We start from the raw sequence: 71,822 nt of genomic DNA, 5'->3' as shown, positions 1-71,822 counted from the left end.
CGTGCTGCATAACACGAGAATGAACCTCATTGGTTCTTGCTGAAGCTCAAACGTGCTGTGTTACACGAGAATGAACCTCACTGGTTCTCGGTGAAGCTCAAACGTGCTGCGTAACACGAGAATGAACCTCATTGGTTCTTGCTGAGGCTCAAACGTGCTGTGTAACATGAAAATGAACCTCATTGATATTTGCAGAAGCTCAAACGTGCTGCGTAACACGAGAATTAACCTCATTGGTTCTTGCAGAAGCTGAAAACGTACTGTGTAACACAAGAATGAACCTCATTGGTTCTTGCTGAAGCTCAAACGTGCTGCATAACACGTGAATGAACCTCATTGGTTCTTGCAGAAGCTCAAACGTGCTGCGTAACACAAGAATGAACCTCATTGGTTCTCGCTGAAGCTCAAATGTGCTGTGTTACACGAGAATGAACCTCACTGGTTCTCGGTGAAGCTCAAACGTGCTGCGTAACACGAGAATGAACCTCATTGGTTCTTGCTGAGGCTCAAACGTGCTGTGTAACATGAAAATGAACCTCATTGATATTTGCAGAAGCTCAAACGTGCTGCGTAACACGAGAATTAACCTCATTGGTTCTTGCAGAAGCTGAAAACGTACTGTGTAACACAAGAATGAACCTCATTGGTTCTTGCTGAAGCTCAAACGTGCTGCATAACACGTGAATGAACCTCATTGGTTCTTGCAGAAGCTCAAACGTGCTGCGTAACACAAGAATGAACCTCATTGGTTCTCGCTGAAGCTCAAACGTGCTGCGTAACATGAGAATGAACCTCATTGGTTCTCGCTGAAGCTCAAACGTGCTGCGTAACACGAGAATGAACCTCATTGGTTCTTGCTGAAGCTCAAACGTGCTGCGTAACATGAGAATGAACCTCATTGGTTCTTGCAGAAGCTCAAACGTGCTGTGTAACATGAAAATGAACCTCATTGATATTTGCAGAAGCTCAAACGTGCTGCGTAACACGAGAATGAACCTCATTGGTTCTTGCAGAAGCTGAAAACGTACTGTGTAACACAAGAATGAACCTCATTGGTTCTTGCTGAAGCTCAAACGTGCTGCGTAACATGAGAATGAACCTCATTGGTTCTTGCAGAAGCTCAAACGTGCTGCGTAACATGAGAATGAACCTCATTGGTTCTTGCAGAAGCTGAAAACGTACTGTGTAACACAAGAATGAACCTCATTGGTTCTTGCTGAAGCTCAAACGTGCTGCATAACACGTGAATGAACCTCATTGGTTCTTGCAGAAGCTCAAACGTGCTGCGTAACACAAGAATGAACCTCATTGGTTCTCGCTGAAGCTCAAACGTGCTGCGTAACATGAGAATGAACCTCATTGGTTCTTGCAGAAGCTCAAACGTGCTGCGTAACACAAGAATGAACCTCATTGGTTCTCGCTGAAGCTCAAACGTGCTGCGTAACATGAGAATGAACCTCATTGGTTCTTGCTGAAGCTCAAACGTGCTGCATAACACGTGAATGAACCTCATTGGTTCTTGCAGAAGCTCAAACGTGCTGCGTAACACGAAAATGAACCTCATTGGTTCTTGCAGAAGCTCAAACGTGCTGCGTAACATGAGAATGAACCTCATTGGTTCTCGCTGAAGCTCAAACGTGCTGCATAACACGAGAATGAACCTCATTGGTTCTTGCTGAAGCTCAAACGTGCTGTGTAACACGAGAATGAACCTCATTGGTTCTTGCAGAAGCTCAAACGTGCTGTGTAACACGAGAATGAACCTCATTGGTTCTTGCCGAAGCTCAAACGTGCTGCGTAACATAAAAAAAAGATCTTCATTTGAGTTCCGAAGAAGATTGAAAGTTTTACGGGTTAGGAATAACATGAGGGTGAGTAATTAATGACAGAATTAAAAATTTTGGGGTGAACTATCCCTGTATAAAAAGGATAATGGCTTGCAAAGCAAGAAAGATTGCCATGCATCAGCAGCTTGCAGCCTTTTCAACCAATCAGGTGTCACTCGGACAACAGCTCAGCCAATCAGGTGTCACTCGGACAACAGCTCAGCCAATCAGGTGTCACTTTGAAGAAGCAGCGAGTGGAGATCCTATGAGTGGATCGAGTAAAATCGATTAGCTAACTTTTTAAGGCAGTGATTCTCTGGTCATGTAATAAAGCAGGAATTTCTGTTCCCTCACAATTAATGCTGGCAGAATAGCAGGTACAGTGCAGTTAAAGGTAAGCTGTTTAGGAGTGACTGACAGCTTTTATTGTACTAGCAGTGGCACAGCAGATTTCCTAATGTGATTTCCATGGGTTACTGTGCACAGTAACAATTGAAGCAATTGTTATATGGGATGAAATGGTAAAAGAAAGGCAAATGAAATGAATAAAATATAAATGCATTATAAGTTATTTTCTACCTGAGAATAGTGTGCTTAATTTTCACTCCAAATGGTATGCCAGTAAAGTATATAGGCTAGTTAATAATAAAAAAATAATTTGTGGAGAATTTGATGATTAGCAAAGTTGCTCTTTTCCATCCAAGAAAAGTAAATAGTAAGAACGGTTATCAAACATGAAAAATGCAATAAAAGGAAGGATGCGTAAAACTATACATTTAAAAAATCTAACTAAGAAGCTTTATACAGCTTTATACAGTATAGAGACCCTTATTCAGATACATGTCATGATGTTGCCATAGCTAATGATGTGAATGATTCTTAAACCCCAGAGGCGCACAACTATTCCAGTAGAATTCACATAATATAGAGGATAAAAATAATTACTCTACTGTATGTGCTGTATGTGACGCAAGTAGCTGTAATATTTTAATCTCTTGTTCCAATCTACATTTAACAAAAGAAAAAAAATCACACAAAAAAAAAATTCGAACTCAAACCTTGAGTTTATTGAAGTCAAATAAGCAATAACAGGAAAGAAGTCAGGAAAGAAACTTGAGTTGCAAGCACATATAAAACACATTGAAGCAAGAAGCTTTGTGTGAGGAACGCATTGAAATGTATTCACTGAAAATACTGGATTCGGAAGAGCATTTATTTTACTCAGTTGATAGAAATAAGTCATGAGACCAAAAGAGACTGAATAACGCTTCACGTGAATTCAGACTTTACAATTAACTGCGGATATGTGAAAAATGTGCATTCTCACAGTCAGGGTCAGAATAGTAATTGGAAAGAATATATATTTAATATAATCCATTTTCGGGGGAAACGAAAAATCTCAGTTGCGTTGTAACTCACAAAGTCTGCTGATATTAAATGATCATATCACAAAGAGTCTTCCACAGGCGTCTTTAGAGACAGCTAAACACACAAACAGAGGCGCTATATGTACCAGGGCTCCACATACCCTCAAGGTCTTCTTTGCAGTATGGTATAAACAAAAGGCATCAGTCCCACAGCGAAAGACAAAGCAGTCACTCACAAGTGATCTGAATACGCTTTTGGGTGATGGTTTGGTTAAACTGCAACAGAAACAGTTTTGTTGCGTGTGTGCACATGTATGAAACAAAGCAGTAAATTGATTTGTTGTGGCACGTTCTCATGCAGACCAGACTGACCTGTTGATTGGTTCAGTTTTTAATGAACATTGACTATAACTAAAAATGACTAAGTTGTAACCCCCCCACTCAATTCGCGCACAAGGCCCGCATTACTTAACTCTCTCATTGCCTAATTCGTTCCTTAGCTTTGTCTCATGCACAGCGCTCAAAGCGTTTAGGGATAATCTGATGTTCAAATACCAGCGTAGTGGGGGAGGGGCTTCACGGACAGTGTTTCTTTGGAGATTGGGAGTACAGTATGTGTGTTAAAGGGGCCAATACAAAAGATTACATATTGATGTAGTGTAAGCCTTCAACGTTCATTTTAAGTAAACGTTGATAGCTTTGTTTAAGCTACTTAGTGTTTCCCGAGCTGCTGTTTAGCTGCTGAATCTTCAGCGCCGATGCCAAAACAAATGATATTTCACCTGATGTGAGCCTGCAGTTTGAGCTCAATATGATGGCATAAAGAGACTGAGTGCTATAAAGACAATGGGCCTCATTCATGAGGATTTTTTTTTGTGTGTAAATCGTTTATAAGGCCATTCAACATTTTCAGATTCATGAAAGTGTTCGTAGTTTCAAAATGTAGGGCCCCATGAAACCCGTTTGACTTTTCCCCCAAATTACGTTTTTTGGGGTTTTTCTGTTTTAATTTTTGGACTCCATTTTAATGGTTAAGTTAAATTTTAGAAATAAAAAAGCATGTCTAATTGATTTAAATCATGAAACTTATACAATTTAACAACAATTTATAAAAAAAACATGTTTAGGGCCCTATGAGATAATGTTTTTGTTTTTCTTCTCAAATTCCGTTTAATTTTTTTTTACCAAATTCTGTTTTCTGTTTTAAGTTTTCTGGGTTCCATTTTAATGGTTTAATTAAATTGTAATAATCAAAAAGCATGTCTAATTAATTTAATTCATAATAACACTTTTTTTAAAATTTAAATAAAACTATTTTTCATTTTTATGAAATATTTTTTATTCTTCAGAAATTCTGTGTTTTTTTAATTTTTATTTTCTGGCAATAAAATGAATGCATAAAACATTAATAAAAAAAAATTAAGTTTTAATTATTATTATTATTATTAGTGTTATTACATTGCTAAATTCTACTGTACAACAGTAATATATTTCTGTAACAATTTCTTCAAGTTAAACCGAACTTTTATTTTGACGGGTTGCCGTAAAGAGCTTTCAGTTTCTCTGTTCATGAAATGCCCTAAAATGTTATTCGGTATGAAAAAATTTAATAAAAAAAGCTGCGCCCAACCACATAAACATCTGAACATTTTGTGTTATTTTAGACTAACTAAAAACACTGCGTTGAGTCACACTGTATTATGTAGGCTACCACAATATTTCACGAGTTTGTATATATTTGTAATCTTTAAGATAAATACCCTATAAAGATAAAGATGAAAGCCCAATGAAAAATATATAAAGCCCAATGAAAGATTGACATTTATTAAAATACACAGGTTTAACGACCCAATCTGAGGTTTTCGGGAAGGTCTCTTATAAGTTGTCTTCATTTACTTGCACACAAAAGCAAGACGCAAGTGCAGTCTGATTCAATCGGCTCTTAATGAGTTGGTTTATTAATGATTTAATAACGAATCATTAATGAATTAATGATTCCATAATTAATTCACACTATTGTTGACACTATAGTTGCTATAGTTCACACTAATTAATTCATTAAAATTCAACAAAAATAGCTTAAAAGCTAACTCAATTATCATGGCAATGATATTGCATATGCTTTCTTATTAAATCATTTAACAAAGAATGACACATTTCCCCTGATCTGCATATACACCTTATTTAAAACAATGCTTTTCAAAGACAAAATCTCAGTTTCCAAAAAAAATACACATTTTCAACAATTAATGTAAGCACCTGCAGAACTAATTTATTCCACGAAAAGTGTGGGTTACAGTAATTAGCGGAACAGCAGGAGTCTAATTAACTTAAATTCAATAAAAGAAACAGACCTCGGACTGCTAATTGCTACGATAAATCCTTCTTGGATTCTCTTGATGAAATAATTGCACTTGCTTTTGTATTTATTACAAAATCTACACAGAAGCCACACCAAACTAGAATTAATCTAGTAATATTATATAATTAATATAATTAAAAAAATATATATTAATTACGAACCAAACCAAACATTAATAAATAACACAGAGTTTTTGAATGCAATTGGGAAAAGTTGCAATTATGATTTATTCATCATGCCATCTTTAGATATTAGTTTGAAGAACTGTGTTTGAAACCACCGTAACCCAATTTTTATTTAAAGAAGTGCTTGAAAAGTACCTGTCAAAGCTAAGCAAATGTACATTCTGATGTGCACAATAATGATAGATCCTGTGAGTAAAAGGTACACCTGAAAGTGCCTTCCTAAAAATAATTGGGTCATTTGCAAATTCTTGTTCTTCACGTACAAGCATCAAAAGCTACTGATTGACACAAAATCCACACAAATTCAGCTAATTATCGGGCAACTGTCACTTGGTATTGCTTGATGTTGAGTACGGCACAGAAAAATGTAGAGGCTTATAAATTAAAAACATAAATTGTATTTTCCGTGATTCTGTGCACAACAATATACACAAGTATGTCATTGTTTTAATTATATACACTAATCCACTATAATTTTCTGTCCTTTTGCCAAACAAAATGTCAGTTTACATTCTGCCTTCCTCCAAAAGCAATCGAAAACATTCTCTAAAACCAAGGGTTATGCCCTTTCCCCCACTCCCCTACAAAATCTCTTGGCTAAGAATGTCTTCGTAGATTAGGGAATAGGTATAGCTCTGTAAGAGCCGACAGATGGGGAGCCTAATTTAGTAAACCATTAGCTGGCAAAAAAAAAAAAAAAAAACACAATAGCTCCCTCCCTCCACTTCACTCAAATCCTCGCACACTGAGGCCTGAGGATTGGCATGCCGTTTGTAGACTTACACTTAGACAGAATATGTCAAAGTTGATTTATACAGCACCATTTATACAGCAACAGCTGAACAACACGCTTTACAATGCATCATAAAGCATTGATCAAATAACATAAAAGAAGACAGAAGCCTTACATAAAATGCTGGTGGATATACTGTATTTAAAGCCGGTGAAAAGAAGTGAGTTTTAGTTATGACTTGGAAATGGAAAAGCATGATGCAGATCTAATCTGAAGTGGCAGGCTGTTCGACAGTCTTTGTGTGTTTTTTCTGAGCTGATTTTGAGTGAACGTGCAAAAAAAAAAAAACGGATTTGAATAGAGCAAATCTGCGCTCCAGGATTGAGGAATGTATGTAATTCTGAAGGCATGCAGCAATTCGTTTTAAACGAGACTCGCCGATTTGAGTATGTGTGAACGATGTGACAGTTGAGCAGAGTTTAAATTTATGTAAATGCTGTGGCTGTCAATTGGGGAGCATGCCGGTGTAATACAGTTGTGTGCAGTAGTCGAGTAGGAACGCCTGCTAAAAACCACCTGCGCATCGACCTGGCGAACCTTCTGTTCATCGAATCCAGAAATGTAAATCAGCATGTTATAATGATTTCTGACGGATCATGTGACACTGAAGACTGGAGAAATGATGCTGAAAATTCAGCTTTGATCACAGGAATACATTTAATTTTTATATATATATTCAAATAGAACACATTTTGAATCAAATACATGTAAGCCTTGATGAGCAGAAGAGACTCCTTTCAAACTAATTTTGAACAGTAGTGTGCATTTGTTATTTTTGTGAAATTTCCATTTATTATTTAGGTCTCTCCAACCGTCTCGCTTATCTGTCACAATGGTTATGGTATAGGAAAACCAATATTCCCCTAGCTCTACCTGTATCCTATACCCTCTGGCAACAGCAGACACACTCTCACGGGAGATTCTCCAGCACAGGAGACGGGAGCCTAACACGCTTTTGAGTCGAATCAGGTTAGATTAGGGAGAAATCCCAAATATGCAGTGCTGAAAAGCCACTATGAACAGGGTTGTGAAACATATTTCACACATAAGTGTGCGCTATTTGTAATATTTATAATATAATAATATGTAATAAAATTTTTTAATAATTCTATATTGGATTGATGGATTGAAGGACCTTTAAAATCAATGAATCTTTCTATTTTACACTTAGAAAAAAATGGTTCTTTTAAAGAACTGTTAAAGGGATAGTTCACCCAAAAATGAAAATGACCCCATGATTTACTCACCCTCAAGCCATCCTAGGTGTAGTTACAAATACATCCTAGGTTTCAGACAAATACAATCAGAGTTATATAAAAAAAAAAATCCTGGCTAATCCAAGCTTTATAATGGGAGTAAATGCTTGGAGAAAATTTGAAGCCCAAAAAATGGCATCCATCCATGATAAAAATACTCATCACGGCTCCGGGGGGTTAATAAAGGCCTTCTGAAGTGAAGCCATGGGTTTTTGTAAGAAAAATACCCATATCTATAACTTTATAAAGTAAAAAAACTAGCTTCCGCCAGACGACCGTACGCATACTACGCAAGTGGACTACGTGTTTTGTTTTGCTCTTTCCTCTGAGCTTCTGCGTTCGTCAGTGCGCTGTGTCTTGGGTCAGGGCTTAGTCTTCGATAAGATAAACCGATGCGTACGGCCGTCTGACGGAAGCTAGTGATTATAGTTTATAAAGTTTCAGGGTTCTCAAGTTTTATCAAAAGCTTGGAGTGAGATCACATGCGGTTAGGGGAGGAGCCCTAATGGAGCCCCGCCCCCGCCCGTATAACAAATTGCTCCAAACAGTTTGGAAAAACAAATCTTTTTGCATTAGTCGAAATACAAATGCAATACAAATACAATGGCAATGATTAATGTATGTTTTGACAGGATATAAAATATTACCCAGAGCACTCTGCTTTAATACATGTAGCCTTAATGTAACTAGAAAGACTATTAATACAGTATAATGTATAATTTAAAATAAAATGAAGAAATACATCTTCATTCCTTCCCTTACCCACTAACATTTCCCTTAGTTTCAGATAATGTAAGCTAGCCAAACTGAGCCAAAGCTTCTGGCCTGGTTGCAAAGTAACTTTAGTTGTAGAGTTTTTGACTGCATCAATAATAATGTATACGATGGGCTATATATTAAATGTTCTAGCCTAAAAATGTTAGACGAGCTTTCTTCCAACTTACCTTCTCCATCACGACGTGTGTTTGCGCGATGTTGTTGGTTACCTAGTAACGAACGTACGGTGGCCGAGAATGTTCCGTCAACTTCCGTGTGTTCGAGCATCTATGTTGCCTAGTAACGAACGCAATCTGGCCGAGATACGTGCTGGCGGCAGGAAACTTCACTTTGTGTGCCTGCGCCTCGTATACAACGTTATATATAAAGCTGGCAGGACAACTTGGTTGACATTGCCTTTTCAGCGTAAGAAATACACGGTGTGGCGTGTGAGCGTGTGAACTGGTTGAATTGCGTGTGTCTCACGGCCAATGCGTGAGACTTGAGAACCCTGAAGTTTTTTTTCCTTACACAAACGCATCGCTTCACTTCAGAAGGCCTTTATTAACCCCCTGGAGCCATATGGATTACTTTTATAATGGATGGATGCACTTTTTTGGGCTTCAAATTTTCTCCAGCCATTCACTCCCATTATAAAGCTTGGAGGAGACAGGACATTTTTTTTAATATAACTCCGATTGTATTCCCTAAGAAAGTCATATACACCTAGGATAGCTTCAGGGTGAGTAAATCATGGGCTAGTTTTAATAATAACTATCCCTTTAACTGAAAGGTTCTTTGGGGAACCAAAAATGGCTCCCTATCAGTCAGTCACGTTCTAAGATATGTTAGGTGACTGACGAATTGTGATCTCATCGGAGAGCCCAATCACCTTTGAGTGTAAACAAAACAAGCCAATGGACATTGGCGAGTGAGACTGGCATCGCGAATCCCGCTCAGCGAAGTGGGTATATAAGGAAGCGTGCAGCACTCATTCATTTAAGCTTTCGCTTCAGAGCAGAGTGTTTTGTTGATTTTACAAACACCTCCAGAGAGTATTGGTGTGGAGTATCTTTTGCTGAGTAAAATTTTTTTTCCGCCGCTGGCTTCAGTAAAAAAGCAGTGCCAAATCGTGGAGCCAGGTAAGTGTTGCACTGCACATTCGGCCCCCACTCCAGGACGCTGTGCCTTCCGAGTGTCCCTGTGCACCACCAGGCTGCCCCACTGCGGGTACATCTTTAGTCTCTATGACTCCCCTTGTACAATGTCTGGAAGCTTGTCTAGCACTTCCTAGCCCGTCTCGCTGGCTCATTCGGACTATCAGACTTGGCTATGCGATTCAGTTTGCCTGCCGTCCCCCCAGGTTCAGAGGCGCCCGGTACACCTCAGTGGTGGACAAGGATGCTCCTGTACTGCGCGAGGAGATCGCAGTCCTACTGGCAAAGGACGCGATAGAGCCGCGGTGTTCACATTCTCAACTACCTTGACGACTGGCTCATCCTGGCCCACTCACGGGAGCAGTTGTGCTAACACAGGGACCTGGTGCTCAAGCACCTCTGCCATCTAGGGCTTCGGGTCAACTGGGAAAAGAGCAAGCTCTCCCCCATGCAGAGAATCTCTTTTCTCAGTATGGAGTTGGACTTGGTCAACATGACAGCATTTCTCACAAACGAGCCTGCTCAGTCAGTGCTGAACTGCCTGAATTCATTCAAGGGCAGGACAGCAGAGGTACCACAGAAACTGTTTCAGAGGCTCCTGGGGCACATGGCATTCACAGCCACAGTCACGCCGCCCGGTTTGTTTCATATGAGAGCGCTTCAGCACTGGCTACACGGCCGAGTCTCGATATGGGCATGGTGCAGCGACACACACACCGGGTGGCAAACACAGGCCTGTTGCTAAACCTTCAGCCCATGGTCAGACCTTGTTCCCCTAGAACAAGTGTCCAGGCATGTTGTTGTCTCAACAGATGCTATGGTGCCATGTGCCACGAGCATGAAGCCTTGGGCTCCTAGACAGGACCTCGACTGCATTGGCACATCATTTGATTTGTGTTGCTAGCCGTACGGTTTGGCCATGCTCAACTTCAGACCGCTGCTACAGGGAAAGCATAACACTGCAGATGTTGCATACATCAACCTACGTTCCTGTTGTATTTCACAATTTGCTCCCCGCCATCTCCTCTTCTGGAGTCAGAAGCATTCACGTACTGGGCGAGCTCGATTGTGCAGCCGACGAGCTCTCACGACAGCCCACGCTTCCGGGAGAATGGAGACACCACCCCCAGGCGGTCCAGCTGATTTGGAGACACTTCAGAGCCGCACAGGTGGACCCGTTTGCCACTCTGGACACGTCCCACTATCAGTAGTTATACTCCCTGACTGAGGGGACCATCGGCATGGATTTGCTGGTAACGCAAGAATGAGTTCCCCCAGTGAGCCTTCTCGCACAGATTCTTTGCAAGTTTAGGGAGGACAAGGAGCAGGTCTTGTTAGTTGCGCCTTACTTACTTACCAACCGGACCTAGTTCCCAGAACTGGTGCTCCTCGCGACAGCCCCTCCCTGGGCCATTCCTCTGGTGTCCATGTCCCCACATTACGGTGGCAGCGGTGGGATAATCCAGAAGAGCATTGCTGTGTGAAATCTTCAGGTGTGATGGCAGCACTACTAGCGCAAATGAACCCTGGAGAAGATGGGGAGGACGACGGGGCTAGTGGAGGTGCTGTTGAGCTGATTCCCTCTGAAACTTCTTCTAAGGATGAGCTCATCATTGGTGAGCTCAAGAATATGTTCCAGAAATTCGTGGTGGATCAACAAGAAAGACAAGAGTGAGGGCCCAGACACTTATTCGAGAAATTCTGATGGAGTTCGACATCCAACTGCTGGGGGTCCATTGAAAGAGCCAAAGATGCAGCAGCTCGGTGAGATGGATGACATCGAGCATTATCTGACTACCTTTGAGTGAATTGCTACCGCGTGCAAATGGCCTCCAGAGGATTGGGCCATTCGACTAGTTCCTGTACTTACTGGCAAGGCTCGTGCTGCCTATATGTGGCTATGGATGTGGAAGAAGCGAGCAACTATGGGGAGGTGAGAGAGGCAATCCTGGAGAAATATTCTATCAAAGCTGAGACCTATCGACAGTGGTTTCGTTCCATGGAGGTGCTGATGGAGGAAACTCCTAAGGAATTGTATGTTCGGTTGAAGGATTTGCTCTACAAGTGGGTGAAACCTGCAGAAAAGACAATACAGCAGTTTGCAGAGACTATAATCAGTTTTGAGAATTTTGTGTCCAGAACTACAAACCTGGATTAAAAAGCATGATCCATCTTCTACTGAGGAGGCCTGGTTGGCGGATGTGTTTGTGGCAGCTAGGCGAAGGACTGAGTTTTGCTCATTGGAAGACCACAAGGGACAAGCCTTTCTCTCGCTTTTCCAAGAGGTACATGGTCAAGAATGGAAGTAATGTAGCGCAGTTTGCTAAGGCAGCATTACTCTGCACGCAACCTATCATTTGCACCGTGCTTGTGTGGATGCAGTCAGTTTTGACCGTGAAAGATGAGGTAATTTGATTGGATGTCATGTATTTACGGCATTTTACCTGCTAGAAATACATGCTCAGTTTTAATGTTATTTTAAGGTGGGGTAGAATTAAATGAGCGGCAAAACTCAGCATTTCGTTCATATACCCCCTCTGTCTTTTTAAGAATGATATGTAGGCTACTGTTTCTTGATCCTTTCCTCACTGTAAAAAAAAAAACTTTCTCTAATTCAACTTAAAGAAATTGGCTGCACAAGTCATTTCAACTCATTTTTTTTTTTTTGTTACATTATTTTGATGAAAAGTAATGGGAAAAACACTCTTTTTTGGGTTTAGTTTAATTCTCAGCCTGGTCTTGTTGTTAAACGTAGGTATAAAGACGTAAAATTTACAGGTAACAAAATGTTTTGTACGTTTAGATAGATGCTTAAACGTACAACATGGATGCATTGACAACACTTAAATGTAAACATTATTACATATCTACAGCTAAAAACGTATTGAATCTTTTAAAGATATTTGTATAGAATCTAAGTATGTTTATATTGGTTGTTATGGTTACTCACTGGTTCATTGTCTTGTGGTGTTTGCATTGCCCTGCGTTTTCTCCGGCATGTTTTCTCATGTTTGGATTTTCTTCTTTGCTGCATTTAGATCCTTCCTTCTCATTTTTGCCTGTGACAACAGGTTGTTATGACTTACTGATCATATCAGGTTTTTAAAAAAAAAATTTATCAGCTTATCCTTCCATTGCTTCACTTCTCTCTTATTCCTATCTAATGAGTATAAATAAATAGACTCGGTTTCACTTTATTTTGATGGTCCCTTTAACACATTCTGTTGACTCATTAGAGTATTAATAGACTGGTAGGGTTGGACATGTTGACTGATATTAAGCAAACAGTCTTCTAAAACTCTAATGAGAGTTGACATGTAGTTGCAAAATTAGCCTACTTCAAAAGTTTCATTGAAAAATGTTCAAAAGGGACCATCAAAAAAGTGTTACCAATACATTTTATTAAAGGTATAGCGGAGGATCTTTCCGAATTTTAGATAAGACCCGCCCTCTCCACTTTTTGAAAAGTTTGATTGATTCACCAGAATGATTGACAATTAGGAGGACCAATAGTATAGGTGATCCACCCGGAAGTAAAAAAATCCTCCGCTATACCTTTAAGTACTTAAATTCATAATATGTCCACTATTCCCAGTATTCAATCCAAGAAAACTCATTGTGTGTCTTTTGTCACACATCTTTTTTTTTTTTTTTACCACATATCTAACAGGGAAACATCATAATCATAACCCATCATCTCACTCGGCAGCATGATCACAAATAAATGCATCTTAAGTGAACTGACATAAAGACTTAACGTATTACATTTGAACCCTTTCACAATTGAGTTTGCCGCCTTTTGGAGAACAACCCCTGAAAATAACATTCTTTGTTTTTTTTTCTTTAACTGCAGGCATTTTGTCGGCAATGCATAAATATTGTTATGCTATACATATTACAGATGCAGAAAGACAAAATGGTTTTGATCTGAACTTGTAAATATTGCAAATGAGTAGAAGCAAAAGGGTAGAAGAGCGTTTTTCCAAACTTGTTAACTAGAATTTTTAGGACAGAATAGAAACACAAGACTTAAGTACATATATACACAGACCACTTAAAGAGCAGACTTTTGCAGAAAGGTTTAGTTTGCAGACTAATTGCATTTATTTTTACTTATGTCCTTTTGATAATCTGTGTTTCTTTCATGCTTGTACTGTGATAATTTAAGCACTAAGACTCAAAGTCAGCTTTACTTATTTTCTGTGTCTGTTGAAGGAGGGCATTTTGTGCGAGGTGTGGAATCTGTGGACAAAAATACCGTGATAGATGCGGCACTTGAGTTCTCAGTAATGCACCACGGCAAGAATACATTATGCAAATTACTGTTTGTTTTAATGTTTACTGCTTTTATTCCTACTGCTGCTTTCCTTGTCACTTTCAGTTATTTATATTGATTATATAGATTCTTTTACTTCATGTTTTCTGTTGTTGTCTGTGATGTTTTTACGAATCGTGTGTTACATTAAGAAGTCCATCCACATCTAGCAGTGAAAGATAAGTTCACTCTTCTTGACAGTGGGCGATGCATTGTGCTGTGACATGAGAAAGCTCAAGTTTTGGGGTTTGTATTTGCTGAATATTACAGAACTGATTTCATTTCAGTTCCTGATTATCATGTAGAGTAAATAAGCATTTTTGTTTCAGATTGTGTGATACTACCTCAGACATTTAATTTAGCTGATTTTCTTTTAATCGAAGGACATTGTGTGCGGGAAGGGCTTTCATGACTTACTACTACCTCAGAAATGTTACATTTGTAATTCAAAATCTTTTTAATTAACAGGCGCACAAGTAAGGATGTGTTTGTGAATGGTGTTCAAATTTTGGAGAATTTGTGGGTGTAAATGTCACGTCAGCCTCGTGATAGTAGCCAACCAGGATGATGTATCAGATCGGCATGCTGAGATCTTTTCTCAGATTGCAAAGGCGGAGACATTTTGGTGAAATTACTGAGCAATTTTGTGAACAGATTTGGAGACTAGAAGCGGACTCAGTACTGAACCCTGTGGGATTCCAGTGGTGAAAGTGTGGGTTAGCCATTAGAGATATGAGATGATATTTTATCCAAGTAGGAAATAAGCCTAGCCTGGTTAAAACCAGACCATTCTCAGTAGTAACTGAGGTATGGTCTGGCAAAGCTTCATTAATAACTCATTTCCAAAGGGGCGTCACCAACGGACGTCGCTCAAATGCACTCTGGGCGCAATTGGATAGACCTAAAACCAATCAGAGCGATCGTCATCGTGTAAAGCCATATGCTGCGTCCCAATTCGCCTAAGTTACACTACGCCATAAAAGTATGAACCCTTTTTGTGAAGAAAAGGTAAAGGTAGCAAAAAAGTAGGCAAGCTTTGGGACATACTACTTCGTCATCTTTATCGGACGGATCTGTCACGTGCGTCCTGTCACGTAAACTGCCCTGTCAATCATCTTGTCACAGTTAAAATCCTCTATTAAATCTAATTTAATTTCCTACCGTTTCGGAGAGAAATGTAGTAGCACGTTCATCTGCCAGTGGGTCTTTCATGGAGACTGTCCTCATGTGTTTGCAATCTGAATATAATAATGCATTTAAAAGTTGGTGCGCTTCGCTTCACCAATGGACGTCGCTCAAATGCCTCTGGGCGCAATTGGATAGACCTAAAACCAATCAGAGCCAATCGTCATCGTGTAAAGCCCGCTCCAACGTTTCTGATTGGTGCCTCGATTTGGACGGATTAGAAATTGGCTTGAATGGGCTCTTTGCCAGACTACTTGCAGAGCAAATCTAAATTTGCCGGAAGTTTGTCTGGGTTTTCCCAGGCTAAAATAAGCCATCAAGAAACAATGATGCCAGTTTTGACAGAAATAAACAGCTCTGGTGGTTTAACAGGTGGATAATAATGTTTACTCCAGTGTGTCCATGGGCCATTGTGTTTGATGAATGTGCGTGCTGTGGCCTAGTAGTAGTTAAATCTCTGGGTTGGTATCTGAAAGGCTTGTAGGTTCAAACTCCTCAAGGCTGATCCAGTAAGCACTGCACCACTGAGCAAGGCACTTAACCCCAGGTTGCTCCAGGGAGACTCTTCCTGTAGTAACTGTTTTGTTCAGTGTCACTATGGATAAAAGCATCCGCTAAATGCCTAATTAGGTAAATCATTCGTTAATTAATTAGCGTCCAGTGCAAGACGCTTTGGCTGACGGAGGTATTTCAAGTCTTGGTTGGTAACTAAAGCTTAGTGACCATATTAGACAGTATTATATAAAAACCATATCCTAATATATAAACTTAAGATAACTATACAAGCGAACATTTTTAATAAAAAAAGAAAGAAAACAAAATGAGAACTTAACTAATATACACCAACCTTCTAATTAGACAACTTAAGAGCAGAGAGTGATATTTTTATTTCAAAAGTTTTTTGGAAACTTTATTTTGTATATGAAGGATGACTGATTTTAAGCCTTTAAGACCTTTGTAAAGTACAATGATATTTTAAGACATAAGCAAATACAATAGAAAGACATTACCAGTAATGATACTGAAAGTTTGTTTTGCTTCATAATTGTATGGATAATTATACGTCTGCACATAACTCGAGTGAATCTCTTTAAAATTTCACTTGATGTCCATATGCCTTCCTAAGCCCATTTACATCTTCCTATCATCACAAAAACTTGCTTCAGGTCGTGTTTAAAATGGACTTTAACCTCACCAACTGCTCTGTTGACATAGGGACATTGTAGTCGCCTGAATTTGCATCACCTTGCAATGCGGCAGTATGTGAAGTGCTGCAACAGTTTAGCCTGTTCCAAGCGTAGGGCCTGTTGCCATGGCAAAATATTGAAATATTCAGAACTGTTCAGGCTTTACCTGGCATTCAAAATGTGTTCGGAAATATATTCTTTGTTCAGGGACTGAACATATATATTGCCAATTCTATCCCCTAGTTAAAAATACCAATATGTATTTGAAATTCATTCATTTCATGCTAAGTATACAACAAATGCATTTACATATTTATGTACTTAATAAAAAAAAAAAAAACTTTTGGTTTTCTAAATTGATAAACTTGAAGTCTGCTAAATTGGAACAACCACTGTTATACTTAATGCACTTTATTTGTTTCATTAGTGCTGAGGTCCAACTACAGATATTTATAAAGATATTTAAAGATAAACATATCTGATTGTGCTAAAATGGAACTATTGGAATACTTGCTTTAAATAACTTGCATTTAAAGACTGATATTATACAGTGATCATCATGCTATCCTTACTAATAATGATATTAAAACACATTTTAGGCTTAATATTAAGAAATGTGCAATAAAGAAGTACTCCAAATAAAGTTTAATTATAATATCTATTCCAGTTAGTCTCAAGCGACATGCCAGTAAATATGATAATGGATTTGTACTGTACTTAAATGTTTTTTTATTTTTTTTATTAGGAGTTTAGAGTTATTTTATATATATTTTTTTGATAGATCGAAACCAAGATGTGTTTTGACACATTTTGCACATTATATTTCCCCTCATTTTTCAGTTAAATCTTTGGCAGCTTTACATTTCTGACCAAAGGATACGAGTATGGAAGCGGAGTTGCATGACTTTCCCTCGAGGCATTAAAAGAAAGAAAGGTGGAGCTTTTCCCCCCAATATTATTGGAAAGACATCGATCAGAAATACTAAATGTGTACTGAAATTAATGACAGTAGGAACGGCCAAGGATTTGCTCTGGAATTGATGAGAAAAACAAGACAAAAAGTTAATTTTACATTTTGAAATAATTTCTTCAACAAGCAATATGACACTATAGTTTCAAATGTGTAGTCTAGCCAACATTTTAGACAATTATATCATCGTAATGCATCACTATCATAACTCTACATTACTCGAAATATGGCTGATGTGCTCGTGGGGAGTTGTGTCTGTCTAACTGTCTAACCCTAACCCTAGCAGTAACCTAAGGGGAAACACAACTTCAACATAAGACCGGGTTTGAGTCTGATTGTTGAGGCCTACAAAGACCATTTTTTGGTGCAATTCACATCTTCATTTGAATGAGCGGCAGGTAACGCATCTATTTGACCGACACAATCGTTCGTTCATCGTTGAGGTGTTTGTATGCTATTCTTTTCCTCTAGCACTGCAAATAAAACTGGCCAACCAATAAAGGTGTGGTCCCATTTTACTGTCGTTCAGCGAATTTTGGCAGGCGAAGTCCAGTCATTTCAATAGGAATCCACGTGATTGGGAATGTTGCTTGAGGACAAAGAGATTACCACATGCAGAATTTGACACAGAGGAAAAAACAAAGGTATGGAAGCTTGTTTATGCCCCCAAAAATTTATAAAAATAATTAAAAGATAACTGCAACTTTTTATCAAACCATCCTGATTTTTTTTGTTTTTGTGAGATATCTTGCAATTCTGACATTTTCTCACAATTCTGACTTTTTTTCTCGCAATTGTGTGTTAAAAAGTCAAATTCTGTGAAAAAGACTGACTTTATTTCTCAGAATTGTGAGTTTATAATCACACGATTCTGAGAGAAATTTTTTTTTTTAAATGATTTATTCAGTTTCCATAGAAAGCTGCTTTGTTTGAAATTCAATTATATTTAGCTAATGTGAGCACACCTTATGGATAGCACTTTTCACCAATCAATTTTTGGGTTTAAGGATTTTTTTTTTAACCAAAATTTGCATAAAGATGATCCTCAAGTATGTTACGAATAATATAATGGAATGAATTGATACACCATTTTTCTTTATGCAATATGTGAGTAAAATATCCATAAATGAATATTCCCATTCAACGCAATGTATCGATACACTGTATCTAATTTGTATATTAATGTGTTCTTGGGGCAACATGCAATGAAAGAAGTTTAGGCAAAGGCAAAATTTTAATAATATCATCTAATATTTCATAGGAATATTGATGTATAATTTCTTTCCCTATTCACACCTGATAAACATGATTGTGTGTGATTGATACGGTGAAATCAATGCCCTGTTTTGTAACAGAAAGTCATATTTTGATTTGAAACCGGTTTCCTAGATGTTGGTTTATGAAATACAATTTGAAAAGCAGTCCGATTTAAATTATAATTACAATATACATTACAACTCAGATTTCGGACCAGGCAATCGAACCAATTGTGAATTGTGAAAAGTCATGGTCATGTGCCTGAAAGCGCTGTTTAAATAAACGTTTTACTCCCAAAACTTAGAATGGAAATATACAACATATTTGCAAACTTGGGTTCAAGTTTAATTAACGCTCTAAATGTTAGAGATTGTCAGAAGAAACGAGGCTTAGCCTGAGGAACTAGTATATCGTGTGCAACTCGGCTCAGTAGAGGAGCGCGAAGGGTTCGGGCTGAAAGCACAGCAGACACAGACGGGTCAGGAGGATGAAGAATGATATGAATACCTTTAAAACATCTTTCTTCATTACCACTGCATTAATGACTGAGAGGGCAACGTGTTGGTGTTGTCTCGAGGTCGACGCATCGCCTTTGGGTGAGGACCCGTGCTGTAGAAATGGTTGTGGAGATGTGAGAAGAAAAGAATAGTTCACACAAGGTTTGGCAACAAGGACAGTCAGACAAGAAGAAAATCTGAAATGTCAGAGCAACAGCTCTCTAAATAGACTGAGAATGAGGTGAAGAGAGAGGATAATGACTGCTCTCTGTCTAGAGTTTCTTGTCATTTTGCTCCCAGCAAGAGTCAGAAGCAATTTTTTTTTCTCTCTCTCTCTCATCCTCCAACAATCTACCATTTAGAGATGCATGACTTGTATACCAATGCTTTTCATCCTTTAAATCTTTAAAAAAATACAGGTTTGCGCCTCATCAGACAACTTAAACGCCGCTTGGTGGTGAAGAGCGCCCACTTGTGGTCACACATGAAACTGAACCCTCTGGTTCATTATTAAATCACAAATTAAACTCGTTTCGTTTCACAGATATTGTATTTAAAAGTTTTGAAAGTACTGAAAATATTGTTTTAATTAAAAAAAAAAAATTATATACTAATATTGTCTCGTGATCCTACAGAGAGTAGGTTTGGAAGAATAGGCGGATGAATACAAATATTGTACTTTCAAAATATGCAAAACAATACTGTGATGCAGGAAAATAATAATTAAAACACTGAAACTTTGCAAAAACTGAATGAACAGTTTTGTTTATAATAAGCACGCAACATAAAACATCCGGAATGGAAATTTCTTGAAAGGGAAAATCTCATGAGAACCATTAGTTTAAATGAATGATATCACAAAAAGAATAATTAAACATTGGGTTTACTGAAACACTTTGATTCTGTTGCCCTCTCTACTCTCTACAGCCATCCGTTGGAGGAGAAACTCAGTTGAAGCCGAGCTAAATCTGCCTTTGACAGCGGCTGTAAAGGGGACCGGCACGCGCCACCATGATATCCAAACCACTCCAATGCTTGTTTCAAAGCTGGAACGCCGTACTGTCGAGTTACCTAGAAAAACCAGAGGGAGACATTGTGCTTTAATGAATACAGTCAAAATCAATCATAGGTTCTCTTTTAAACAAGGTCAAAGACATCATTCAGAGTCTGCTCATTCTGATCAAACCCTATGGACCCAGCCAATTATGTTCTTTTTTAAAAAGCGCACTTGCACCATAGTGCAAATCCTTCTCTTGGCCTTTGAAGTAAAGCTCAACAGCTCTTGGGGGAAGGGTTTACTTCCAATGTTTATCATGCCTGTATGGCAGTAAATGTATCTGTGGTATAAATGTGCGGCGTTGCCATGGCGATGTGATGCTCACTGCTGTGTTGGGTTCGATGAGGCGATACTGGAGCTCTCTGGCCTCGTCCCAGCGTCCTGAAACACACAGCTGTGCTAGATCACACACCTGTTGACCCAGGACATTCGCCAGGGCGCACACGCCTCCCACGGCCCCTGCAACAAACAGAGAGAAATCGGCCTTTAAAGGAGACCCTATTATGCCTCTGTTTACAAGATGTAATATCATTTTCAGCTCAAAATACCAAACAGATCATGGTTACACTTTATTTTAAGGGTGTCATTGTTACAGTGTCATTATATATTTAAGTACTGAGTAATATTAAGCAACTACATGCACTTACTATAGGGTTAGGGTAGGATTAGGGTTTGGTCGAGGGTTAGTTGCATGTAATTATGCATGATTTACTGTTATTACTATGGTAAGTACATGTAACATATGTAACAAGGACACTGTAAAATAAAGTGTTACCATGATCATTTATTATAACATGTTGCAAATGGCCATTTTTGAGTTAAAGCAAAAATATGCTGTTTTTTTGTGCATGTATCTTTAAATGCAAATGAGCTGCTGCTCCCCTCCCACTTTCCAGAAGAGGGCGGAGCCTTTACAGCTCGTGCCTCAGATACTCTGCCAAAACTAAAACATCTTTGATTATCATCTCTATCGAGGTCAGTCTCACGTGACATTGCAGTTCTTCATCATCATGAAAGTTTAATATCTGTGTGTATTTTAAAGCCATATCAATCTTAACTTCTGATGTATGGTTTTCTGAGCGAACACATCCGAACACATCATGTCAGACGGCGCGTCCCGTATTAAACTAAGTTCACTTTCACGTCTTTTTGCGCTTAAATTGTCAAAAACACAGTCATTATGTCTGTGAACATAAACAGCAGGGAAAGAAATCGCATGTATATATTAGATCTGCGTATTAAAGTGAAAGCAGCGTAATATACAGTATTTAATGCTATATATGCTGTTAATATGAATCAAATGAATAACATTAGTAGCTTTAATAAGAATATATTTCTTGCTTGAATGCTGCTGTTAATGCTCTGGCGAGGAGATAAACATGGCGGACTGTGTTCAGATCACTGAGGGGAGGAGCTAAGCTAATAGGGCGGAGCCTGTCAGCAGTAGTGGGCGGGGCCTGTGCAATGTGACATCGCATAGAAACTGCAAACGGCTTGTTCTGAGACACGAATTATGATTTAAGGGATTAAAAAAAAAGGAGTGGGTGGACACACACTGCCGACAAACATGTTCAAACACCATGTAAAAGTGAATTTAGCATAATTGGTCCCTTTTAACCACATTAGTAACATGCATGCAACAAATACAGCCCGAAAATGTCCAAGTGAAAAATATTTCGCAATTCAATACCCCTACTACTTTCCCTCTACAATCTGATTGACACCGTATAGAGCACTCCAACATAAACAACAGCTTGATTGACGGGCCGACACCACCCATGCACATTATAATCGCCCAGGCCTCGCCAGGCTTTCTGACAGACATTAAAGCCACTTTGATTGTGTTGATTAATTGACAGACTCCAGACGCTCTCCCACAAGCTGACATGTGATTAACCATAGTTTAGTCTCCGTGGAAGTTATCAAACCTTGCCATTATGAGAAAAATGCAGTGGATATTGTATTATGACTGATATGTTTCTATTAAGGACCCTATTTGTACTGTCACTCCATTGTCATGTTCTGTGAATGTACATGGATCAATCAACCCTTCAAGGTGGATGGTGACCGAATTTGCATAATTCGTTTTTTTATTACGGTAGCAAATTGTACGACATGTTCAACACGTACTACCTGTACATTATGATGAATTTTCACCGATTTGTGTAGACAAACAGTACATATTAATCAGTTGTGCAATGTGCAATGTCAAAAACAGGTCATAATTAACCTAAAATAATAATAATAATACAAATAATTCCATTGTGACTAAACAGATCTACACAAAATTTCCCACCATTCTCAGTCGCCTACTGTAAAGTGAAAGTGAAGTACAACTGCAAGTTTATACAGCTGTAGTACGTTTTGCAATTAATTTCTGATAATTTTTTTCAACATACATACATTTATACATACATATTTTATGAAAGGGTGCATCCAAGTATATTGTTTATAAGAGTATTAATACTTTGTGTAAAGATGATAAGGAAGTCATTCTCACCTACAGCGTACGCAGCCATGAGGAAACCCGCTGATCCCGCAAGCACCTGGAAACCCTGAGATCTGGTCTTCTGCACGATCAGAGCTATTCTGGTGATCTATCAATTATCAGAGATTAATGTGTTTTAAGGTGATAGAAGACTGTAAAATAAGGGAGATCGTGAACAGAACTGCTACACAGTATTTAGAGTGGTTAGAGGCGAGGGCAATTAAGAATGGCACAAAAACATTTAACTTTGAATACTGTGATTACTCTGTCAACTCAAGTCAAAAAATAACACTGGAGCATCTGTGAGAAATGAACACACTCCCAGTGACGAAGAGAGAGAGTCCAGTTTCTTTCCATGTAATTTTGGTTCCTGTCACTTATGTCCGAGACAGTGCTGGGTCGATTGCTTAGTCGTTTACTGATTACAAATTACATTACGAAAATTGTAGTTAGTAACATAATCCATTATATTAAACATTTAAGGTATTATAATCGGATTATATTGGATTACTTTTTTAACTGATTTGTTTCACACTGATTTGATTATAAACTTGTACTTTATAAAATACAAAGAGAAAGAAAATATATTCCATTCTTTGTAGGGCTGTGAAAAGATTAATCCAAAATAAAAGTTTGTGTTTACATAATATATGTGTGTGTACTGTCTATAATTATTTTGTATACGGTATATAAATACACACACATGCATGTATATATTTAAGAAATATTTGCATACATATACTGTATATATTTATATATAAATATTTTATTTTAGATATAAATATTTTTCTTAAATATATACATGCATGTGTGTGTATTTATATATACAAAATTAATTATACACAGTACACACATCAGGGTTACTATTATTATTACAGACTGGGGTTTGTGGTGGAACTGCAGAGGGTTTGTGAGTTTAATGAAAAGCTATTAAGTAATTAAATCATAATTTTTTTTTTAATTAAAATAAATAATTTCAAAATAAAAACAATCAAAATGAATTGTTTTTGTTTACCTGCGTGTCATCTGTCCATTAACCGAAATCAGAGAACCATGAACTTCATTTTATTTATTATTATTGACTTAATTTTATTATTGCATTGCATTATTGCATGTAATGAATGTGTTTGTCAGGAGCTGATTAGATATGCACTGTTGCAATGTTGAGAAAACACTTGTTTTCTGTGATCAAATGCTGTGGGTCTCAGTTTTCAGTGATAGTCACATGACCAGTGTCTGACGGTGTGTGTGTGTGTGATTCCACACACCTGTAAAACCTTCTGAACTGATATAAGCAGTGGACGTTTTAGAACGGAACATTTAAAAGATAAAAAGGAAGTAGTTGGAAGAATAAATGAATTATTAATAATTTACTGCCATTGTGAAAATAACATGTAATCAATAAAAAAAATGAACTGTAGTCTGATTACAAGTATTTTAAAATGTAATGTAATCTAATTACAAGTATTTAATTTTTGGAATCTGATTATGTAATTCAGATTACATGTAATCAGTTACTACCCAGCACTGGTCTGAGTGTATAACATATATATATATATATATATATATATATATATATATATATATATATACTGTATATATATATATAGCTCTCAACTGAAATGTTATACAGCTAATCAACTGAAATGTTAATTATACATTATTATTATTATTATTAAGGAAAATATATAGCCTGGTTAAAACCAGACCATTCTCAGTAGTAACTGAGTTATGGTCTGGCAAAGCTTCATTAATAACTCATTTCCAAAGGGGCGTCACCAACGGACCTCGCTCAAATGCCTCTGGGCGCAATTGGATAGACCTAAAACCAATCAGAGCGATCGTCATCGTGTAAAGCCATATCCTGCGTCCCAACTCGCCTAAGTTACACTACGCCATAAAAGTATGTACCCTTTTTGTGAAGAAAAGGTATTTACTTTTGAATGTGTAGCAAAAAAGTAGGCGCAAGCTTTGGGACATACTACTTCGACATCTTTATCGGACGGATCTGTCGCGTGCATCCTGTCACGTAAACTGCCCTGTCAATCATCTTGTCACAGTTAAAATCCTCTATTAAATCTAATTTAATTTCCTACTGTTTCGGAGAGAAATGTAGTAGCACGTTCATCTGCCAGTGGGTCTTTCATGGAGACTGTCTTCATGTGTTTGCAATCTGAATATAATAATGCAATTAAAAGTTGGTGCGCTTCACCAATGGACGTCGCTCAAATGCCTCTGGGCGCAATTGGATAGACCTAAAACCAATCAGAGCGATCGTCATCGTGTAAAGCCCGCCCCAACGTTTCTGATTGGTGCCGCGATTTCGACGGATTAGAAATGGGTTTGAATGAGCTCTTTGCCAGACTACTTGCAGAGCAAGTTTGCCGGAAGTTGTCTGGGTTTTCCCAGGCTAGAAAATATATATATTACTATACTAAATCTGTCTAATGGTAGCTCTTACATCACCAGCACTATCTTTGAGGCCGACAATATTCGGGTGCTGTGAGAGTTGTATGACTGCGTCCACTGGCAGGTCCAGACCAGTGTTTGCTGGAACACTGTACAACACAACCGGCACTGAACTGGAATCTGCCACCTCGGGAAAGAGAGAAGCAACAATGCATTTTAATAAGACGGAGTGTGAAGCTCAGCCACAACTGAACTAAGTAAAATGCAAATGAGCGCAAAAAAGATATGCATAATGTCCATGGCTTCATTTGATCACGACGGAGAGAACGGTCCTTGATTAAATAGATAATTATTCATGAAAATATTCTCTCCAGTTTATACAGTCCATATTATCAACTGAATGGAATGAAAAACAGTTACTCAAGACTTACCTTGGTGTAGTGGTTTATAAGAGCTTGGCTGTCCATCCGACCTCGGTAAAAACAAGGTGTTACCACTAACAAACAATCAGCCCCGGCCTCAGCCATTCTCTGGCTCATGAGGATTGTGCCTCTGGTGGCTACAACAACAGACAAAGAAGGACAAAACTACTGGCATCTGGTGTGTAAATCTTATGTATTATATACAGAGCATGTGCTACAAAAAAACTGGTCCGTGCGATGAATAAATTTGCCACAGTAGCTCACGTGTGATTCAGTTTTGCATGTGTGTGAGGCAGAGCCGTTTGTGTGAAGTGAGAGTTTGTTGTCTGATTAAACTGAAATTGAGCCAAAATTGCGATTTGGCTCGATGCGATTATGAATCCGCAACATTTTAAAGTGCGATTCATGGTAAAGCGCAGAGCGGTAGTAAATGCTCCATCTCTGAAAGCACTGCGAGTTTGAGTCACATTTGAAAAAAGCAACATTCTCCAAACATCTCTCCAAACATCTCTCCACACATCTCTCCAAACATCTCTCCACACTTCTCTCCACACTTCTCTCCAAACTTCTCTCCAAACATCTCTCCAAACTTCTCTCCAAACATGTCTCCAAACTTCTCTCCAAACTTCTCTCCAAACATCTCTCCAAACTTCTCTCCAAACATCTCTCCAAACTTCTCTCCAAACATCTCTCCAAAGTTCTCTCCAAACATCTCTCCACACATCTCTCCAAACATCTCTCCACACATCTCTCCAAACATCTCTCCACACTTCTCTCCAAACTTCTCTCCAAACATCTCTCCAAACTTCTCTCCAAACATGTCTCCAAACTTCTCTCCAAACTTCTCTCCAAACATCTCTCCAAACTTCTCTCCAAACATCTCTCCAAACATCTCTCCAAACTTCTCTCCAAACATCTCTCCAAAGTTCTCTCCAAACATCTCTCCAAACATCTCTCCACACTTCTCTCCAAACATCTCTCCAAACATTTCTCCAAACTTCTCTCCAAACATCTCTCCAAACATCTCTCCAAACATGTCTCCAAACATCTCTCCAAACATGTCTCCAAACATCTCTCCAAACTTCTCTCCAAACATCTCTCCAAACTTCTCTCCAAACTTCTCTCCAAACTTCTCTCCAAACATCTCTCCACACTTCTCTCCAAACTTCTCTCCAAACATCTCTCCAAACTTCTCTCCAAAGTTCTCTCCAAACATCTCTCCAAACATCTCTCCAAACATCTCTCCAAACTTCTCTCCAAACTTCTCTCCAAACATCTCTCCAAACATGTCTCCAAACATCTCTCCAAACATGTCTCCAAACTTCTCTCCAAACTTCTCTCCAAACATCTCTCCAAACATCTCTCCAAACATGTCTCCAAACATGTCTCCAAACATCTCTCCAAAGTTCTCTCTAAACATCTCTCCAAACATCTCTCCAAAGTTCTCTCTAAACATCTCTCCAAACATCTCTCCAAACTTGTAACGAGAAGTGTTTACAATCCTGTTGTGCAACAAAAGAGAACATTTAAACATTCCAGACTCACTTCATAACGTCAGTCGAGTGTTTGAAATTACTGTCTTTTGTATGTATAATATATAGTTATTATATCTGGATGTCTTTATCCATATGATGTTCCAGGAAGTCCTTTATAAGTTTTATGACTTCTATGAGTCTCACTTGTGGACTTTCTGCACGAGGGCGCCCCCTGGCAAGGAGGATGAATGAAACAGACATTAATGCTCACAACACTCTATTTTGGGGAAAAATAGGGAAAAGTAAACATGTAAATCCACACGGTTTTCTCCAGTGTAGAGAAGTGTACAGGTTTTTTTTTCCTCTCAGTGGATATATAAGATTTCCTTACAAAAATTATGAAATTGTCGTCACAGATTTTTATCATAACAATTTAATATTTTATAATAAAATTGTACACCTTTCTTATGATTTGTAGGAAAACGAAGTGGTATTTTCAAGTGCTCAACCAAAACGGACGGATGTTGTTTGGATCGTGATTAATGATGTTGGCCTATGTAAACAGAATTGACTTAATGTTAAGCAAGAGCTGTTGCCTTCCTGCAATCTGCCATTTTAGGCAAAAAAAGCAAATGTTTGTCTGAAAAAAATTATTGTTAATGTTTGTATTTTGCGTGCCTTGTAAGGAACATTAATGTCCGTTTTATCTTTGTGCTACAATTGCGTGACCCATACTTTCAACCTCTGTAGCGCCAGTGCTATGTGCAAAAAAGTGAACATACAGCCCTGATTTATATATATATATATATATATATATATATATATATATATAAAATACAGGCAGAAGAGAGACTTACATTCACAGCCAGATCCAGCCATGACCAGCTTGTGTTCTGGCAGGGCCTGTTTGACCCTCTTCACCACCTCCACCCTCTCCTCCGCGGTCAGGTATGGATATTCCCCATTAGAGCCCTGCACTACAAGACCTGCCAGTGGAAGAGTTGTCAAATAAACACATTTCAACTGACTTTAGGATGAGGAAAAATATTGACATGTCATTTTCAAAAAGTCCACTAGGTCGAGCACTGTGAAAGGTTTGAAGGTGGACTTTAACCTGCAACGGTTCACTAACATCTGTTTACTATTGCCTGCATACAGATGAATCACACAACATCTACATTATTACTGTATATGCCACATATTCTGTGTTGTAGGTTTTATATTCATATAACATTTAATTACATGATATGCTGTATTGTAGTTTTGCTCGTGTCAAACGACCGCAAACCTCTTTAACTCGCCTCTGAAAGGTAAGTTGCTGTACTTCTTAAGATTGTCTTCAAGTCTCTGATAGTCCACATCTTCACTCTGGGTAAATGGAGTGGCGATGGGAGGATAAATCCCACTTATATCCAGCCTTTTCCCAGCACTCTGACTTGTATTTCTCCATGTTGACACTGTTGATCTTCTGCACAGAAGATTGAAACCGCGAATTGCAAACATGCCTCTGGTTGGGATCCGACTGTAGAAAAAGTGGGAGAAATAGATGGTTAAAGGAAAAGGTTAACTCTTTACCAAGCAGTTAATAATCAACACACTTATCAACTCAACATGCTGACAATGTAGGAACACAATATTTAGGAAAAGTCACTAGTAAACACTTCATGTTATGTTTAAACCTCGCAAGTAGCCTATGTATTCGTGAAGCATAGACAGTCTTAAAATATAGGCAACATGTTGCATAAATAAATCAATATAGCTAAAGCATTTAAAATGCTGCTGAGTTTTGCATACCTGATTGCTGCAGATGTCCAGACAAACTTTGTCAAGCAGTGTCACAATGTGTCTCGTTATTATTAATGTGTATTATTATTGTATCTGAAGGAGAGAAACGAGCTCCTGGAGCGTGCTCTGTTCACTTTCTCCTGCATAAGCAGAAATGGGTCTTCACGTGACGTCATTGAATGAAAAAGGTCCGTATGCAAAAACACCCCCAGTAGCGCAGGTTTAGCTTTTGAATATAAATGAGGAGGTTGTCCTGGAGTTGCATGGAAAACTTCTTAAAACGTTCTGTCGCTTATTGTAAATAATAATAATTTGGTAGTTTCACCACAGCGTTTGCCTTTCAGCGCAGTCAGACTCCGGAAGTATAAATCCCTTTTATTTTCTCCACAGGGGACTTAACTTTGAACGACAGCTTATAAACTCTGTAAAGACAGATGTACCATGAGCTCCGAGCTTGTTTATAAATTATATGTAGGCCTACTTCAGTTTAAGCAGTCAGTTCACGTTATTTCATTTTTTAAACCATGTTTACCATTAGCTAAAAACTACACTACCCATGAGCCTGCAGAGAAATATAGACCAATCACAGAATCGGAGCTCTGCGGTGACCACGCCCACTCTCTGAAAGACCTCCGAATGTCGCTAATGCCATAAACGAGTTACAAATAAACTCTACACATATAAACTACATTTATATATAGGCCTATACTTATATATATATATATATATATATATATATATATATATATATATATATATATACACGAATCTGGTTATTTCGCTAAATAAATAAACAAAGCATATAGGCTATATTGTAAAAAAAAAAAAAACGGAAATATTTATATTATAAACAACTAAAATAGTTTCATGTTTTTCTGCCGTTTTAAAAAAAATATTACGTTGTTCACAATGCTTAATGGGATTGTAGTTAGATACTTTTTTTTTTTTTTTGCTTCATTTGAAAGTTTGTGATATTCTGATTTACCTCAGAGATTGGTCAACTCTTTAATGAACACTTAAAAAAAAAAAATATATATATATATATATATATATATATATATATATATATATTTAAAACTGTAAAGTATTAATAATCATGCATCGGGGTTTTAGCATATAGATGTAGATCAACATACGTTTTTCCTTTATGAAAGCCATAAGTAATGAATATGATCAAGACTGTAACCTAATACATTTGTAGAGTTAAAAAAATAAAATAAGGAAAAATATTTAAAAAAAGAATTCTGGCAAAAAAAAAAGAAAAAGGAACAGATCACTATGAACTTTCTGATTCATTCTGTTATCAATGTTAACATATAAATATTAATTTACGGTCAAAGTTTGTAGTTATGATTATGGTATGAATTCACAGAATATATTTAAAACGCTTTTCAATTCTTCCAAACAGGTCACAATTAATCAACCTTAATCAAAAAACACAGATGAATCGCATGCTATCAAGGTCGGTTTGCTTGTCTAAGTATTAACATCAGATCCTTTCAAAACAAGTCATAATAGTTTTTAATCAATTCTTCTTGTTGTACACTGTCCTTGAATTGCAAAAAAATGTGTACACTTCTTCTGCCCTTACCCCTGCAAACATGACTGATATAAACCTGTGGCCCGACCCGCATTCATAAATCAAACTTTCTCCAATTCTGCATACCTCATTTACAGCAGGTCACGCCATCATAACAACATCACAGAACTCCAGTCGCTTCAATACGCCGCTTTATTTTCTTAAGAGTTTCCTGGGTTTTCATTAACACGTTTGACACAGCTTCAAAATCTACATCTGACGACAGAAAACATTCGCCATCCACGTACAAATAAAAATAAATAAAAACGATAAATGAAAAGAATTTTGACAAGCAAGTAAAAGTGGATACAGTGTCACATGCAAGTGAGGACAACATAATAAAAATAAGTTAAAGTCACACATTCTTCAACATTGTGAACAAAACAAAAACCATTTACTACAGTATAGTCATATTACTCTCAGACAAATAGACTTCTTCAGAATTCTTCACATATCACAATAATATCACTATCATTTTGTACATAATTAGAATGCTTTCAGTGGTATTTTCCAAATATTTGATTCATTATGTTGCATTATGTTAAGTAACACATTGTAACTGTTGTTTAATCTACAGAAGTAGATCCTTCACTGTTTTGTGGGTTTATTGATTGTAATAGTTAAGCCAGTTGAGATAAATATTCTGAATCTTCCACACGACACCTGCAAGACATGAGAATAAGAATGAATCAAATATCGATCATTATGGTATCCTCGTAAATCCAGTTTTCAACAACGAATCTGACATGAGTGCAGGTTTACCTCCATCTACTCCCAGAAGTACCGCAGATACCATATGGTCTCATTTTTAAGCTGAGGTCCGAACAGAGGATTTGTTTGGGCCAGTATTGCGATTAACCAGCTGAAATGGGTGCATACGATATTAAACATTCAGTGTATATTATTTCATACATTTTAGTTGCAATATCAGCAACAAATGCACTGCAAACAGTGAATTTTTAACGCTGATATCCTACATTATCATGCATGCATAGAGGGTTAATATTTATGAATAAACGTCTATTTTACCATGTAAGGATATATTTGATATTTTCCATTATACTCACAATAGATAGCAGCAAACGGCGGTCAGCACCAAACTGGTTATGATGACACTGCAAATATAAAACACAATCAATGTAATAATGCGATAAGGAATAGCAGTGCAATGATATTTAAATGAAGCGAGTGGATGCGTTTAAAGATGGATGGATGAATCTCTGTTCGGCCTGTTTCAGCATCATTCCTCCTCACCCTCTGTTCGGTCCTTTCGGGACAAAAAACGGGGCGACAATCCCGACCAGACCCCACAACGTGGTGAAGCAGATCACAGGTAAAGCCAGCGAGTGCGAAACCATTGCGACACTACTGCGTTATCCTGGAGATATTATATAAATATAACAGTAACCAGTTCAACAACACAGGTTGATTCCGCACTAATCCTCTGGTCACGCCCACCTGCTCCTGATTGGGCCGAGGGTATTCTGAGTCTGTACGCTATTGGTAGAAAGCAGTTGTCACTCAAACAGAATCCTTACTCACTACCACTACACTGACGTAATTCATACGTCATTTAAAATGCTATATATATATATATTTTTTTTTTTTATTGAACAACATCAGTATACAAACTAAATAGGGAACAATAATATGCATATGAAAATATACACACATATCTCCAGTCGTCGCTTATATCATTTTGTGTGTATTTTCCGTAAAATTTCAGCAGCAGGATAAACATTATTAATGACTTTAAACTGAATTTTCTTCAGGTACATTTGCCCCTTTAATATACTTACAGTATTTGTTTCTAAATGTTTCATTATTAAAAAATTCGTCATTATCGTAAAATAATTTACCTTTTGTCCCCAATGTATTCTTTGCCAAACTTCAACTCAGGCAAATTAACAAATACATTTCAGTATGTTAAGAGTGTTTTGTATTAGTTGTTCTAATGAAAGAGGGATTTTTCTACACAAACTATTACATTCTCTCAAGGAACATTGTATCACAAACTTCTCCATGAATGAATTATATTGAATAAATCGGCCCGTTTCATTTATCAAATTAACAACATATACAACTTTTTTCTCATACCACTCTTGTTTGAATAATATATTCCCATTTATTGTAATGGTTCTATTATTCCACAAGGTGGCGCCATGCGGTGTGCAGTTAATAGGTATTAGGTGAATATAATTTCCCAGTATATCGAAATATCTGCTTGTGGATAAACGTAAAAACTTAACGTGGATAAACGAAAAACGTGGATAAACGTAAAACTTCATAGGCTATTTAGAAATGTCAAAATCACATTTCAGCAAAAATTCTAATCCTAAAACTCTCTTGAAAACACACTTTGGTATATGAAAACACATTGAATTATGCTATGTTAAATACTATTTAATCCAATTCAGTTTGAGTACTCCAATCATTGATTCAAATTCAGTGGCTTTCAGACCTCCATTTTTATAATTTATATAATTTTATAATAATTACATTTTTTATATTTTTATATTTTTTTATATTTTGAGTTTTATTTAATGTTTTGTTTTGTCTCCTCAATGAGAGTCATCACAAGTCATAACTGAACTTCCAAATATTAAGAGAGATTTGAGGCCTGTTGTATGAAGCTAGTTGAACAAACTCAGAGTAGGTTTTGAGTTGACAAATCCATATAAATCCAATCTGGTTTAGATCAGTGTCAGCAGTCTCACAACGCTATAAAGTTCTCGCCGAGAGAGCCGGTACAAATAAAAATAAAAAAACATTCATGAAATTAAACGCATTTACAAGGCAGGAGTAAACACTGCAGCTGCTGCGAAAGGCAGCTGAAAGAAAATATCTGACTATTAATGCAAGAAAAACAAACATATAGGCCTTATAATTTAGTTTAACAAGGAACTCGAAAGAAGCTTGTATTCTGTGTAAAAGCTAAATATATAGGCTATTAAAGCTTGCATTTATATTTATGTTAATTTAAAAGCAAAGTTTACTTTTAATTGTCAATGAATATTATAGTTATATGAATTATACATAGTTACAATTCATTTAATATAAATATAATAAATAACTAGCAGCAAAAGATGGGCACATTTGTCTTTCACTCTAAAAAACTGCTTTAATTTGGAGCGAGAGATAAAGTGTTTGTAAACAATTAGGTTTCAAAAGCATATAAATGTTATTTCTGCAAGGAAATTAAATGTTAGTAATTAGAATTATGATTCGTTTAAAATACAGTTTACAATTAAAAATCCATCACAAAACTATGGAAGCTTGTTTCCGTCACAGAATAATAAATTAAAAAAAAAAGGTAATTGCGACTTTTTATCTCACAATTCTGACTTTTTTTCTCACAATTGCAAAATTACAAAATCAGACTTTATGAGTTATAAAGTCAGAATTGCGTGATATAAAGTCAGAATTGTGAGATTGAGAATGAGGAGATGTCGTCACGCCACAGCGCCCCCGCCCTCAGAGACCGCGTCATCCTCCCCTTTCCGCCATTTTGGGAGGATACCCGCCAGCACCGTTCATTGTTTGTATTGGTAGTAGAGGAGGTTGTCGCACTATTTTAGAATGCCTGGAAAACACTGCTGTGTAAAAAACTGCTCCAGTGTCTCACACGATTGTCATGGAAACCGTAGGAACCATGTGTTACAGTTTTTTCGTATTTTAAAATTTAAAAGTAAAAAAAAAAAAAAAAATTTGTTTGGCATTGGTAGTAAGTTTCTCCCTGTAAGGACCCTTCTCTTTTGCCGCATTCTTCTCCATTTCTTTTTAATTTTCTCGTAATTTTTATTATAATTCCTCGAGCCGTCTTTCCTGCTCCGTCTCTGTATTGCTCTTGCACTGTTGCCCCTGGCAACCGATAACGTATCCTCCCAAAATGGTGGACGGGCTCAATTCGTCACGTGACAGCAAGCTACCTATGAGTATGTCCTCATTCTCAATAGCCTATACACTTTTCTAACAATAAAATGCTCCTTACAATTGGACTTTATAACTCGCAATTGCGAGTTTATATCTCACAATTCTGAGAAAAGATTTCAGAATTGTGAGATATAAAGTCGGATTTGCGAGTTATAAAGTCAGAATTGCGAGAAATAAACTTGCACTTTTAAGAAAAAAAGTCAGAATTGCGAGTTTATTTTAACCTAGGGTCTATAAATCTGTGCTCTAGAAGGCCGCTCAAAGGCTTGGAACCAAGGCTTGGTCTCTAACATTATTTGCCTCAACTTGTGGAGGCATCCGATAGAGAGGACTGCAGATAGTGGCAGTAATCTCTGACAGACCAGATCATCCTGGAGAGTAGAACTCAGCATAGCGCCTTCTAACCCTTGCAAACAAGGGGAGTTACTCTACTGGATCCTGGATCTACACAGTGCTTCAAGGCCATGTGGAGGCTGGGCTCTCTAAAGGGACCCTAATAAGCGGAGAGCCTCCAGCTCTAGGGCTGATCTAATAGGGAGGCCTCGTGAGAGTCCTTCGACCTTCCGACCAGACTTACGGAGTTAAAGGAACACGCCGGCTTTTTAGGACTTTAGCTTATTCACCGTATCCCCCAGAGTTAGATAAGTCCATACATACCCTTTTCATCCCCGTGCGTGCCGTAACTCTGTCTGACGCACCCACCGCTAGCCTAGCTTAGCACAAAGACTGGAGGTAAACGGCTCCAGCTAGCATACTGCTCCCAACAAGTGACACAATAACGCCAACATTTTCCCTATTTACATTGTGATTTGTATAGTCAGAGCGTGTACAAATAACAAGGTCACATGAGACACAGACATCTTCTAACCGTATACATACTGGGAACTATATTCCCTACTAAACCCAAGGGAATGGAGGCCTCAGTAAGAGGCCAACGGCATTCAACCTAATGACTTGAACTCCTTTTCTTCAAGGGGCTCAGAGAAAAAAGCTGGATATACTAGCTGGGTATTCTAGCTCCTATTCTAAGCTCTAAAGGACGGAGGCCTGATCTTCCTTTTTAGAGAGAAAGGCCTGACAACGCCCATGAGATATCTGCATTGGAGGCTTTTTGAAGATAACCTGCTACCTATGCTGCTATCTACCCTGTTACACCACTAGCATTTTTACACCTAATGCAAAAGGCGGGCCTTGGCTAGACGACTAATGTTGTAAGAGGAGGCCAGTACTAGGAAAAACAAGATTTACAGGAATAAAATCTCCTGATGGGCTCTAGATCTACACTCAGATACTGAGAGTGCTTAGCAGACCGCCACCAAATTCATAGTACTAAAGCCTAAGCCAGATATTGAGGTGAGGTGAGGGCATACACACAAATATTATATGTCTGAAGTTTAGAGCTATAATCTGAAAACGACTCTCTAAAGTGAGAGGAGAACTGCTGCTCTACTATAAGGTAGCTATCAAGGTGGCCTGACGAGGGCTAAACGCTTGATGTAGTTGTACTGGAGCTTGACAGAGCAGTGGCCTCCGTGGAATAACTCCCGATAGGGAGGAATACATCTCACGCTTAAACAGAAATGTCTGTTTGATGCTCGGATGAACAGTGATCTCACTAGAGAATTTTCCATATAATGAAGCCAACCTGTTCACTACCACAGATTGGCACTACCCACTACATAAGCCTGCCGACTCTAACATAAGAGGAGGACTATGGGAATGGTATGCATAGCCTACCTATATATGGGAACTTCAGGGCACTATTTTTACCATCCTATAAAACCCCTACCTGACACACCCCTTAATACTTTCTAACAGGGAACCGAGGTCTACTGTTCAACCTTACTAAAACTCTCGTGAAGGGAGGAGACTTACAGAGCTCAACCAGCTGCCCTTAGAGCGATGGCCTAAATGGCATTCACAAAAATGTAGACCTATCACACTTAAGAGCTCATGTAGCAGACCTACAGACCTCATCATAGGTCCTGTCTCTGGGCTGATGCAAGAAGCACTTGGGGTGAGGAAGTGGGGGAGAGGAGAGAAGAGAGGAGAGGAGAGAAGAGAGGAGAGAAGAGAGGAGAGAGTGGCTGTTTTTCACCCTCAAAGGAAGGTGATCCTCAACTGACGCTAAGAACGTTTGTGCTGGACCACCTCTCTCAAATCCTTCTTCCTAGAGTCGTGCCTTCTCTGCGACCTGCTCCAAGGAGGAGGAGGGGCACGAGAAGCGGCGCTGAACCTCTTGCCATGTCTCCGATCCTCGAACCGGGATGGGCCAGGAGGACCCCCTGGCTGTCTGGGAGCAGACTCGGACCGCAGTGGTATGTAAGATTTAAATGCAGCCGAGCGCGCCTTCGCCTCTCTGAACCTTCTCACCTTCCCACCACCGCCTCGACGGAGGTGCCAAAAAGTTCAGAAGGCTACACTGGTGCATCGAGAAGAAAGGCTTTTACTGTCTCCCCGATGTCAGCCAAGTTCAACCACAGATGCCTCTCCCTGGCCAACCTGGCTGTTTGTTTGATGGCCTGGAAAGCTAAATCTGTGGCGCGTTCCATAACACTCAACAACTCAACATGTGCGGGGAATAGAGTGCGGATCGGGCCGAATTTTTCTGTCCGAGCCCGGCCCGCGTCCGACAGAGCAATAACCGAACCCGACCCGAGCCCGACAGGCATAAAGATATTTATGTCCGAGCCCTACCCGAGACCGACAGTTAAAAAAAAAAAAAAAAATTCTCATACAAATGACACGTCCGTTTGTTTGAGTGGAAAGCCCGCTTTTATTAAGCAACTGTAGGAAGGCATTCGGAAATGTCAGCAGGATGAGTGCATCAGCGCGCACGGAGCAACAAGCGCACTTAACACAGGCGCGCTTGCACGTGTTTCGTTGTCTTGGCTACATAAACAAATTTCCGCACACAGGGAGACAGATGTTATGGTAATATTTTACATGTATTTTAATCACAAAAACGAACGTTTGCATCAAGTGAAAGCATCAGCCCAGCAAACACAGAACGTTGGCACAACGTAGCCAACCTTCTAACAACGTTTTAACAACATGGCCAAAAGGTTGCTATAACTACGTTGTGTGGTGAAGTTGTTACAGCGTTGTCACAATGTTGACATTAAACCATCGTTCAGGGCCATTGCTTAAGGTTGTGCCTAGGGTGTCTTGACAACCACTGGACTACATATGTACTCGTCACTGCCCTGAAGCGGGAAAATCAGCCTTTTGAATTCCAACCACCTGTTGTTGGGCTCATTGTGTTCTCATTCATCATCGAGCAAGGATACGTGAGTATTGCGTTTAGCCTACCTCAGCTATCAAACACAACCTACAACTTTAATTTCTAATGTGATTAATGAAGCATCGCTCAGGCACTGTTTAGTTTTTCCGCTATTTAGTCTCATTCGTTTCTTTGCTCCTCTGGATTTGTGGATATGTTTCCCCGGCGACACCTGCTCGGCTACTGTCCGCCATACAGACCCGGTTTTGTTCATTAAATGTTCTGATCTGCCTTTGCTTTTCATGTTTTATTTATTATACTTAAAATAAATGTGTATTCGTTTATTTATTTCTTTTTTTCACAAATGTATGACTTTTGGAAGTGCAATTTGATTATATGCAATTTTAATAAAGTTGAATTAACGAAACCTTCTGTCATTTTTACTCTTCAAAGTGTAGGCTACACTTGCAGGTGTTGATAGCCCCATTCAATAATATAGATAAACAATAAACGATAAAAAGTATATAATTATCTAACAAAATACACCATATAAAAATATTGTCAGAACGTCGTCTCTCAGTTGCTGAATGTCGCGCAACAACGTTGCTACAGCCCTGTCACGTCTTACAATTCTACGTTGTTACAATGTTGCGAGCACGTAGACAGCGACGTTGCCATAGCAGAAATGCAACGTGCCAGAGACGTTGCCACAACGTAAATGTGTTTGCTGGGAGGCACATTGGCTACCTACATAATAAGATGTTTTAAATTTAAAATGTTCAATGCCTTATCGCGCTGATGTGACCGAACCCGAACTGTATTTTGAAACAACTAATTTTGTACAAAGTATATTTTAGTTGTGATTAAATTGTAGTAAAGCATAACTTTAAGTGTATTTAGTGTACTTTTGTGTACTAAATTGGAACAACTTCAAGTATACTTAGTATTTTTTTATATTTATAAATACAGTAGGCTACAGGCCAAAAGTTTGGAAACATTAAGTTCTTCTGCTCATCAAGTCTGCATTTATTTGATCAAAAATACAGAAAATAATGTAATATTGTGATATATTATTACAATTGAAAATAATTGGTTTTCAATTTATTATACTTTAAATTATCATTTATTTCTGTAATGCAAAGCTGAATTTTCAGCATCATTACTCCAGTCTTCAGTGTCACATGATCCTTTAGAAATCATTCTAATATTCTGATTTATTATGAGTGTTCTGCTGCCTAATATATTTGATGAATAAAAGGTTTAAAAGAACTGCATTTATTCAAAAAAAATTAATAATTCTAATAATATAAATCTTCTTTACTATCACTTTTTATCAATTTAGCACATCCTTGCTGAATAAAAGTATTGATTTATTTCAAAAAAAGAAAGAAAAAAATTACTGACCCCAAATTACTGACCAGTAGTGTATATTGTTGTTACAAAAGATTTCTATTTCTAAAACATTTGCTTCTTTTTTTTTTTTTTTTTTTTTTTTTTTTATTCATTAAAGTATCCTAAAAAAGTATCACAGGTTACTACTTAGTTTACTGTTTTAATACAAGTATAGTAAATGTTTTAGTTTATTAAAGTACACAAGTGTACTCTCAGTAAACTACTAGTTTAGTAGTTTAGTAGCAAGTAGTTTATACTGCAAGTATACTTGTAAGTTTTCTGTAAGTGAACATAATATTATACTTATAGTTTACTGTTCATATATTATTTTTGCACTTGCAGTATACTACTATGTTCAATTGTAGATATTTTTTTTATACTTGAAAAATAGCTTTAACTGTACTTTAATTTGAAAAAAACATTTTATTAGCTTCATGAATCCTTTTTTATCAACACTTGAATGTCGATAAGTTTCATAAAGGCAACATTTTAAACAAAAGAAAATCACATTTTTGTCAAAGACTATCAAAACAGATGGAGTAGATCCAAAGCTTCACAGTCGTTTTCTCTTCATGGGTTACGCTTCATTTCATTTGGAAACATTAAGCAGTTTTGATTTACAAGCTGTTTAATGTTTGATGATCACGTTATTTTACATTTGAGTGAGCAATCTTCTATCACTTGTTTCAGCCTCTTCTCATGTTTTGATCTGGAGATTCTATACTAGAAGATGTGTCATAGCGCCCCCTACCGTATAACAGTGAAAACATGGATAGCTGGAAAATTCAGTCAATGGTGGGGAAAAGTAGCCTAGAAATCTAGACGCACCCTAGTGGCAGCAAAATGTATTTTGCAGCCAGGGCAGTCTAGCAACTCTCCATTGACTTTCAAGCTGCAAAAACCTAAATTGGGTCAGGCCAATCACGTCGCGTATAGAGTAGGCGGGGCGGGTTTAACATAATGACGACAGAGTTGCGACGGTTCCCTGCCACTTGAAAACAAAGAATGACGGCTGCTGCTGGCGAACATCTTTCGAATCGGCTTTGTCCGCGACTCTGGAGGACTTGGAGTTAAGTTTTTCTTTGAGAAAAGAGCAAAGAACGGCACTTAAGTCATTCTTAAAAAAAGGAAGATGTGTTCGTAGTTTTGCCGGCCAGATATGGCAAAAGTTGAATCTATCAACTAGCTCCGCTGTTGGGAAAACGCTCTGGTTGGTTGAAGCGCTGTCCTGTTGCATGCCGAGGGAATTTGAAAGACAGCCGTTTATCCCGCACCTCGGATTGAGCCGTGTCTATGGAGAGTTGCCAGACCTAACATCTTGATGTAGGTCTGGCTTGCCAGGCTAGGGGAAAAGTAGAATTAGAGTAAATTCCCATACACTACCAGTGGACTAGCTTACACAAAAATTCAGATACGCAGAATTAGAAACATATCTGTTTTATATCAATATTCTAATCAATATTTTTAAACAATGTAAGTTTCAAGACTGTAGACTGTATGAAAAACTATGTAAAAAAAAGTATATTTAATAGGCTACTCGATCAAAAGAGTTAACACAACTACAAGCCTAGTATACTTTATTATACTTTTAAGTATATCTCGATCAATTACAACTACAGGCCAAATATACTTGGACTTTTCTCTCAGTATAAGTCAATTACACTTAAGTGTAATTTTAAGTATATTTCTGAGAAGTATAAAGTATATTTTTGAGAAGTATATAAAATGTAGACTGAAAGTATACTTTCTTATATTTAGTTTAAAAGAAGTATTCTAGTAGAACACTTGAATAAACTTCTTTTTCGTAAGGGATGCTTCAGTGCTCAGTCAGGTTTGGCTGAACTGTGCTGCACTCTGGAACCATATTCTTTCCACCTCCTCTTTACCCAGCTCCCAAAGACGACTGAGCAGCTGCACACCTGTCCTGGCCGTGATCATCAAGTACCCCTCATTCTCTGGCTGCTGGATCACAGCGTGCCGGGCCAGAACCAGGGACTGGCAGAACCGACACAGAACCAGCAAATACAGCGAATCTCTTTCTGCCTCATTGAGAGGAAAAACGCTTTCCCATCCCGCCACCACTGGTCCTCCGACGTCGACCGGATTGGGATTCTCAATCATCATGTACATGATAGTTATGGCCAGCTCAAATATGAAATACCCACTGCTCATGTCTCCAAAATCAAGAATCCCGGAGATCTTGTACTTTGAAGGTCCATCAGGTTTCACCAAGAGATTGTGGTCGTTTAAGTCTCCATGGTTAATGCCTGCAATGCAATAAAAATGTTGTAAGAAAAAAACTGCGTTGACTTCGGAGTGAAATACTTTAAATTCAAATAAATGTCTTACACTTGCGAAACAATGGTAGTTTTGGCATGACTTGGATCTGGTACTGCTCAATAACGGCTTTAACAACCTTTTGTACAGGGTCCCCATCCATCACATGGAGATACTGATTTAAGAGAGGAACGCTGGCGAGATTCCATATAAAGTTCTCTCTCTGAAGGGAACTGATGTTTGGATGCTCCATCTACACAAGAAAAAAAGAAACAAAAACAAACAAATGCCTAAATAGAACATGAAACCATTGGAAAAAATACAAATAATTACAGAATCATGATTTTTGGGTGACCTATTCCTTTAATGATAGAATGCAATAAAATATTTACTTGCAGTAAAACTGTATCTGCTGTGGCGGCCATTTTCCCTACGTCATACAAGATCTGAGGACTGCAGGTAATTTTGGCTATGGTAGTGCCAGGCAGGTAGGCAAGTAAGCGCACTAAATATTTCTGTGTGCCAAAACCACAATCTGTGATAGCAGAAAAAAAAAAAAAAGTGTTAATTTCCTCTGAACTAATGCAATTCCTCAGACGGCTAATCTGGTCTTCTGCTTGCAATTATTTCATAAGCAAAGCAGAACATATAGCAGGATTTAAAATTTAGGACATTGGCTCCATATACAGGCCCGTCACGCACCCCAGTGTCCTCTCTACGTGGACCTGACATCCAAGTAAATCCTCATCGTGAAATATTAAGCAACTTCTTATTTCTCCTCCGTTCAGGAAGTCACTAAGAAAACAATAGAACAATCAACGCTCTATTCATCCTCACATTCTTCAGATTTCTCAGATACTTAGAATCTATTGCAATTCTAAAATTTGATCCACAGATCCATTTTGTCTTTCTCCAATCTTCAAGTGCTGTACAGGGACACTATCCGCTTTAATATCAAGCATAGCAGAACAGATTTGTTAATGAGAAACCATTCGATGTTCATTGTTAATTTACCCACACCCTTCCATCCTATCCCAGGCAGTTTCCTTATTTTCAGTTCACAAAATTCCAAAACTGTATGTCCTGCCGATCCCCTCTTTGTCAATGACAATAATATTCCCATCTCTTTAAAAAAAAACATTGGTTCCAAAATACTTTCCAAAAAGACATAATTTCAAACCTGTGGCACAGACAAGCTCATCAATTGCCCACTCACCAATGTATTTGCTGTGCACCTGTTCATGAATAAATAAATTCCACCTGCTCTCCTCCTACGCAATTGCAGAATTTTTCCCCTCCACCCTATATCTGCGATCAAGTACTGCGAGCCCACCTAGCGTGGGTTTCCCTCCAGGTTATCCAGTTAAACTTTCATGTCTCACTGCCGCAGCAATGCTTTCTCCCCTCATCAAAATACATTTCTCACTACCGCAGTAGTGATATTGGCCACTGGTCTCAAACCAGCTTCAGATTAAACTACATTCCTCGCTACCGCAGTAGTGACATTGGCCACTGGTCTCAAACCAGCTTCAGATTAAACTTCATTCCTCGCTACCGCAGTAGTGAAATTGGCCACTGGTCTCAACCCAGCTTCAGATTAAACTTCATTCCTCACTACCACAGTAGTGACATTGGCCACTGGTCTCAAACCAGCTTCTGAATAAACTTCATTCCTCACTACCGCAGTAGTGATATTGGCCACTGGTCTCAAACCAGCTTCAGATTAAACTTCATTCCTCACTACCGCAGTAGTGATATTGGCCACTGGTCTCAAACCAGCTTCTGAATAAACTTCATTCCTCACTACCGCAGTAGTGACATTGGCCACTGGTCTCAAACCAGCTTCTGAATAAACTTCATTCCTCACTACCGCAGTAGTGACATTGGCCACTGGTCTCAAACCAGCTTCAGATTAAACTTCATTCCTCACTACCGCAGTAGTGATAATGTCCACTGGTCTCAAACCAGCTTCAGATTGAACTTCATTCCTCGCTACCGCAGTAGTGATATTGGCCACTGGTCTCAAACCAGCTTCAGATTAAACTTCATTCCTCGCTACCGCAGTAGTGATATTGGCCACTGGTCTCAAACCAGCTTCAGATTAAACTTCATTCCTCGCTACCGCAGTAGTGATATTGGCAACTGGTCTCAAACCAGCTTCTGATTAAACTTCATTCCTCGCTACCGCAGTAGTGATATTGGCCACTGGTCTCAAACCAGCTTCAGATTAAACTTCATTCCTCGCTACTGCAGTACTGATATTGGCCACTGGTCTCAAACCAGCTTCAGATTAAACTTCATTCCTCACTACCGCAGTAGTGATATTGGCCACTGGTCTCAAACCAACTTCAGATTAAACTTCATTCCTCGCTACCGCAGTAGTGACATTGAACTTCATTCCCCACTACCGCAGTAGTGATATTGGCCACTGGTCTCAAACCAGCTTCAGATTAAACTTCATTCCTCGCTACCGCAGTAGTGATATTGGCCACTGGTCTCAAACCAGCTTCAGATTAAACTTCATTCCTCGCTACCGCAGTACTGATATTGGCCACTGGTCTCAAACCAGCTTCTGATTAAACTTCATTCCTCGCTACCGCAGTAGTGATATTGGCCACTGGTCTCAAACCAGCTTCAGATTAAACTTCATTCCTCGCTACCGCAGTAATGATATTGGCCACTGGTCTCAAACCAGCTTCAGATTAAACTTCATTCCTCACTACCGCATTAGTGATATTGGCCACTGGTCTCAAACCAGCTTCAGATTAAACTTCATTCCTCGCTACCGCATTAGTGATATTGGCCACTGGTCTCAAACCAGCTTCAGATTAAACTTCATTCCTCACTACCGCAGTAGTGATATTGGCCACTGGTCTCACACCAGCTTTCGGACTAAACTATTTATTTTTCACTGCCGCAGCAGTGATTTCGACCACCGCTCTCACGCCAGCTTTCAGAATAATTTTTTTTTCTTGCTGCCGCAACAGTGATTTCGCACCAACTTTCAAACAAAATTAAATTTCTACCCGGCGCAGCAATGATTCTCACTCCACTCAAAATAACCTCCAATCTTCTCATAACCGCATCAGTGATTTCTACCCCTGCTCCCCGCAGGAGCTCCTCCGTTTTCTCTTAGCTTCCACAAGAGATTCACCCCACGAGCCGCCCTATATTTCTCCGTAGCGACTTCAGCAAAATATTCTACTCAACTTTGGGAGAGAGAGGGCTTAATGTCTTAAGTCTTTTCTACGTATACCTTTATTCAGACCAGTTCATTGGTAACCATTCACAGTTCATTGCCCAGCTTGCTGTCTTTGCAATACTTTTTTGGGGGTTTAACTCAGAGCTCAAGCTGAGACTCGGGTTCGAGCCTCCTCCAAGGACAGCAAGCCAAGTTAGTTTACTATTAACCTTTAAGGCTGAACGGGCAGGCGAACTAGTGAAATGAAGATCAAAAAGTAGGTTTGGGAGGAGCCTTAACATTCAGTCCTGTCAATCATCATTACGAGCATACTATATAAGCAGCAGACATCTCATTGACAAATTCGTCCGGCAGCCCTACTCCTCCAGTAAATGATATCTAACCTCTTATGCACAATTCCATCATAGGGGGGGGTTTAACTCGGAGCTCAAGTCGAGCCTCTGGTTCGAGCCTCCTCCAAGGACAGCAAGCCAAGTTAGTTTACTATTAACCTTTAAGGCTGAATGGGCAGGCGAACTAGTGAAACAGGTATTTCAAACCAGTTACCATCAAACCGTACTGTATTTTAGAACTTTAAAATAGTAATTTTATTCATTGTGAAAAAAAAAGAAAAAAAAAAGCAAATAAAACAGCATAATACAACTTCAGTTGAAGTCACACTAGACTTTGCATGCAAAATTTCTTCAGACACTGCAACAGACATGAAGTCACACTCTGCAGTGTCTTTAAAAAAATATATATATTCAATGTCTAACAAATAATAAATCCAAAATCCCCAATCCCCAAGATCCCCATTCACATGGATCCACCAAAACGACTAAAAACCCTCTATTCTGCTGCCAGGCCATTAGATGGCAATGAAACGCTATAGACTGAACATGTAATACGCATGTGCATGACGTCATCGTCTTCAGAGATTAGCATTTTTGTTGTTTACATGGAGACCGTTTTCAAAAACTTGCACTTTAAAACCCATTTTCAAAAGTTAGCGTTTTCAGGCACCCAAAACACCATTGTCGTGTTAACGAACGGCCAAAACGCATACTTTTTTTAAACTGTTTTAGCTGAAAACGGTGTCGTGTAAACAGCCCCTATATCTGGAAATAAAGCAAAATAACTGAGAAAATTTTGAAATAGTCCTCAGATGCCATGTCTGTAATTTATAGCAAAACATCTAGCATTAATTCGATCTCAAATCTCCACCATCTGCGGGACATCATCAACCAACGTGGTTGAAAGACCAATTTGCATAAATACGGTTTCAGGAATCATGTCGTGACTAGCTTGTTGATTTCTTCAACGGTGCATTGTACTATGGTATGTCGTTGTACTGGAAACACTATAGAAACACTACTGGAAACACCCCAGAGTTGAATGCAAATCGTCTTTGTGTGAGCTTGCATTTTGCATGCATTTGCATGCATTTGAAAATGTAGTGTGACCGCCCATTTTGAGAAATAAACATTTAATGCCTTTTATGACAAATACTCTTACCAAATTCCTCCAAGCTCATGAGTTGGCCAGTCCGAGTGGGCAAAGCAGTCTGGGCAGGAAGGCCTCTTTGGTGTAGGAAGGTCATGGAGTGAGTTTGCACCTCAACAAGAGTGATGTTGTGACTGTCTACAGAGTTCATAACCTTTAATACATATTCTCCACCCTCACTGGGGGCCACGTAAAAGTTCTGATCATCATAACTGGGCAACAGTCGAATGATGGACACGGTCAACCCATAGAGACGTTTGATAATCTCTGTCACCTGGGAATGGCTGAGATTTGGCTTTGATTCTTTTGTTGACATGGCTGAGGATTGAAAAAGAAAATTGGTTATGGTGAATCAACTGGAGCAATAAATTGATCAGAAATCACTATAAGCTGCAAGGTTTTTCCTATAAGGGTTAAATTTAGGTCCAAACTACATAAAGATTTTTCAAAAATTCTTTGTTTCATGCAATAATAAATAAAAAAGTAACAACATGTAAGTAAATAGACAAAATTGTTATGTTTGGGTCAGCTATGGCTTTAACACTTCAGTTAGTGTTGTCTGCACAGTATATTATAAATATGTTTACCGTGTTTTAATCAAGTTTAACATGGTTTCAACTCAATGATTGCATTAACAACACTGCACTACTGGGATAAACTCAAAATGAATCACATGCACTTTTAGAGATTTAAAAAAAACTTTTTATAATAAATAAATCATGTAATTGTCTGTGCAACAAATTTTAGCCTAAGACTGTAGTTTTTATCAGTCATCTAAATAAGCAGAGTATACATTTTTAAGCTCTATCATTTGCATTATAAGTCCCGCGCTTCCGGTTTTTTCTTGATTTCTTTTTTTTTTTCTTTTACACGAGCCGAGCATGCAAAGAGTTTTATAATAACAAAGTAAAAACCGGATAATTAACAAGTTATAGTATTACCAGTGCTGGTCTGTTGCTGGACTGGTCCGATAGAGGTTTAAAGTTGCTATCGCTGACGCGTTCAAGTTCAAGTTCAAGTTCACAGATGCGGTGGTTCAGGATCTCTGGTTCAGCCGGTTGAACAGGGTTGGGTTTGACTTCTGAATGATTCGTTAACGAATCATTAAAATAGGTCTCTGAATTGGATCAACCCATTCATTATCACACTACCCCTGGTTCTAAAACGATCTTTCTCCATTACCAGCCCTTGTAAAACGCGTGTAGCCTAACCTACAATATATTTTAAAATTGCGCAAGCAACATATACATCACAAATAGGCCTAGTAGCCTATAATAAATATTTTAAGATTTTCTGATTGTTCGGAAGGCTCTTAACCACGTGAAATGAAGCAAGAGCAGAATGAGGGCTGGCAATTAGGCTTCCCATGGTATATGTAAAATAAAAAATATATATATATAAAAAATAGTTATACCTGTTATGGGGGACATATGCTTATTTTCATGAATTGATGATGCTCAGAGAGGGCAAACAGTAAATTCTGAACTATCAGCCATTTCAACTGAAAGATGAACGCTGTAATACTAACGCTGGATAAGAAATCTTTAAAGTATAATCATTTTCTATGTGTTTCCAGCATTGTGTGTGTGTGTGTGTGTGTGTGTGTGTGTGTGTGTGTGTGTGTGTGTAAGTGAGTGTGTGTGTACTTGTACAGCTATCTTTGTGAGGACCAGTTTGAGTTTCAGACCATTGGAGTGAGGACAAAGAGAGTAAAAGTGCATTTATTTATTTATTTATTTATTTATTCATATTGATCAAAAAGATAAGGAATCCAGAATATTTTGATTATAAAAAAATTAAAACAATGCATTTCGGGAAAAATTCCAGGAAATATTGAGCATCAAAAGAAATGATGCATAGTCTGTAAGATGCACTAGATATACAACTGATTATGTGAACCTAGTTACACTAGTCAGACAAATAGTCAAACATATAAGGCAGTAGCCATTAACTCATTATAGTTAACCCTAATACCCCATAACCCTCTGTAAAAAAGTTACTTTTCTGTGTGGGGAAAATTATTTTTGGTGGTGTAAATACAGTATAATTTATTCTGAAGTAATATCCTCACAGTGTTCTATCAGCTTTTATATACTTATGCATATTTTTGATATTTATCCCAGGGCGTTAATTGCTTTTATAAAGGCCAATTTTTTAACCTTAGTAAATGTATGCATCATCTTTCATGTCAAATGTTTACATTTGATACATTCAGTGTTAATAGTGACACACTGACCAATCAAATTAAATAATTTATACTGTGAAATTACAACTGCAATAAATGAGATTAATTTTTTAAATAAACTTTTTGAATATACAAATAAGAAATGTTGGAAAAAATATAATGAAACTTTTAAACATGAAACTAAACCGCCAGTAGGTGGCAGCAAGTCACTTTAATAACTGAGACATTGATTCAACCGATTCATTCAAAACGCTGAATCATTTAGTAAAACACTGTTGAGTCAAGTGCTGCTTTTCTGTGTTTGGAACTATTTTCGTTGGTAAAATAGAACAAAAACAGTCACTAAAATGTAAGTAACTTAATATTAACAAACTTGCACATTTAACTTCAATCAATGTAACATTTGCAATCGTGATAATATTCAGCAAAACATAGTCATTTTATTAGTTAAAGTAGGGTGACCATACGTCCTGTTTAACCAGGACATATCTGGCCAGGATTTCGAGATCGCCCAAAATGCCCGGGATTTGTCTTTTGCTTTCTACAGTCACCATTCATTATGTTAACATTATCACGTTATTTGACACTGACACGTACGTCCCAGCTTTGCAGGTCATGCATTCTGATTCACACGGATCCCGATCGAGACGAAAACACAGGAATTTTCTTTGCAATGCTTAGACGCACATCAACCGATCACTTGTTTAGCGTTCATGTAAACACTACATTCAGATTAACCAATCAAACAGATCTCGGTCCCCATTGACTTCCATAGTAGGAAAAAAATATACTATGGAAGTCAATGGGGACCGAGATCTGTTGATTACAAACATTCTTCCAAATATCTTCCTTTGTGTTCAGCAGAACAAAGAAACTCATACAGGTTTGGAACAACTTGAGGGTGAGTAAACAATGATAGAATTTTCATTTTTGGGTGAACTATCCCTTTAATTCAGTACTACTGAATCAAAAGGTGTACATGTAAACAAAATGAATGGCGACGAGAAAGCAAAAGCCGAATCGCGGATATTTTGGGCGATCTCGAAATCCCGGGCCGGACATGACCTGGAATATGGTCACCCTACTTAAAGGGATGGTTCGGAGTAAAATCAACCTGGGTCCTTTGCACCATGACCTCGAGCCAAACACCCCCCAGAAGCCTTTTTCCCTTGGACGAACATTATTAAAGTTAGAGCTTATTTAGAGATATCAGCCGAATGGCTTAGTGCAGGTGCTAATGACTCCAAATTTGTATCTCGTAAATTACCCCACTAATAATGCCCGGAATGGTACCAAACTTCAACAGTAGTACAAATAGGTTCTGTACTCATAAAAAGAGCCATTGGAAAGTTTGTAAGTACATCAGGAGTTTATTTAAATAACACTTGCCTGACGGCTAATGCTACCGCTAACCCGGACGTTGAGGTCACTTCCGTGATTGGGGAAAAGCATGTAAAAGTCCTGACAGAAAGCGATGCATTATATATATATATAATATTGAAATATATTGTGCTGATTTGGCTATTTCTCCACATGCTTTTTTTTGTCACGTTTTGTCTCCTGAAATCACTGCGATTTGAAAGAAAATGTATTCAGTACCATTACACCTGTCAGAATGTGCAATTCAACAGGTGTACGTGGAGATCGTGTGTGTGGAGATTCTCACAACTATAGGCTACTCGTCTCTGGGCAAGACAAGCACATTCTTTATACTTAAAATAAGGCCACAGAATTGAATACACCTACTGTAAAACCTGTCAGTAGTTTATATTGTTTTTGAATTTGAAGAATAATGTTCATGATGAGTCTTCCTTTCTCTAATGACTACTTAAAGTCTACTGAATCACTGATAAACTGAATCTGCTTAACTACAGTGACCAAATTAACTTGAATAAATATAAACTATATACGTTGTTTGTAGTGTAAGAAGAGATGGACTAAACATGGATTGAAATTCAAAATACAGGTAAAAAAAAAAAAAAAAAAAACTTTTAAATTGGTAAAAAATAATAATTACTGGTAAAGCTGTAAAAACCCAATACGGAAATGGCCTATTGCATCATATACATTGTGCATGATGAATTATCTTGAACCTGCTGAAATGTTTGGGGATGTCTATGCATTCGGAATAATAAAAAAAATAATAAATAAATAAAAAAAAGTTTGCTCACCTCACAAAAGTTGGTTGAGCACCAGCTCTGATCAGGAAACTTTCAGAAAACATACTGAAAAGATGTACTTTCTCTCAGTAAGAAGTTCAGACAATATTCATCATTGTTCTCTAGTGATTTAAGAGGAAGATTAAAGTAAATGCTATAACTGTAAATTGGTCACATACTGTAGGAGACAGGCCTGAGTGACCCCAGTGGCCTAGGCTGTCATGGTCAGTTAGAAGAGTAAATATATGTCCCCACATGTGTTGGGTGCTTCTCTCAAAAGCAAGGAGAGAGCAAGTTCCAGTGAGAAAACACACACATATAATATACATACAAAACACATACATATACATATGTAACAGAGCGTACACCCGCCCGTCTATAATTTACCCGCCGGTCTCTTTATTTCTTTAAAAGAAAACTACACAAATAAATAACAAACAAAGTCAAAACATTAACAATACAAAACAAAAGTAAGTAACCCTACACAGGGTACAAACAAGAAAAATGGCAGTAGTAAGGGGGACCAGATTGATTTAATTAGACAAAGTCTTGGACTGGAAGTAACAGTCTCAGCTATTTCTAGTAAAACCCTGAAAACAATGTAACACACTTGTAACATTATCAATGCATCACACCACCTCCTAGTAGCTGAGATCTGGTCTCGTCCAGTACAAAACTTTAAATACTGGGAAAAACAGTGGTCTAGTACACAATCAGCTGCCAGATGAATCTGCCAAAACATAATACACATTCAGTACACCTAAATTTATACACCATTAAAATATACAAATTACCTTTGGACCATACGTTTCAGTTATACATTTTTCTATCAAATATAAAACCACATAAAACCTTCAGTTACCTCCACAATGTGTCCTATTTTATACTGAACACATCATATCCCAAGTCACGACCACGATGCCAAGCTTGTTGCTACAACAAAATAAACAAAACATACACGTTCAAGAGCAAACAATGCACTGCTAATTGCACATAAATCAAACGACCTACCCAGGAATTATCAGCAACATTAACCGGGAACGAGTGAGCGATATGAGACGTACAGCTCCAAATGAATGACCGTGATGCCAGGTTTGCTACTACAACACATATAAAACATACAGTACATGCTCAAGAACAAACAATATTCTGCTATTTGCACATAATAAAATCAAACAATAAGCGTTGCAGGGCACACTGCCTCATATAACAAAACAACAGTTCCGGATTGTAGCACATAAGTCTCTCTCTCATCTCCAGGTGTGCGGGCCGCTTATATCCATCTCCCCGCCAATCACTAGAATTAGAGACAGGTGTTAGTCATCATTCACTTGACCTCCTTCTCACCGCTCGTCTCCGCACTCGTTTCCCCTCTGCAGACTCCGCTTTACTATGCCCCCAACACCCGAATCAGGCCAGGGAGCCATCCGGCATGCAGCCACCTCTCCCATTTCTAGAGAGGAAGTCGGCTACAGCCTGTGAACCACTTTGAACTTAAAAGACTGTAAAGCTAAATACCAACGGGTGATCCACGCGTATCCTTCATGTGGTGGAGTCACTAGAGGGGCGCGTGGTCCAATCAGAGAGTGAATTCACATCCCAGGAGGTAATAATGGAGGGTGAGGATGGTCCAACGAATGGCCAAACATTATTTTTTAATGCTACTGTATCTAGTCTCTCTGTTTGAGAGCTTTTGACTTAGATAATGCACCCACCACTCTTCTCCTCCGACCACCTGGGACAGGACTGCATCCAGCCTCCTGTCCGATGCATCTGTCTGCAACAAAAAAGGGTGATCAAAGTTAGAGTGTAAGAGCGGCTCGCCGCACAGGGCAACCTTCACTTTGGTTAGGGCCTGTTGGTACAGCTCCATCCACTGGACCGGATCTGGTGCTTAATTTTTAGTGAGATCAGTCAGTGGGCTGGTGAGCTCCCAATAATTAAGAATAAACCTCCCATAATATCCCGCTAGGCCCTGGAACTGTCTCACCTCCTTTTTGGTCTTGGGACTTAGGCAGGCTACAATCGCAGCAGTCTTGTCAATTTGAGGACGCACCTGTCCATGTCCAAAGTGGAAGCCCAGATACCGTACCTCCATAAGCCCAATTGCACACTTCCGTGGGTTCGCCGTGAGTCCAGCCACCCTCAGCGATCTCAGGACAGTGCATGTGTGTTCCAGGTGCTGTAGATAATGATATTGTCATGATATCGCTGTAATGATACAGCGGCATACGTGGAATGGGGCCGGAGGATTTTGTCCATGAGACGCTGAAAGGTTGCGGAAGCCACGAACAGCCCAAACAGAAGAGTAATAAATTGGTGTAATCCAAATGGCATAGTGAAGGCTGTTTTCTCTTGAGACAAAGGCTACAAGGGGATCTGCCAATATCCTTTTGTTAAATCTTTTTATAAAAATGTTGAGTAAAAGCAAACCTAACCTAACAATCAAGCATCTCAGCAATTTTTCCCAACTCTAGCATAGCCTTTAATTCATCCTGTACCACTTTTTTACTTGTGTTCAGGTAAACCATAGGGGCGGCTGCACACCTCTTCCCAGGGATCCTTTCAATATAGTGTTGTATGAGGTCTGTGCGACGGGGCAGGGGTTAAAACACCATGCAAAATCTGCTTGCAACTTGGCTAAATCGGTGAGCTGCAGCGGTGAGCGGTGATTTCCCCCCGAGACCAGAGCGAGCGGATTGGGTTTGACAGCTGCTTCTGGCCCGAGATCTTCCTCTGCATGAAACGGCCGCGGCTAACTCAACCGACATCATCACATTCTAGTGTGATTGAGATAATAATTTGACATGAATCACCCCTGTCCATTCGTCTTACCTCATAATCAAGATCCCCAACTCGCTGTGTGAGCACAAATGGTCCTTGCCACACAACGAGTAACATGGAAATAGATGTTGGAAGTAATAAAATCACTCTCCCGGTGCAAATTGACACTCTCGCATACCCCTGTTGTACAGCTGACTTTGTCTGTCCTGTGCCTTGAGCAAATTCTCCATAGAGAGAATTTGAGAGAGAGGTCCATGATATACTGAATTTCACTACGCAGTTTGAAGTATAATTCGCTTAATGTACGTGACATAAACGCCGTGCCCTGATCATTGAGAATCTCTTTGGGGATTCCCACTCGGGAGATAATGCTAAATAGTGCGTCCGCTACACTTTTTGCAGAAATTGTGCGTAACGGCAGTGCTTCCAGATATCGTGCTGCATAATCCACTAGAACTAATGCAAAATGATGTCTGCGTGCTCAATGTTCTAATGGCCTGATTAGGTCCATACCAATTTTCTTGAATGGCACAATGGTGCTCTTGAAATGTTAGGAGGATTAACCAGTTGAAATTTACAACACGGCGCACAGCACCGACGGACGTCTTCGTGAATACCCCGCCAAAAAAAAATCGGGCTATGAGATGTTCGCATGTCTTTCCTTCCCCCAAGTGGCCTGCCATGGGACTTCAATGAGCTGCCTGGAAAAGCAATTGTCTACGGCTTTTTGCACTAATAACTGGTTTGTATCTTCCTTTGTCTGGGTGTCTTGGGCCACCCAATACAATCTATCTTTTATAATAGGAAAAAATAGGGATAAGAAAGTGGTTGATCAGGCTAAAGTAGCGGTCCATCGATGGTGCGGACCCGGTCATAGGTGTGTGAGCGTGTGTGTTTTAGAGCATTTTATCATGAGACTGCTCGAGAAAAAATGTATCCAACTCAGGTGGCATTAGCTGCAACCTTGTTCTCGTTTCCTCTGAGTCAGTCTGTGATGGTCCCCCAACAGCTTCCCCAGCCTGAGTCATGGCTTCTCCCATCCCTAGTCCTGTCCCCCAAGAGGCATCCGCACACACACAATCCCCAATATTTGTGTAAATGCTAGGCAATCTGTACCCAAAATCAGCATATATATATATATATATATATACAGTACTGTGCAAAAGTCTTAGGCATGTTAATGCAACCCCCCCCCCCCCCCCAAACATTCTTTTTGCCATTAATTGTAATAATCCAGTGAGATTTGTGTATGCACAAGGAGTCTGACAACAGCCGGTATGATCTGATCTCACCATCATCGAGTCCATCTGTGATTACATGAAGAAACAGAAAAAACTGAGACAGACTAAATCCAGAAGAAATGCGGGAACGTCTCCAAGATGCTTGAAGAAACCTTCCTGCAAAGCTACCTGAAAAACTATGCGCAAACATTAACATGCCTAAGACTTTTGCACAGTTCTGTATATATATATAAAAGTGCACTTTAATGCAGCCTAGGAAATTGACTCTCCTTGACCAGGAACGAGGAAGCTGCTTTAAGACACAACCTGTTTTACACATGTCAATCAAACACAGAAGCAGGAAATTATTTCAAATCCTCAGTTTAGGGAAACGTTCAACTGTTGTGTGTTTGTGTCTCTCTGTATTTATGCAGTAAAATGGCAGAGGCCATATTTTCTCAGGATAAGTTCATGTGTCCAGTGTGCCTGGATCTTCTGAAGGATCCAGTGACCATCAACTGTGGACACAGTTACTGTAAGATCTGTATTACAGGCTGCTGGGATCAGGAGGATGAGAAGAGAGTCTACAGCTGCCCTCAGTGCAGACAGACCTTCAGTCCAAGACCTGCTTTGGGCAAAAACACCATTCTGGCTGAACTGGTGGAGAAACTGAAGAAGACTAAACTTCCTGCTGACTGTTACGCTGAAGCCGGAGATGTGGAGTGTGATGTCTGTACTGGAAGAAAGTACAAAGCCATCAAGTCCTGTCTGGTGTGTCAGGAATCTTACTGTCAAACTCATTTTGACCCTCATGAGGAATATCACTCACGTAAGCCACACAAAGTGATTGATGCCACTGGACGACTGCAGGACATGATCTGCCGTAAACATGATAAAGAGCTAGAAATGTACTGTATCACTGATCAACAATGCATTTGTGTGCTATGTAAGGAATATGAACATAAAAAACACAAAACTGTATCAGCTGCAGCACAGAGGACTGAGAAACAGGTATGAATTTAAAGAGATTGTTTGAGCAAAATTCTGTCTTCATTTACTCACTGCCAAGTCGTTCTAAACCAGTTTGACATACTTCTGTGGAATGAATGTAAAATATGACATCAGAACGTCTCATCTATTCTTAGTCTAAACATTGATAGTGAATGGGGTACAAGCATTTCAAGCTCCAAAAAGGAGACAAAGGAAGTGTAAAAATAATCTACACTTCAGTGATTAAAAAAATTAATACGTGTGCTTAATTGTATTGAATGTGTACTTCAGCTCTTAAAAGTATCATTTTACTTTTTTACTTACAGAGAGGTCACTTTCATGATTATTTCTTAGAATTAAAGGGATACTCCACTTTTTTCGGAAATATGCTCATTTTACAACTCCCCCAGAGTTAAACAGTTGAGTTTTACCGTTTTAGAATCCATTCAGCCGAACTCCGGGTCTGACGGTACCACTTTTAGCATAGCTTAGCATAGATCATTGAATCTGATGAGTCCAGTAGCATTTCTTTCAAAATGACCAAAGAGTTTCAATATTTTTCCTATTTAAAACTCGACTCTTCTGTAGTTAAACCGTGTACTAAGATCGACGGAAAATGAAAAGTTGCGATTTTCTAAGCCTATATGGCTAGGAACTACTCTCATTCCGGCGTAATAATCAAGGAACTGTGCGGCTGTACCATGAGTGCAGCAGGCGTAGTGATATGACGCAGCGCCTGAAAATAGGTCTAATAGGTTAGACAAACTTAGTCCCGGTCACGTTGGAAGAAGTTACCGAGCTGGGGACTATTTTCAGGCGCTGCGTCATATCATTACGCCTGCTGCACTCATGGTACAGCCACACAGTTCCTTGATTATTACGCCGGAATGAGAGTAGTTCCTAGCCATATAGGCTTAGAAAATCGCAACTTTTCATTTTCCGTCGATCTTAGTACACGGTTTAACTACAGAAGAGTCGAGTTTTAAATAGGAAAAATATTGAAACTCTTTGGTCATTTTGAAAGAAATGCTACTGGACTCATCAGAATCAATGATCTATGCTAAGCTATGCTAAAAGTGGTACCGTCAGACCCGGAGTTCGGCTGAATGGATTCTAAAACGGTAAAACTCAACTGTTTAACTCTGGGGGAGTTGTAAAATGAGCTTATTTCCGAAAAAAGTGGAGTATCCCTTTAAGTACACTTGTGTTCCACAATAGACAGAGAGTCATACAGGTTTAGAACAAAATTAGGTTAAATGATGACAGAATTACAGTTTGGGTGACATTTACCTATAAAACTAATGAAATAATGCTGACACTTTGGTTTTATATTAATTCAGAATCTTTTAAGGAAACTATAAATCTATGGTTTAAAGCTACAGTATAAACTTGCCATGCCAGATCTTTATCCACTTCACCAATTCTGTATTAATGTAACTTTTAAATTATGGTTTTGTGATATAAGTGACATTTCCTGTTATTGGTTTGTCCTCTAGACTCAGCTGAAGGAGACTCAGATAAAGCTCCGTCAGAGAATCCAGCAGAGAGAGAAAGATCTTCAGCAGCTGAGAGAGGCTGTGGCGTCTCATACGGTGAGTCTGGAGAAGAAGAGAAGTTTATGAAGCCTCAGTTAGGACTCTCCTCCTACAATCCCACTGAACTCACTGTGTGATTGTGATGTGTGTCCTAACAGCGCTCTGCACAGACAGCAGTGGAGGACAGTGAGAGGATCTTTACTGAGCTCATCCGCTCCATTGAGAGAAGCCGCTCTGAGGTGACACAGCGGATCAGAGATCAGGAAAAGGATGCAGTGAATCGAGCTGAAGGACGACTGGAGCGACTGGAGCAGGAGATCAATGATCTGAGGAGGAGAGACGCTGAGCTGGAGCAGCTTTCACACACACAGGATGACATTCATTTCCTGCAGGTAACAGATGTAGAATAACAGGATCATATAATTTAAAGATGTCATTAAATCCTACTTAAGTGGCTGAAAAACACTCTAAAGTTCAGCTACTTACATTTAATGTAAATTGAAACTATAATACACTCAGGTAATTGCAAATAACATTCAATTAAGTGTCCGAAAACGTCTTGGGTTACGACTGTAATCCTCGTTCCCTGAGAAGCGTGATAACGTCTGAAGTATGTATGGAACTAGTCCAATCTTGATTGGTGTTGCGTCATGACGTCACATGTGACGGCACTTGTGTCCCTATAAAGGGACACCAGCTCATAACAGCGTCAGCTTCTGATAGGTCGAAGCAAGAAACGTTCCCTTTCGCGGGAACTTGTGCTGCTTCGAAAGAGGACACTTTGGGGAACGAAATACCCACTGCACCACACTGACTAGCGCCTGTCCTAGTGTGAAGCAAGTTTGGAACAACTCAAAACGTGAGAACTTGAGAACCCGGTGAGCAGGACAGATCCAGGCTGTATATAAAAGTGTGTGGGGAGACCCAGCCAGCAGCATTGCAGACTTCTTGAAGGGAGACCCCTGATAGCAGGGCTTTATGAGGATGCCATCCCTCTAGTTGAGTGGGCTCTAATCAGAAGAAGCTGAAGCCTCCACAATCCACCTGCTAATGGTCTATTTAGAGGCAGGGGAACCCTTCTTTGGTGAACCAAAACACACAAGCAGCTGGTAAATGTAAATGTAAATGTAGCTTCTCTTAATCAGCCGACACATGTGGTGGAGGATGAAAAGCCTGCAGGATCACAGACCGTATCACACTCAATGGTACCTTGGGCAAATAGCCAGGCCTAGGGTGGAGAATGGCTTTCACTCTGCCAGGAGCAAACTTGAGGCAAGAGGGAGCAACAGACAGCACCTGCAGGTCCCCAACTCTTTTGAGGGACGTAATGGCTAGCACGAAGGCTACCTTTAAAGATAGACATTTCTCTGACACCTCGTTGATGGCTTCGAAGGGTGCCAGGGATATGGCCGCCACATAGACACATCCATAAGTGTGGAGAGAGCCCATCAAAGAAACGACCGTGGAGGAACTCCAGCACTGAAGCCACTGGGCAGTTAACTGGGCCCAGCTGATGTTCTCTGCACCATAAAGTGAACACATTCCACTTTAAAGCATAAAGTTTCCTCTTGGGAGGAGCTCTAGAGTTTAAGTTTGACTCAACAACCTCGGATGAGAGACCAGCACTTATGATTTGGTGGAGGCATCCACTTCCACGATGAAGGGTTTCTTGGGGTCTGGATGGATGAGGAGCGGTGCACTGGTGAATTTCTCCTTCAGATGTTGAAAGGCTTCGTTGGCAGATGGTGACCAGGACAGAGACTTGGGCTTGTTTCTCAGCAGACTGGTGAGAGGATTGGTGATGAAGCTGTAGCCATGGATGAACCTTCGGTAGAAATTGGCGAAGCCAAGGAAACACTGGAGCTCTTTGATGGTGGATGGTGTGGGCCAGTTCTTGATGGTTTCCACCTTCCCTTCGTCTATCTGGATACCCGTGTCACTGATGTGGTAACTAAGGAACTGCACTGAGGGTTGGTGGAAGGAGCATTTCTCAGTCTTGAGAAACAGGTGGAATTCCCTCAGGCATTTCAGGACCTCCGCAACGTGGTGGTGATGGTTGGCCATGCTCTGGGAGTAGATGAGGATGTCATCTATGTAGACAAGAACAAAGCAATGGAGATACTCCCGGAGCACCTCATGCATGAAATCCTGGAATACGGAGGATTCCTGGTAAACGCCCCGTTTACCAGACCATACGGCATGACGAGGTACTCCTAGTGTCCAGTAGGGGTCACAAAGGCAGTCTTCAACTTGTCCCTCTCATGTACCTGGATGAGTTTATATGTGCTCCATGAGTTCCAACTTGGTGAACACCTTGGCTCCACGGAGGTGTTCTAGTGCAGCTGGGACGAGGGGAAGAGGACAGAGGAATTTGCTGGTGATCTTGTTCAGGGAGCGGTAATCAATACAAGGCTGCAAGCCTCCGTCCTTTTTTGCCACGAAGAAGAAACTCAAAGCAGCAGGGGACATAGAAGGCTGGATGTAGCCTTGTTGGAAGGGTTTTTCTACATTCTCCTCCAAGGCCTTCTGTTCGGGGAGTGATAAAGGATAAATGTTCCCGTGGGGCACTGGCTCACCCGGCATCAGATCGATGGCGCAATCCCATGGCTGATGTGGAGGCAGCAAAGAGGCTCTTTTAGGGCAGAAGGCGTTACTGAAGGGGCGTAGCAGGTTGGGATGTCGACTGACGGACGGAGCTGGAGCAGGACGAGGGAACAGAGGGAAGCAGTCAGGAAAGCATTTCCTGCCCTACTTCATGACTTCGCCGGTTCTCCAGGAGATGATGGGATCATGCTGCACTAGCCACAGACACCCTAGGATCACCTCAGCGGTGGAATTCTCCAGAACCAGGAGATGGATGGTTTCTACGTGGAGTTGACCGACCCGTAGTTCGATGGAACCGGCGCTGTAGCGAACATATTTGCGGCACAGTGGTCGTCCAGTCACCAACTGGACCTGGTAGATTGTCTGGGTAGTGGTCGTCGGGCTGTGGAGTTAGTGGCAGAGGTTTCCGGAGATGAAGGTTTTTAAGTTGTAATGGGATTCTTCAGTACACTCACCATAGGACAGGGAAGACGAATGGGGCATTCGGAGAGATTATGCCCCCCAGCACCGCAGTACAGTCAAAGCCTCTGGGTCAGCCACCTCTGCCACTCCGTAAATGGTAGCCGATTTGAGTCGATCTTCATAGGTTCATTACCTGGTTCTGGAGTGCTGAGGTGCTCTTGCTGGCGAAAGAAAAAGGACGGTGCTTGACCCTGGTGCTCTTCGAGACACAACTGCATACGACTGGTGACACGGGTAGATGATTGGATTAAGCATTCAAGTCCGATGGAGTCATCGTATGCAGCGAGATGCAACCGCACTCAGGGATCTAATCCCTGCTGGTATATGGTGAGGAGCGAGCGCTCATTCCAACCGCTGGCGGCTGTGAGGGTTCTAAACTTCAGTGAATAATAATGAATTGACATTTTCCCTTGACGGAGATGATAAAGCTGCTCACCCACTGAAAAATCTCCCACAGGCTTGCCGAAGACGCACAGAGGGCGTAACCTCAGGCCCCCCAGACGATTCATATAGGAGACTACATTTACATTAACATGTATTCATTTAGCAGACACTTTTATCCAAAGTGACTTACAAAAGAGAACAATAGAAGCAGTTAAACTTACAATAGGACAACAAAATGCAAGTGCTATGACCCCTCCCAGTTTAATCTAACGAGGTACATGTACTTTAAAAATAAAATCGATATAGAATAGAAAGTGTTATTATTAATGGATCAAGTGTTGCCGAAAAAGATGCGTCTTCAGCCGTTTCTTGAAAATGGCTAAAGACTCAGCAGCCTCAGAGTTGAGTTTGGCAGGTCATTCCATTCCAGAGTTTGGCAGGATTTTGTGCCTCTTTGAGATGGCACCACAAGACGACGTTCACTTGCAGAGCGCAAGTTTCTGGATGGCACCTAAGTCTGAAGTAATGAGTTTAGGTAAAAGGGAGCAGAGCCAGTGGTTGTTCTGTAAGCAAACGTCAGTGACTTGAATTTGATGCGAGCGGCAACTGGCAACCAGTGCAATTTTGTGAGGAGAGGAGGCCTGATCCTCCTGATGTTGTATAAGGCAAATCTGCAAGACCGGGCAATTCTAGCAATGTGGTCTGTGAAGTTCAATTGATCATTAATCACAACTCCAAGGTTCCTGGCTGACTTTGAAGGAGTTATGGATGACGAACCTAGCTGAATGGAGAAGTTGTGGTGTAGTGTTGGGTTGGCCGAGACCACAAGCAGCTCTGTCTTCGCAAGGTTTAGTTGAAGGTAGTGGTCCTTTATCCAGCCAGAAATGTCTATCAGACAGGCTGAGACCACCGACGTATTGTCTGTTCATACTAGAACATGATGGCCTCTGAGGTCCGGAAGGAAATGTCTCAGAGCTAGAAACACTGCCAACATCTCCAGGCAACTGATGTGCCATGAGAGATGATGGTCCTTTCATAGACCTCTGGTGTAGCGGCCGAAAGGGAACATTACATTCAATCTGCACTTGAGTATAACTTTTTAAGTATATTATTTCCATAAAAAGTATATTTTAAAAGTGTGCCAAAGTGTACTGGCAAACACTATGTTTGCCACATAATGAATATTATAAGAAAGTCTCTGATTGTGTGAAAGTGCTGGATTGTTCTGAATTACTGAAGATAAATCAAGTCAACAAGAGCTCCACAGATCTGATAGTAGTGCAGGTTATTGAGTGAAGTGTGGAGCTGATGAGTTTTGATTTCTGTTTTCTTTAGAGTTTCCAGTCTCTCTCAGCACCTCCTGAATCTACAGATGTGAATGACGTTCCCTTCAGTTCTCTCTCTTCTTTTGAAGGCGTGAGAGAATCTGTCCGTCAGCTGAAAGTCAAACTGGAGGATTTCTGCAAAGAGGAGCTCAAGAAGATCTCTGACAGAGGTAAAGTCCTGGGCCTCGTTTATAAACACGTGCGTAGAATGATCCTAAATGTGAATGTTCAACAATTTCAGGAATGCTCCTACAATTTATAAAATATCTATACAGACAAAAATTGTTTGCAAATGCATACCACTTTATAAATCACAGTTCATCTAAAATGCAAATGGGATGTGAACAAGCGCATCATTTTCACCTACAGAACGGTCACAAAAATCCCTTGATGGTTCCGAGGTTTGGCACTCATCATCATGGACAAGCATATGTATACACTATATTGCCAAAAGTATTGGGACACCCCTCCAAATCATTGAATTCAGGTGTTCCAATCTCTTCCATGGCCACAATTGTATAAAATCAAGCACTAGGCATGCAGACTGCTTCTACAAACATTTGTGAAAGAATGGGTCGCTCTAAGGAGCTCCGTGAATTCAAGCGTGGTACCATGATAGGCTGCCACCTGTGCAATAAGTCCATTCGTGAAATGTCCTCCTGTTCTCTGGAGTGATGAATAACGCTTCTCTGTCTGGCAATCCGATGGACCAGTCTGGGTTTGGCGGTTGCTAGGAGAATGGTACTTGCCTGATTGCATTGTGCCAAGTGTAAAATTTGGTGGAGGGGGGATTATGGTGTGGGGTTGTTTTTCAGGGGTTGGGCATGGACCCTTAGTTCTAGTGAAAGGAACTCTTAATGCTTCAGCATACCAAGGCATTTTGGACAATTTCATGCTCCCAACTGTGTGGGAACAGTTTGAGTTTGGTCCCTTCCTGCTACAACATGACTGTGTACCAGTGCACAAAGCAAGGTCCATAAAGACATGGATGGGCAAGTTTGGTGTGGAGGAACTTGACTTGCCTGCAAAGACTCCTGACCTCAACCTGACAGAACACCTTTGGGGTGAATTAGAGAGGAGACTGCGAGCCAGACCTTCTTGTCCAACATCAGCGCCTGACCTCACAAATGCGCTACCAGAAGAATGGTCAAAAATTCCCATAAACACACTCCTAAACTTTGTGGAAAGCCTTCCCAAAAGAGTTGAAGCTGTTATAGCTGCAAAGAGTGGGCCAACTCCATATGAAACCCTACAGATTAAGAATGGGATGTCATTAAAGTTCATGTGAATGTTAAGGCAGACGTCTCAAAACTTTTGGCAATATAGTGTATTTATTGATGTAGGATGAAATCCATGGAATTTGGGATCAAATCCAATATATGTGTTTTATAAATGAATCCAACATCATCTAATATCATGAAGAACATCACATTAGAAATGTCTTAGAAATTGATTAACTTTATCTTCACATTTTTCTTCACACTGTTCATGTCTGTTTATTTCCACAGTCACATTCACCAACATTAATCCCAGAACCAGGAACGACTTCCTACAATGTAAGTGACTAAGAAAACTAGCAGAAAAACTCACTGAGTGTGTTCATGTTCTTCCTGTAAAAGCTTAAAGAAATCATGACTTATGAGTTTAATAATTTCTCATGTAAATGATGATGCGCACAGGATATCTGGTCAGTTGTACTGAGACACTGCTGACACACTGAACATTTAGTCATGAAGAGTTCAGCTACATTAAAAGATCAGACAGATTTAACATAATTCCTGATTCTGATGTGTTTTCTCTCCATCAGATTCCCATCAGCTCACTTTGGATCTGAACACAGTGAATAAACGCCTCAGTCTGTCTGAGAGGAACAGAGTGATTACTAACACTGACATAGAGCAGCCGTATCCTGATCATCCAGACAGATTTGATGGATATCTGCAGGTGTTGTGTAGAGAGAGTGTGAGTGGACGCTGTTACTGGGAGATTGAGTGGAGTGGGAATAATGGTGTGTATATATCAGTGTCATATAAGAGCATCAGCAGGAAGGGACGGGGCATTGAGTGTGTGTTTGGAGGGAATGATCAGTCCTGGAGTTTGTACTGCACTCCCTCCAGTTACTCATTCAGACACAATAAGAAAGCGACTGATCTTCCTGCAGTGTCCATCAGCCGTAGAATAGGAGTGTATGTGGATCACAGTGCAGGAACTCTCTCCTTCTACAGCGTCTCTGACACAATGAGCCTCATCCACACAGTCCAGACCACATTCACTCAGCCACTCTATCCTGGGTTTTATGTTTATAAATCATCAGTGAAACTGTGTTGATGCATCAGAATAGACCGTAGAGAGATTTTACCTGTAATACTTTGAGCTGCTTGATAAATATTGCATAATTATTACAGCTGAATTTCTGTCACTGAAATAATGTCAGAATAAATGTGTAATAAATCCTGATATAGACAGTGAGATCAGTTTGTGTGTCTGTGTGTGTGTGATTGTCCATTTCATATTTCACATCAGCTGTATATGTATAGATGTTTTTAACAGTGTACAGAGTAATTGCTATATATAAATTAAACAAAACAATCTGCACAATAAAAGTGCAATAATGCTTTCAGTTTACAAACTACAAACCCAGACTGACAACATTCCAGAACTGAATTTAAAACCATTTGTGGTGTCCTTTTATTCAGTGCAATACTTACTGAAACCACTAGGGGATGAAGTAGGTATTAAGAGGGGAATATGAATATGAATAGGAGAGTAGAAAAGAAGAATGATGAGCACGAGTTGCATGTGCATCTTTAGAATGACGCAAACTCACACAGTGCATCAAGTAGTAATGCCTACGTACACACTACTGTTGTGTTACTACAAGATAAGAATGTAAGCGCTAAACGGCACTGTACTGTTCAAGTCAAAGCTGGTGCGATTCAGAGGCCTGTTACACTGACTGTTGATACTGCTACTTCTGTCTCAGTTCTGCCTAAGAGCATGTTTGATGATTACTTTGGGGAAGTACCTCTAAAGCCACCAGCAGCGTGCTTAGTCACTGACTCGCGAACTCGAATTAATGTGATTGGCTGCTTGCATGCAACAGTAATAAAAAACTGCCGCAAATGCTCTGTGAACTTCTATGTAGTGGACAAAGGAACTGGATTAATGGACATGGATCTCATAACAGCTCTGAAACTGTGCATTAAAGGAGATACAATCCTGCCAGACCTTGCTCCAACCTCTGCATCTTACTCTTCAGAACCAGTGTTGCATCTTTCTGCTCAGGTGGACTCATCCGCAGTAGGCTGTGTTGCAGAGTTTATGCATAAAGTCAAAGTGTCAGATTCAGTCGTGCCAGGATGACAGAAATTACGACGCCTTCCCTTTTCTGGGAGAAAAGCCGTGTCCGTTAAGTTTTATGCTGGAACGCTGCAGAGGCCACATCCTGCCTGCAGAGAAGTAAATGTGGAACTGCTCACATGGACTACACCACTAGGGCCGTACTACATATGGAATGTCTTGGGGTGGCTTCGACCTAGTTAGTCGACAGAGCTAACTATATCAAGGGAAAGACACTGGCTTCCGATCAGGAGCTATTACGTGGAAGAACACACATATGGGATCCCCTCAGGGGCATGACATATGAGCACCCAGACTAGCACCGGTTCTCATACAACAGATGTAGACCTGGCGCCAAATGCTCCACCACGTCCAGCTGCCGAGGGTGATGAAGAAACTCACAGGGTTTGCCCATCAGGGAACTCTACTGGAGCAATATAAGCGACACTAAGCAGGGGGCTCTTGGCGTTTCTACCCGTTTGAGGTGAGAACACAGGAACATACTGGCTCTACAAGAAGGCTATAGAATCTAGCAAACATGTTAGGAGTCGTCCAGCCTGCAGCTCAACAGATATTTGTGAGTGAGGCGCCACGTGTCAGCGCACAGGAGGATGCAACACTTCTAGTAGAGTGAGCTCTCAACCCGAGTGAGCAGGGCACGCCTGGGGCTTGGTAGGCCAAGGCGATGGCATCCACTATCCAGTGGGCCATCCTCTGCTTGGAGACAGCCTTTCCCTTCTGCTGGCCTCCGTAATAGACAAAGAGCTAGTCTGAGGTCCTAAAGCTCTGCGTTCGATCCACGTACAGGTACAGGTACACAGGTACACGTACGCAAAGCGCGGACAGGACAAAGCAAAGCTAGGGCTGGTTTTACCTCCTCCAGGGGCAGCAATTGCAGGTTCACCACCTGCTCCCTGAAGGGAGTGGTGGGAACCTTCTCAGGATCACGTGAGAGTCAGCCGGCACGAATTCCAGGCACGAATCGTCAACTGAAAATGTTTAAAGGTCCCCTACCCTCTTAATGGAGGCCAATGCAACCAGAAGAAATGCCTTCATCGACAGAACTTTCAACTCAGCTGACTGCAAAGGCTCAAATGGGGTGTTCTGGAGTGCTCCAAGCACCAGAGACAAATCCCAAGAGGATATGGAGTGAGGGCGAGGAGGATTTAACCTTCTCGCCCCGCCGAGGAACCTGATGACCAGGTCGTGCTTCCTCACCTATTTACCTCCTATGGGGTCAAAATCAATCAAAAGTGCCCCTCTCAAACAAATATCAATGAAAATATTGTGGTCAATAAAACAAAATGCATTTGATTATAATTAACATGGCAATGTGTACAAAACTAAAGTAGCCTAAATTCACGTTTATTTTGACGTATCTGTCAGTCTGAGGTGTCGTTGCCGACGCGTTGCTATGGGTTGCGTCACTTGTGTGTGTCGGACTTGACTGACTGAAGGGGTCAGTCTACATTTTCGAGGGTCTAAAACTCCGGAGTAGTGTGTGGACGGCAGGCGTAACCGTAGCAAAAGTTATGCGCTTTAAAACAAGAATGCACTAGTGTAAACGTAGGTATTTCACAGTCTGCTCAGGAACCAATGCTCTTGAGCCAAATATAGTTCTTTCAGTGAGTGCGGTAGGTAGTGTGTTGATTCAATAAAAAATCCACAACGTACTACATATTTTAAAATATTACATCATTGATGCCTGTTTGTCATAATACACCGAGCAATCATCATCTGGCACAACATGTTCAAATTTCATTGAACAATGTGAAGTTGAGCGGTAATTTTCCATAAATCATTTGAAAATGACATGGACAGATGAATTTACATTTATGAAGTGATCTGAATCAGTGTTGTTGAAACAATGGATGTTATTTGACTACAAAGCACTTCACAAAAGTACCAAAAGTCACATTAATGCTAAGTAGTATCTAAGTCACTTGTATATATTGATACACCATTTACCATTTGATCAAACTATCATAGTTGGTTAAATTAAGCCCTGGCGCCACCTACAGGCCTATTATGTGAAGTGTAGGCTGACAACAATACTCAAAATGGTGACATGAAAGGACTTTATTATTCTAACATTTTTGATAATTATGCAACAATAGTATATATAATAGTATGTACAGTGTCGGTCAACAAATTTGGACATTACTATTTTTTATGTTTTTTTTTAAATAAGTCTTTTATGCACATCAGGCCTGCATTTATTTGATCACAAATACAGAAAAAAAACATTTACAATTATTACAATTTAAAATAATGGTTTTCTATTTTAATATCCTTTAAAATAGAATTTATTTCTCTGATGCAAAGCTGAATTTTCAGTCTCATTACTGCAGTCTTCAGTGTCACATGATCCTTCAGAAATCACTCTAATATGCTGATTTATTATCAATGTTGGAAACAGTTTTGTTTTGGAACCTGTGATACTTTTTTCAAGATTCATTGAAGAATAAAAGTAAAAAAAAAAGATCAGCATTTACAGTAATTAAATAGAAATTGCTGTCTTTACTATCACTTTTTATCAATTTAATACATCCTTGCTGAATAAAAGTATCAATTAAAAAAAATAAAATAAAAATAAATACGGGGCCAAGCAAAAAAAAAAAAAAAAAAAAACTGCAGAAATTGTATATGAAAAAACAGCTGGTTCAGAAGTACAGGCGAAAATGAACTCAAAATGAACAGAAGTTCAGATGAGAATGAACACAGAATGAACAAAAACATACTTATTTCTAATCCAATAGAAAGAAAGATTAGTACAATGCTTGAATAATAAAGGAATCGAAATGACACAATATTCCGCACAATTTTGCTAAAGTCGTCCCATGCAGAACTCGAACCCATTATCTCTGGATCAAATGCCTGTCACTTATCTCGTCGCGCCACCGGGAAGACATGTTCATGTTCACCAAGATGCCGATGTTCCATAATTCAAGTGAGAATCAACTCAAAATGAATATTTTTTATATGTGCCACATGTCTTGTTTATTGAGTTCCCTCTCAGATATGGAACTGAAGCATCTAGGCACCACTTCTGGCCACAGTACCTATTCTGGTCTGGGAATGTGCCACACAGGATTCGAACCCACCACGACCCACGAATGGTTTGGGGCTCGTGGCACGTGGTTTAGCAACTTGCACCACTCAGTTGATGCTTACTTACCAAACTGCAGAGGAGAGGCTTCAGTGTAAGGATTGGCACATAAACGCATGTTAACCAGATTAGCATGCTAAGCTATCTTAATGCTAATGTAGCTTATGGTTAACCTGATAGCTGAAGTGCCACAATGCATTCGTAAAGTGTAGCATTTAATATCATGATATTATATTGTAATTAATGGCAATGTCCTTGTTTTGTTCTATTATAGCGCCACCAAGTGGTGCAGTTCCACGGCCGTTCTCAGAGTGAGCCCATACATGTGTGTCAAATTTGTCGAAAATATCTCATTTTGATTTAGAGTTATAGACATTTATATGTATGAGAGCATAAAAAATGACCCGTGGGTGACTTCGATTGGATTTTTTTGCCACTTACTATAAAAATGTTGACATTTGGGTATTAGCATATATCCAATGACCTATGTTTCCAAACTTCCTACGGTGGTTTCGTCTCGATCGGTCTAACGGTTTCGAAGATATGATAGGATTTGATCGAAGACATGCAGTGTCCATCCACACATCGAAAATCGTCTTCGATAATTTTTTCCTGCCGGTCCTCCGCTTCAGGGTATCGAAAACGAGACGAAAATAGCAGGGCTGTCCCCCCCGTGGAGGTACGAGCGAGAATCGCTCCTCCGCGGAGCCCTCAGGAAATCGATGTTTGTATCCAGCGTCAAGTGCACTTCGGGACACATCGGTTTTCAGCAGATGCACGCTGCTCTGTCTGCCCCACAGGCCAGACGGCGCTCGCGTCCGTACATTGAGAATCGTTTCGACCAAACCCTGCCGGAGAGCCGCTTCAGGGGATCGAGAACGAATCTCGAATAATACCCGATATTTCTCCTTGGGTCCTGCGCACAATAGAGAAGGGTTACAGGCTGCAGTTCGATTCCGCCCACTGAAATTCAACGGGTTGGTGTGGACTGCAGTCGACCCAGTGCAAGGTCGAAGTAAACTCCCTGCTGGTAAAGGAGGCCATAGGGTTTTACAGCCGCTACTTCATAGTTCCCAAGAAGGATGGAGGGTTGCGCCAATTTTAGATCTAAGGCATTTGAATCGGTCTCTGAGGAGATTCAGGTTCAAGATGCTCACTATTGCCATCATCGTGAGTCAGATCAAATCTGAGAATTGGTTTGTCACGATAGATCTAAGGAGTTTGCTCCAGGCAACATTAAGGCTATCTTGCACCCCAGGCCGGGCTATGTGCCTAAAGTGCCATCTAATGTGGCACGGCCAACGGTTCTGCAGGCTTTTCATCCTCCACCTAGACCAGTTGCTAGTGTGCTTCGGGTCGCCCAAGAAGGGGCTTCCCGCATCCAAACAGACCATCAGTAACTGGGTCGTTCAGGCTATCTCTATGACCTATCAGGTGCGCAGCTTGCCTTCACGTTTGGCCATGAGGGCTCATTCAACCAGAGGCATGGCGTCCTCTAAAGCCCTCCTTTCAGGGGCCCCAAACTCATAAGTGTGCGATGCAGCAGGATGGGCCACCCCTCATACTTTTATCAGATTCTATAGCCTGGACATTCCTTCTACGCCAGGCACTCTAGTGCTCTCGTCCTAAGTGTGCCTGTGCGCAGCTTCACACTGGGACAGGCAGGGCTCATTGTGGCATAGTGGGTACTCGTTCCCCAAAGTGTCGTAGTTGACGCAATTCGAGTTTCCTCGAAAGGGAACGTCTCGGGTTATGACTGTAACCTCTATTGCCTGAGAAGGGAACGAGACACTACGTCCCTCCGCCACGCCTTCCCCTGCCTGGGAGCGACTTGCTTCATCGCAGAAGCTAACTCTGTTGTGTGCCAGCGTCCCTTTGTAGCTTCCGTGTATGCCGTCACATGTTACGTCATGATGCAGCACCAATCAAGATTGGATTAGTTTCATTCATACTTCAGATGCGTTACGCTAAGGGTGTTCCCCAAAGCGTCGTAGTCGACGCAGTGCCTCATTCCCTTCTCAGGGAACAAGGGTTACAGTCGTAACCCGAGATGTTTTCTTTATAAATCAATATTTTCAAACAATGTACATTTATAAGACAGTATGTAAAACTATGTGAAAAAAAGTATTCAATTTAAAGTATTTAATGGGGCTGCTCAATCAAAAGATTAAACACAACTACAAGCCAAGTTTACTTAGAATACCTTTAAGTAAATTTCCATCAAGAGATTGAGTACAACTATAGGCCAAATAGACTTAGACTTTTCTGTCAATATAAGTCAAATATACTTAAATGCAATTTTAAGTATATTCCTGAGAATTACATGTAAAGTAGACTGAAAGTATACTTTCTTATTTTTAGTTTAAAAGAAGTATACTAAATAGCACACTTGAATAAACTTATTTTTTGTAAGGGACAGCAGTACATCCATATTCTGAACACAAGTTTGAGCTGAAGATGTTAAGTAATGTCACTGAGGATAATACATCAATCCTTCAATAGAGCAGTTCATATGGAATGGCAAGTCTCCACATATAAAGTATTCAACACTGCAGCATTGCAAGGATGCTGGTGGACTTGCACTACCGGACTTTAGGCTTTATCATTGGGCTTTTACATTATGACCTCTTACAGTATGGTTGAGTCCTGGCTCTGTTGTATCTTGGCAACCGATTGAATTTAATCTGGCTTTACCTTATAGACTTCAGGATTTGATTTATTGCAACACTCATTTGAAGAGTGCAAAAACACTGGAATAGCATATCTTCTTTCTACCTGTCGGACGGCTTCAAAAGTTTCCCATGATGACCATAAATGGCATTCTCATTCTCCATTATGTCGTAATCATAGTCTTCTTTCGGATAATAAACCTTTTATTTTCTCAGACTGGAGTGATAGCGGGATTAATGTTTAAGCCGATGCTTTTGGTGACAAAGGTTAACAATCGTTTAATGATCTACGTGCAGAATATAATTTACCAGGCACTTCAGTTTTCTTTTATCTGCGCCTGAAATCTGCCATGTGTGCAAATGGGGTTCCTTGGGGCTCTTACTTTGCATAAGTTGCTTACTTCATATGGAAGTACAAGGGGTATGGTTTCTTCATTGTACCTGTTGTTTTTGGAAGCTTCTTATAAAAAGTTACCAATTGTGGACATTTGGTACAGAGTTATTTATGGGACTGGCTCAGAAGACAGTAATGACGTATGTTGGGACTCAATATGGGCCAACCTCAAACATGTCTCTAAAAACCCTAATAATTTCAAGATGATTCATAAGATGTATCTCACTCCCAAGAAGTGTCATTTAAGGAAGCTTTTGCTCAGTTGGCTGCATAGGCACATGTTTTGGGTTTTATCAACGAGTTTCAAGTCAACGAGTTTTGAAGACAGGTTTCCACAACGCTAAAGGACATTTTAGTATTTAAGGTATCATGCTGTCCGAGACTTTTGCTTCTAAGGGATGATTCCTCTTACTCTCTCTATCTCAGAAAAAGTAGTTTTTCTGGGGACTTACAGATGCCAAGAAAAAGCTTGCCTTGCGCTGGAAACCTAATCACTGGATGCATTCTTTCTTGGACATTGCGAATATGCAGCTCTCAGTGGCAAGGTTATATGAAGCCTCTCAGAGGACTATCATGAGGACTATCTTGCATGGCTAGATGCAATTTCAAAAATTAAGGAGCGGTTGTAAGATCAATGTCTCATGTTCCTACTTTTTCCTATCTTTATTTATTGTATTTGGATTTTGATTTGCACTTTTCTTAGACTATGTATGTTCTGAATGTACTTTTGGGAGATGGGGTGGGGGGTATAGTCGCCTTGGGAATGTGGGAGGGTAATTTAGAAAAAAGTGTTGAGAGTGATGTTTATTTTTTACTTTCTATCTCT

At 39.7% G+C, this 71,822-nt stretch overlaps 4 protein-coding genes across 5 annotated transcripts; 1 reads left to right on the top strand and 3 right to left on the bottom strand.

Annotated features, from left to right (window-relative positions):
• Window positions 1–19,848: 19,848 nt before the first annotated feature.
• hoga1 (4-hydroxy-2-oxoglutarate aldolase 1) lies at window positions 19,849–29,285 on the bottom strand. The gene is made up of 8 exons (XM_084416160.1): window positions 28,759–29,285; window positions 28,266–28,486; window positions 27,822–27,950; window positions 25,499–25,626; window positions 25,120–25,254; window positions 22,671–22,767; window positions 20,496–20,629; window positions 19,849–20,184 (listed from the first exon to the last, which is right to left on the bottom strand). The coding sequence occupies exons 2-8, from the start codon at window positions 28,465–28,467 to the stop codon at window positions 20,035–20,037; spliced, it is 975 nt and encodes a 324-aa protein (XP_084272286.1). The 5' UTR covers window positions 28,468–28,486; window positions 28,759–29,285; the 3' UTR covers window positions 19,849–20,034.
• A 1,178-nt stretch (window positions 29,286–30,463) lies between these two features.
• Window positions 30,464–31,794, bottom strand: atpv0e2 (ATPase H+ transporting V0 subunit e2). The gene is made up of 4 exons (XM_084416981.1): window positions 31,583–31,794; window positions 31,396–31,443; window positions 31,091–31,190; window positions 30,464–30,991 (listed from the first exon to the last, which is right to left on the bottom strand). Exons 1-3 carry the CDS (start codon window positions 31,684–31,686, stop codon window positions 31,097–31,099), a joined length of 246 nt encoding a protein of 81 aa, XP_084273107.1. The 5' UTR covers window positions 31,687–31,794; the 3' UTR covers window positions 30,464–30,991; window positions 31,091–31,096.
• A 7,696-nt stretch (window positions 31,795–39,490) lies between these two features.
• On the bottom strand, window positions 39,491–46,859 carry LOC311295532 (hydroxylysine kinase). Of its 2 annotated transcripts, XM_084416980.1 has the most exons (6): window positions 46,779–46,859; window positions 45,850–46,155; window positions 41,546–41,688; window positions 41,226–41,406; window positions 40,796–41,143; window positions 39,491–40,218 (listed from the first exon to the last, which is right to left on the bottom strand). In XM_084416980.1, the coding sequence occupies exons 2-6, from the start codon at window positions 46,151–46,153 to the stop codon at window positions 40,187–40,189; spliced, it is 1,008 nt and encodes a 335-aa protein (XP_084273106.1). In that variant the 5' UTR covers window positions 46,154–46,155; window positions 46,779–46,859; the 3' UTR covers window positions 39,491–40,186. The 2 variants fall into 2 exon arrangements, with proteins under 2 accessions (XP_084273106.1, XP_084273105.1); XM_084416979.1 differs by lacking the exon at window positions 39,491–40,218 and having other exon boundaries at window positions 40,694–41,143; window positions 46,779–46,853.
• Window positions 46,860–54,519: 7,660 nt separating this feature from the next.
• On the top strand, window positions 54,520–63,958 carry LOC311294675 (tripartite motif-containing protein 16-like). The gene is made up of 6 exons (XM_084415677.1): window positions 54,520–55,196; window positions 56,672–56,767; window positions 56,869–57,102; window positions 61,496–61,655; window positions 62,994–63,041; window positions 63,293–63,958. Exons 1-6 carry the CDS (start codon window positions 54,624–54,626, stop codon window positions 63,811–63,813), a joined length of 1,632 nt encoding a protein of 543 aa, XP_084271803.1. The 5' UTR covers window positions 54,520–54,623; the 3' UTR covers window positions 63,814–63,958.
• Window positions 63,959–71,822: the final 7,864 nt, after the last annotated feature.

The sequence above is a fragment of the Rutilus rutilus genome (assembly GCF_951802725.1).
Source record: "Rutilus rutilus genome assembly, chromosome: 8".
Taxonomy (NCBI): Eukaryota; Metazoa; Chordata; class Actinopteri; order Cypriniformes; family Leuciscidae; genus Rutilus; species Rutilus rutilus.
The sequence above is the reverse complement of the archived record's forward strand: the minus strand, read 5'-3'. Positions and strand labels throughout refer to the sequence as shown.

What these genes read in the sequence shown, in the direction of transcription:
- hoga1 (XM_084416160.1), bottom strand. Translation starts at nt 28,467, where the DNA reads ATGTTTGCAATTCGCGGTTTCAATCTTCTGTGCAGAAGATCAACAGTG. An exon ending in GGCTGGATCTGGCTGTGAAT is followed by an intron (nt 25,627 to 27,821) that starts GTAAGTCTCTCT and finishes CTGTTGTTGTAG; the next exon opens with CCACCAGAGGCACAATCCTC. An exon ending in TTATAAACCACTACACCAAG is followed by an intron (nt 25,255 to 25,498) that starts GTAAGTCTTGAG and finishes CTCTTTCCCGAG; the next exon opens with GTGGCAGATTCCAGTTCAGT.
- atpv0e2 (XM_084416981.1), bottom strand. Translation starts at nt 31,686, where the DNA reads ATGGTTTCGCACTCGCTGGCTTTACCTGTGATCTGCTTCACCACGTTG. An exon ending in CCGAAAGGACCGAACAGAGG is followed by an intron (nt 31,444 to 31,582) that starts GTGAGGAGGAAT and finishes TTATATTTGCAG; the next exon opens with TGTCATCATAACCAGTTTGG. An exon ending in GCCGTTTGCTGCTATCTATT is followed by an intron (nt 31,191 to 31,395) that starts GTGAGTATAATG and finishes CACCCATTTCAG; the next exon opens with CTGGTTAATCGCAATACTGG.
- LOC311295532 (XM_084416979.1), bottom strand. Translation starts at nt 46,153, where the DNA reads ATGTCAACAAAAGAATCAAAGCCAAATCTCAGCCATTCCCAGGTGACA. An exon ending in CATGAGCTTGGAGGAATTTG is followed by an intron (nt 41,689 to 45,849) that starts GTAAGAGTATTT and finishes CTGCTATCACAG; the next exon opens with ATTGTGGTTTTGGCACACAG. An exon ending in ACTACCATTGTTTCGCAAGT is followed by an intron (nt 41,144 to 41,225) that starts GTAAGACATTTA and finishes ATTGCATTGCAG; the next exon opens with GCATTAACCATGGAGACTTA.
- LOC311294675 (XM_084415677.1), top strand. Translation starts at nt 54,624, where the DNA reads ATGGCAGAGGCCATATTTTCTCAGGATAAGTTCATGTGTCCAGTGTGC. An exon ending in CACAGAGGACTGAGAAACAG is followed by an intron (nt 55,197 to 56,671) that starts GTATGAATTTAA and finishes TTTGTCCTCTAG; the next exon opens with ACTCAGCTGAAGGAGACTCA. An exon ending in ATGACATTCATTTCCTGCAG is followed by an intron (nt 57,103 to 61,495) that starts GTAACAGATGTA and finishes TGTTTTCTTTAG; the next exon opens with AGTTTCCAGTCTCTCTCAGC.